General features: G+C 43.8%; 4 protein-coding genes across 4 annotated transcripts; 2 read left to right on the forward strand and 2 right to left on the reverse strand.

Moving 5' to 3' along the window:
• Positions 1-12,180: 12,180 nt before the first annotated feature.
• On the reverse strand, positions 12,181-14,402 carry LOC123058392 (putative pectinesterase 11). The gene is made up of 5 exons (XM_044481123.1): positions 14,021-14,402; positions 13,768-13,930; positions 13,491-13,679; positions 12,881-13,122; positions 12,181-12,478 (listed from the first exon to the last, which is right to left on the reverse strand). The coding sequence occupies exons 1-5, from the start codon at positions 14,299-14,301 to the stop codon at positions 12,319-12,321; spliced, it is 1,035 nt and encodes a 344-aa protein (XP_044337058.1). The 5' UTR covers positions 14,302-14,402; the 3' UTR covers positions 12,181-12,318.
• A 17,435-nt stretch (positions 14,403-31,837) lies between these two features.
• LOC123058393 (thaumatin-like protein) lies at positions 31,838-32,673 on the forward strand. The gene has a single exon (XM_044481124.1). The coding sequence runs from the start codon at positions 31,908-31,910 to the stop codon at positions 32,460-32,462; it is 555 nt and encodes a 184-aa protein (XP_044337059.1). The 5' UTR covers positions 31,838-31,907; the 3' UTR covers positions 32,463-32,673.
• A 6,057-nt stretch (positions 32,674-38,730) lies between these two features.
• LOC123061557 (protein RAE1) lies at positions 38,731-44,416 on the forward strand. Its single transcript, XM_044484718.1, has 11 exons — positions 38,731-38,889; positions 38,986-39,072; positions 39,187-39,255; positions 39,388-39,581; positions 39,849-39,990; positions 40,927-41,007; positions 41,762-41,890; positions 42,116-42,193; positions 43,143-43,214; positions 43,727-43,807; positions 44,032-44,416. Exons 1-11 carry the CDS (start codon positions 38,827-38,829, stop codon positions 44,071-44,073), a joined length of 1,038 nt encoding a protein of 345 aa, XP_044340653.1. The 5' UTR covers positions 38,731-38,826; the 3' UTR covers positions 44,074-44,416.
• A 4,142-nt stretch (positions 44,417-48,558) lies between these two features.
• On the reverse strand, positions 48,559-49,671 carry LOC123058394 (zinc-finger homeodomain protein 5). Its single transcript, XM_044481125.1, has one exon. It carries the CDS (start codon positions 49,525-49,527, stop codon positions 48,820-48,822), a length of 708 nt encoding a protein of 235 aa, XP_044337060.1. The 5' UTR covers positions 49,528-49,671; the 3' UTR covers positions 48,559-48,819.
• Positions 49,672-72,089: the final 22,418 nt, after the last annotated feature.

The raw sequence follows: 72,089 nt of genomic DNA on the forward strand, positions 1-72,089 counted from the left end.
CTGATAAGGATCTTATGTCGTCCTCTACTGCTTTTCATGGAGTGGTACTCGGTAAGTCGGCGTATCCAGTGGGTAAGATAGCTTTGGAAGTGGCCTTTGGAGATGATAATGATTTCAGAGCTGAGACGCTGACTTTTGAAGTGGTCTAGATCAGAAGCCCTTACCATGCCCTGTTTGGACGACCGGCTTATGCTAAATTTATGACATGACCTTGTTATGTTTATCTGTAGCTTAAGATGTCGGGTCATAAGGGTACCATCATTGTGCATGGCAACAGGAAGATAGCTTTGGAGTGTGAAGAGGGTGATGCTGCTTATGCTGAGATTGCATGTGCAACAGAGGAGTTGAAGTTTTACAAAGATAATGTTGACCCGACAGATATGACGCCTTTGAAGAAGCCAACCACAGAGCATGACCCTCTGTTGAAATTTAAGTCGACAGATGACTCTAAGCTGGTTGACTTTGTTCCTGGCGAATCATCATAGCAGTTCAGTATTAGTGCTAATATGGATCCAAAATAGGAAAGCGCGCTCATCGAGTTCATCCATGAGAACCCGGACATCTTTGCATTTAAACCTTCTGACATGACAGGTGTACCGAGGGAACTCGTTGAGCACACTCTTAATGTTGATCCAAAGTTTAAACCGGTCAAGCAATTCCTTCGTCATTTTAATGAAGAGAGGCACAAGGCCATTGGTGAAGAAGTGGCCTGGCTCTTGGCGGCAGGGTTTATCATTGAAGTTTTTCATCCTGGGTGGTTGGCTAACTCGGTGCTAGTGCTTAAGAAGAACGACACTTGGCGGATGTGTGTGGATTACACAGACCTTAACAAAGCCTGTACGGCTGATCCTTTCACTCTCCCTCGTATTGATCAGATCATTGATGCTACGGCGAGTTGTGAGCGTTTGAGTTTTTGGATGCTTACTCCGCTTATCATCAGATCAAGATGGCAGTTAAGGACCAGGAGAAGACGGCTTTTGTCACCCCCTTTGGAGCCTTATGTTATGTGTCTATGCCTTTTGGGCTCAAAAGTGCCCAGGCGACTTATCGGCGGTGTGTCCAGAATTGCCTCCATGACCAGATTGGACGTAATGTTCATGCTTATGTAGATGATATTGTTGTGAAATCCAGGAAGAAGGAAACCTTGATAGATGATTTGAAAGAGACCTTTGACAATCTTCGGTTCTACAAAACGATGCTTAACCCAACCAAGTGTGTCTTTGGGGTGCCAGCAGGCAAGCTCTTGGGTTTTTTAGTTTCTGAAAGGGGCCTTGAAGCTAACCCAGAGAAAATAAAGGCTATCACTTCATTGGCAAAGCCGGCGTGTATTAATGATGTTCAGCGTCTGGCGGGTCATATTACGACCTTAAGCTGATTCATAAGCCGACTGGGCGAGAAGGCTATCCCTCTGTATCAGATGATGAAGAAATCATATCACTTTGTCTGGAGTGATGCTGCTATTCAGGCGTTTGAGGCCTTGAAAAAATAGTTAGCTGAGCCGCCAATCCTTGCTGCTCCTATTGATAAGGAGCCCTTGTTGTTATATGTGGCTACTAATAGTCGAGCAATCAGTGTGGCAATTGTTGTGGAAAGAAAGGAATCGGGAAAGGAGTATCCGGTTCAGCGGCCGGTTTATTATGTCAGTGAGGTACTCATTGAATCCAAGCAGAGATACCCGCATTGGCAAAAGCTGGTTTATGGGGTGTTCATGGCTAGTCGTAAATTGAAGCAGTATTTCTTTGGTCATCCCATCACTATGGTTAATTCTGCTCCCTTGGGGATATTATTAAAAATAGAGAAGCCACAGGTTGGGTAGCCAAATGGGCCATTGAGCTTGGACCCCATGGTTTGAAGTATATGCCTCGGACAGCTATCAACTCTCAAGCACTTGTGAATTTTATTAATGACTGGACTGAGTTGCAGATGCCTGAGGAGAAGCCGGATAGCACATATTGGACTATTCACTTTGATGGATTCAGGCAGTTGGAAGGCTCAGAGGTTGGAGTTATCTTGACTTCCCCACAAGGTGATAAATTTTGTTATGTTTTGAGGTTGATGTTCCCTTATACTAATAATGCAGCTAAGTATGAGGCCTTGCTCCATGGTCTTCGGATGGCTAAAGATATGAATCTAAGTCGGGTGAGGTGTTTTGGCGACACAGATTTGGTGGCTCAGCAAGTTTCAGGCACTTGGGATTCTAAAGATCCACTTATGGCGGCTTATCGCCGCGAGGTTGATACTATTGCTGGTCATTTCAAAGGTTATCAAGTGGAACATGTTGATCGCAGGACAAATGAGGCGGCCGATGCTTTAAGCCGGCTAGGGTCTCAGTGTAAGCCGGTACCACCTAATGTTTTCCTTGATATTCTGCATAACCCTTTAGTAAAAATTCCTACGGAGGAAGATCTTGCTGTTCCTGACCCAGAGGCGCAGTTGGTGGCGTCTCTTCATGCTATTCCTGATTGGACAGTTCCATATTTGGCTTATATGACCTGGGGCGAGTAGCCTTGAGATGACACTTTGGCTAGGCAGATAACCCAGCGGTCTAAGTCAATGACTATTGTCAATGGACAGTTGCACTGATGCAGTTTCACAGGGGTGTTTCAACGTTGTGTTTTTCCTGAGGAAGGTCGTGAGATTCTCCGAGAGATTCATGAAGGAGATTGTGGTCATCATGCCGGCTCTAAGTCTCTCGTGGCCAAGGCTTTTCTTCATGGGTTTTACTGGCTGACGGTTAATGTTGATGCAGAGGATTTGGTCAATAAATGTGATGGTCGTCAGAAATTTTCAAGACGAGCTCATGTGCCGGCTCAAGAATTGAGGATGATTCCAATTACTTGGCAGTTTGCAGTCTGGGGGCTGGATATGGTTGGACCTTTTAAAAGATCCAAGGATAAAAAGACCCACCTCTTGGTGGCGGTTGACAAATTTACAAAGTGGGTTGACGAAGAGCCGGTCAGTAAGTGTGATGCGGCGATGGCGGTTCAATCATGAAAAAGGTGATTTTCCGTTTTGGCTACCCTCACAGCATTATAACTGGTAATGGCACTAATCTTTCTAAAGGTGCTATCAAAGAATTCTGTCAACGAGAGTATATTCGTCTTGATGTGTCATCAGTCGCTCACCCCCAGTCCAATGGTCAAGCTGAAAGAGCCAATCAAGAAATTTTGAGAGGCATAGATCCCTAGCTTATGGTCCCTTTGGAGAGGACACCGGATTGTTGGGTGGAGGAGTTGCCTTCAGTGCTATGGAGTATCAATACTACCCCCAACAGATCTACGGGTTACACGCCTTTCTTCATGGTTTACGGAGCAGAGGCGGTTCTCCCTAGTGACATCAGTCATGACTCGTCCCGTGTGGCGGCTTATGTTGAAGTTGATAATGAAAAAGCACATCAGGATGCTCTTGACCTATTGGATGAGGAGCGTGACCTTGCAGCGGCTCGTTCGGCGATTTACCAGCAAGATCTGCGTCGTTATCATAGCTGTCAGGTTAAAATTGGGACTTTTCAAGAAGGAGATTTGGTGCTCCGGTTCATCTAGGATCAAGCTGACATGCACAAGCTATCCCCACCTTGGGAAGGGCCCTTTATGGTCAGCAAAAATTTGAACAACGGGTCATACTACCTTATCGATATTCGAGACCACAAGGACTCAGGCACGTCGGAGGAGGAGACCTATTAGCCGTGGAATATTGCTCATCTTCGGCCTTATTACACCTGAGCCACCGGCTCTTGTGATGTACATATTTCTACCAATGTATATATTTATGACTAGTATAATAAAGCTGGCATCCTGATATTTTAGGGCCTCTGTCGTTTCATTTCTGAGAATCTCAGTCTTTATTGTCTCTTCATAAGATCACTTGGGGGCTTCCTGCTCATTGAGCATAGCTATGACTACCCTCTTGATCTAGATTTATGCCTTGGTTGCAAAATGCTTGGGGGCTTCCTGCTCATTGAGCATAGCTATGACTACCCTACTGATCCGGCTTATACGCCTGGAATGAAATATTACTTGGGGGCTCCTTGTTAATGAACAGAGCTTTGTTGTCCCTTGTAATAAATATTGTCATTATTGCCTTTCACTTGCACGACCGAACAATATGAAAATAATAATAGTGCAAGAGTGTCGTGGACTGAGCTGGAATCTGCAACATTTTATTCAACGGGAGAAGACAAGGTAATATGAGCTCTTTGTTAGATCAACAATTATGCATATGAGAGCCACTCAACATTTTCATCGTGGTCTTCTCCTCGGTATGACTCAATAAAAAGAAAAGAAATTCAGAGAAACACACTGAAATATTTTTGAAGTTTTTGGTTTTTTTGAACAAGCAAATGAAAGGGAAAAGCAAAAAACAAGAAAAATTGTTTACACGGGAAAGCTCCCAACAAGCAAAAGAAGAACAAGGAAATATTTTTGGGTTTTATTTTTAGTGCTACAACTAACTATTCTACAAAGAAAAATAAAAAAGAAGCAGCAAATATTTTTGTATTTTCTCAAGGTTTTTCAAACACACAAGAAGAAAGCGAGAAAACAAATTTAACATGGATAATACAATGAAAAAGTGTGGACACCGACAACTAGAATGAAATGTGTAAACATGAATGTAATGTTGGTGGGAATATGTACTCCCCCAAGCTTAGGCTTTTGGCCTAACTTGGTAATCAGTCAGTAGTCAAAGAAACCATGGGGTCCCATGTCGAACTGCTAAGGAGCGGGCAAGTGCGGATCCCACTGCTGAGGCTCCTCCTATACTGCAGCCTGGTTGTTCTGGTAGGCGATGATATCCGCAGGCATAATCCTGTATCCACACCTGGCAATAGGATCAGACAACGCAGGTGTAGGCAATGGAATAATATCATGAGTTCTCACACTGAAAACCAGGTTATACGGAATAGGGATGTTAGGGTAATCGGCAGAAATAAACTAGTGGTGTTCCATGGCCGTGTGATCTGGGTAAAACTTGGGCAAAGGATAACCATGCAAGCGTATCTGAACGTTAAAGCGAGCCGCCAAACGAGTGGCGTAAATACCACCATGTATTTTACCCTTGGATTTATTAATGTGAAGGCGACGTGCCACAGTAACCCCCAAGCTATCAGTGTTGTCGCCTTGAAGTGCACGGCATAAAACATCAAGGTCTGGGGCACTGAGTGCACCCACCTTCTCTCTAGAAAGCAAGCATTTTTCAATGAAAAGAGTAAAATAATGAACAACAGGAAAATCCAAGCCAACGACGGTGATACTCGACACCCCTATCTCATCACCCATTGTCAGATTACGATAAAAGCCTTCAAACTCCGTAGGCCTAGGTTCTACCAAACCACCATCAGAAGGAAGCAAGCATATTTCACAGAACTCAGTAAGCGGTATCTGATGGGGTTCAACGTATAAATTAAACTGCACCTCAGGAGGATTATTCCTAGGAAGGAAATTAAAACTTTGCACAAAAGTGTTTGTGAGGAGATGATACTGTTCACATTCAGCTGCGATGAAGTCGGTGAGGCCGGCATTAGCAGCATATTGTGCAAACTCTTGAAGGATTCCGTCCCCTTCCATGAACGGAGTATGCGGCCATTCGTATGGCCGTACTTCTGCCAATCTCCGGGTATGGAGATCACTGTCAGACGACTCTCCAATAACTCCCTTGGAGTTTTTCTTGGAAGGAAACTTCCTAAAGATACTCATCTTTTTCCTATGAACAAAATTCTGAAATTTTTAGTCCACAAAATTTTCTCAACAAAAATGGTAGCAACTACTCATAGGGATACATAGAGGCCATATCAAGCATTGAAACTACTTAGAACTCTAAGAATTAAACATGCAAGCTCATCTACAACAGCACCAAGAGTAGCTAATTATTCAAAATATAAACCACTAAAGCCAAAACTAATTGGACAAACGGAGGAGTCACATACCAAGCAACAATCCCCCGAAACAGTTTCGGAAACGGAGCTTCGAGCAAAGAGATCGAAATCCGCGGGTTTGAGAGCAAGAACGCGAGAGTGAGAGAGAGAGAGGGAGAGAGAGAGAGAGCAATGGTGATTTTTTCTGGAGGTAGGTGGTGAAGTGGTATGAAGAGATAAGTGAGGAGGCCCACATGGGGACCACAACCCACCAGGGCGTGCCTAGGGGTCCTGGCGGGCCCAGGTGGGTTATGCCCACCTGGTGCACCTCCCTCTGATATTATTTGCACCAAAAATTCTTAAATATTAAGAAAAAATGTATTAAAGTTTTATAGCATTCTGAGAACTTTTATTTTTGGGTCATTTTTTTACTGCGTGGGAAATTCAGAAAATAGACAAAACATGGCATTTTATTTTATTTAACTAATAAAAATAGAAAACAAAAGGTAGGGACAGAAGGTAGTGCTTACTAAATTCATCAACTTCATACCTCTCAAAAATGATCCATTAATAAGGTTGATCAAGTCTTATTAGCAACCACTTTCGATTAGCATGAAACCGAAGAACTTTTGTAAATCACTAAGTTACCTCAACGGGGATATGAATGTCCCCAACAATAAGCATTTCATATTTCTTTTTAACAGTAGGTAGAGGTAGTTGAAAACTTCCAATAGTGATTGTCGGAGATTTTGCAATAACATTAATACCATTCGCTTGGAATTGTTTCTTTGGAAAATGCACCGTATGCTCATTGCCATTGATATGAAAAGTGGCATTGCTTATTACAATCAATAACAGCCCCTGCAGTATTTAAGAATGGTCTACCAAGGATAATCGATAGGTTGTCATCCTCGAGCATCTCAAGTATAACAAACTCAGTCAAAATAGTAACATTAGCAACAACAACGGGCACATCCTCACAGATACTAATGGGTATGACAGTTGATTTATCAGTCATTTGCAAAGATATTTCAGTAGGTGTGAGTTTATTCAAATCAAGTCTTTTATATAAAGATAAAGGCATAACACTAACACCAGCTCCCAAACCACATAAAGCAGTTTTCACATAATTTCTTTTGATGGAGCAAGGTATAGTTGGTATTCCTGGATCTCCAAGTTTCTTAGATACTCCATCTTTAAAAGTATAATTAGCAAGCATGGTGGAGATTTCAGCTTCCGGTATTTTTCTCTTATTGGTGATGATGTCTTTCATGTACTTTGCATAAGCAGTTATTTAAAGGATATCAGTCAAGCGAGTACGCAAAAAGACTGGCCTCAGCATTTCAGCAAAGCGTTCAAATTCTTCATCATCTTTCTTTTTAGTTGACTTAGGTGGAAAGGGCATAGGTTTTTGAACCCACTGTTCTTTTTCTTTACCGTGTTTTCTAGCAATAAAGTCTCTTTTATCATATCGTGTATTCTTGGGTTGTCGGTTATCAAGATCAACTACTGGTTCTATCTCAACATCATTTTCTGGTTCTTTACTATTTGTTTGGGTATTTTCATGAACCTCATCGTTATATCAGAAGGTGAGTGTTCATTACCAGACTGAGTTTCAGCATCAGAGATAGAAATTTCATTATCATTATCAGGAGGTTTTTCTACTTCAGGTTCACTAGGAGCATGCAAAGTCATATCATTTTTCTTCTTCTTTTTGATTTTAGAAGGACTACGTGCATCAGTGTTAACTCTTTGAGAGTCGTGTTCAATTCTTTTTGGGTGTCCCTCAGGATAAAGTGGTTCCTGAGTCATTTTACCTCCTCTAGTTACTACTCTAACAGCAAAGTCACATATATTATTATTCATTTCATCTAACAACTCTCTTTGAGATTTAGCAACTTGTTCTAACTGAGTTTGAACCATAGAAGCATGCTTCCCCACACCTCTAACATCATTTGAGATTCTAAATAACAAGTCACTTAAGCGAGCAATCATATCAGAATTGTATTTCAATTGTTTCATAACATTTGCATTGAAGTGATCTTGCTTTCTGATGTAATTTTCAAACTCATAAAGGCATTGGCTAGGGTGCATATTGTGAGAATTGTCATTATTATTGAACTTCATTAGAGAATTTACCTCTACCACCTTAGGTGGTGGCGGTGTATCAAGCCCATGTATTTCTTCGATAGGAGGTAAATTTTTGACATCCTCAGCTTTAATACCTTTTTCCTTCATAGATTTCTTTGCCTCTTGCATATCTTCTTCAGAGTGGGTTTAGGCGGTGGTTCAAGAAGAGTCCAATCATTATAATTTTTCAATATATTATTCAATAATTCTTCAGCTTGCCTAATAGTTCGTTCCCTGAAAACACAACCAGCACAACTATCTAGGAAATCCCTAGAAGCATCGATTAGTCCATTATAGAAGATATCAAGTATTTCATTTTTCTTAAGAGGATGATCAGGCAAAGCATTAAGCAATTGGCAAAGCCTCCCCCAAGCTTGTGGGAGACTCTCTTCTTCAATTTGCACAAAGTTAAATATTTCCTGTAAGGCAGCTTGTTTCTTATGAGGAGGAAAATATTTTTCAAAGAAGTAATAAATCATATCCTGGAGACTACGCACACAACCCGGAGCAAGAGTATCGTACCAAGCTTTAGCATCACCCTTTAATGAGAATAGAAATAATTTGAGAATATAGTAATAGCGAGTTTTCTTATCATGAGTAAAAGGGGTGGCTATGTCATTCAACTTAGTAAGATGTGCGACAACGGTTTCAGTTTCATAACCATGGAAATTATCAGATTCAACCAAAGTAATTAACTCTGGGTCGACAGAGAATTCATAATGCTTATCATCAATAAAGATAGGTGAAGTAGCAAACTTAGGATCATATTGCATTTTAGCATTCAAGGATTTTTATTTATACTTGCATAATAATTTCTCTGGATCATCTCTACCTTTACAAGCAAGAATATCTCTAGTTGTCTCCTCATTCATAACATAACCTTCCGGTACCTTTGGCAATTCACATCTAGGAGGGCTAGTTCTAGTAGGTGTTTCAAGATTTTCAGTTTCAAGCTCATCGTCAGTTTCAACAATATCGTGTTGTCTTACTATAGCAATTTGTTCATCAAGAAAGTCACCTAGTGGCACATCATCATCATTAAGCAAGGTACTAACATCATCATAAGTATCATTCATAGCAGAAGTAGCATCGTCAATGACTTGCGACATATCAAGATTAATAGCATGTGGTGGTGTTGCAAGTTTACTTATAATAGAAGGTGAATCTAAAGTAGAGCTAGATGGTAGTTCCTTACCTCCCATCGCCTTAGGGGGATAAATCTTAGTCTTAGCATCCTTCAGATTCTTCATATTGATAAATTGATAATAATCCCAAGTGACTCAACAAATATAGCTATGCTCCCCGGCAACGGGGCCAGAAAAAGGTCTTGATAACCCACAAGTATAGGGATCACACAGTTTTCGAGGGTAGATTATTCAACCCAAATTTATAGATTCGACACAAGGGGAGCCAAAGAATATTTGCAAGTATTAGCAGCTGAGTTGTCAATTCAACCACACATGGAGATTAATTATCTGCAACAAAGTGATCGGTATCAAAGTAATATGATAGTTTTGATAGTAGTAGCGACACCAATGGTAACGGTAACAGTGATAGCAGTAGTTTTGTAACAAGTGCAACACTAACGATAGCAGTGGTAACTTGGCAGAAAAAATATAAGAGAAATTTGTAGGCATTGGATCGGTAATTTATTGCATGATATTCATCATGTGACAGTCATAACCTAGGGCGATACAACACTAGCTCCAGTTCATAAATATAATGTAGGCATGTATTTCCTAAATGGTCATACGTGCTTATGGAAAGAACTTGCATGACATCTTTTGTCCTACACTCTCGTGGCAGTGGGGTCCAATTGGAATTTAAGGGATATTAGGGCCTCCTTTTAATAGAGAACCGGAACAAAACATTAACACATGGTGAATACATGAACTCCTCAAACTACGGTCATCACCAGGAGTGGTCCCGACTATTGTCACTCTAGGGTTGCCGGATCATAACACGTAGTAGGTGACTATAACTTGAAAGATCGGATCTAGAACATGGATATAATGGTGATAACATAAACGGTTCAGATCTAAAATCATGGCACCCGGGCCCAAAGTGACAAGCATTAAACATGGCAAAGTCATAGCAACATCAATCTCGGAACATAGTGGATACTAGGGATCAGGCCCTAACAAAACTAACTAGATTACATGATGAATATCATCCAACTCCTTACCGACCAGCGAGCCTATGAAGGAATTACTCACTCCCGATGGGGAGCATCATGGAATTAGCGATGGAGAATGGTTGGTGATGACGAAGATCGAAGATCCCCCTCTTCGGAGCCCCAAACGGACTCTAGATCTGGCCTCCAGATGAAGAATAGGAGGTGGCGGCGGCTCCGTCTCGTGGAACGCGATAATCCTTTCTCCTTAATTTTGTATGTAAAAATAAGATTTTATAGCGTCGGTTTTAGGGTCTGCGGGGCCACCAGGTGGGGACAACCCACCTGGGCATGCCTGGGGGGGGGGCAGGCGTGCCCTGGTGGGTTGTGCCCACCCAGGTGCCCCCTTTGATGGTTCTTGACTCTAGAAATTCTCTTTTATTATGTAAAAAATCGTCACAAAGTTTCGTTCCATTCCGAGAACTTTTATTTCTGCACAAAAACAACACCATGGTAGTTCTGCTGAAAACAACGTCAGTCCGGGGTTAGTTTCATTCAAATCATGCAAATTAGAGTCCAAAACAAGAGGAAAAATATTAGGAAAAATAGATACGTTGAAGACGTATCAGGGTGTTGCCAATCTTCAATCCTCCACACCCAACAACCTTGCAACTTCGCTAGTTGAACGGAATGCAATGACAACCATGATTAGAGACCATCTGTTGAGAGCTCCACAATGGATGAAGACCCTAGAAGACAAACATCGATCTGAACATGTGTTTCAAGCAGGCGACTGGGTCTTTCTAAAGCTCTAACCGTACATGCAACAATTGGTGGCCCGACGTACCAATCACAAATTGGGGTTCAAGTATTTTGGGCATTTTCAGGTCTTGGAACAGGTGAGAGAGGTTGCCTATCATCTACAACTTCTTGAATCTATATTATCTCAGCATCTCAGGAAGAGTTAAAATATGCTCAAAAGCTGGTACACTCGACTAAACACGCTCAAGTGCTGGAACCATGACTGGTCAAATTTGGAGGGCGCACTCGCAAGTAGTACAAGATCGTGTGGAGGGGTCTTCCCATATCCATGACAACATGGGAATGGTTTAGCATGCTCTCTGAAAACCCTACAACTTGAGGCCAAGCTGCATTTCATGGAGAGGGGAGTGCTATGCTCCTATCTTCTATTGGGTCATCTGCTGGTCTAGTTGTACTCAAGCCGAGCGTCGTAGCTTATGTAGTTATTAGCTGTGTTTGTGCAGCGCATTCAAGATCATTTGTATCCACTAAACTCTTATACTCCTCACATAGAGCTTCTTCCTCAAGCTAACTCTCCCCCTTCCTCTGTGTCACTCATGTACATTGTTGATTCCATGAGTTCAAAGATCCACACCCTGGCAATTGTGGGGAATGCTATCAGGTGTGTAGCATTTGGTATATCTAGAGTGGCCGAGACAGTGCGAGGCAAGGGAAAAAGATGGGGAAAGCGAGTCAATGACATGTATACACCTAGGTAAGGACATGTGAGGGGATCTAAATCGAAATGACAAAACGAATCAGTAGCCTCAATCGCTTCCTAGGAGTTTTACCCCTAGGGAGCTTAGTGATTTAGAAGATTTTGTTCGTCTCTTTACATCAGTTCAGACTTTTGATGAACTTACAAATTTTCCTCCCCGTGAAAAAAACTTTCGGCCTTTAAAAGAGAACTGTTAACTTCTGAGAAGGCACGCCCTGAACTCGGATACATATGAATCCGGTTTAAAAATGCATTTTAAGCATGTTTTAAAATGTAAAAAAAAAGTCAAAATAAAATTTCACGTGAGCATGTTCACAAAATATGTGTGCAGCACAACGTTCTTCGGAAAAATATCTTTTTATTTTGCCTCTATAAAAAAGATAAATTTTAGTGCTTCTAAATAAAGTTCAACGACACACTCTTTTTGTATGTTTTTTGCACAGGCCAAACGAGAAGTTGTTTTTTCGCGAAACTTTCTGACCGTACATAGAACATGAAAATGTACGTGCGCAACTTTTTTTTAGAATTTTTTGTGTTTAGAAATGTGTTTTTTTAAGTGGGTTCATATGTTTCTGGATTCATCCATGTATTTTCCTTTAACTTGTATCCTTCAAATAACACAGATATGTGTCAGGTATATATGACAACCCACACCACCGACAGTTTTCTACCGAAGCCACTGCTGTCCACCGATCCAAGGCTTGGTCATGAAGCGGGCTGCTTCGGAAGCCACTGCTGTCCATCGATCCAGGCCTTGGTCATGAAGGGGGCTGCTTCGGTTGGCGAGAGGTTGCGAGCCCACTTAACCCTGCCATCAGTTTTCGCCCCTTGGCCGTAGCATTGGTACTGCCCGTAGAACGCCGTCCTGCATGCAATGCAAAGTTGCAAACCCAGGCCAAAGCGCGTTATATATTGGTCTTCCTTTGGCGGGAAAATGGCAGCGGAGCAAGACTAAGGGTTCCTTTGATTCAAAAGAATTGCATAGGATTTTTGAAGGATTTAAACTCTTAGGAATTTTTCCTGTGATACTCGTTTGATTCATAGGATTGGCATCCTTAGAAATTTTTCCATATGATCCATTTGTACTACATTTTGAAGGAAAATTTCCATCCACTCAAACCTCTTTATAGAATTCCTTTGTTTTTCTAATGCTATCAAACATTCTTTCAAATCCTGTAGGATACTATGGGACATGTCACCCTATTCCTGCACTTTTCCTATTCTTTCATTTTGAAAATCCTGTGAATCAAAGAGGCCCTAAGTTTACCTCTGGTTGGCGGTGTGGTTCCAGTCATTCCAGCCTCGAGGGCTCACCGTTGCGGACATGTAGGTGAGAGCGAACACGACGCGGGAGTAGGGCTCCCATGGACGCCCCAGGATGGAGGTGCTGACCCCGACGCCGGTTAGCTTGCACCGGACGAAGCTGTATCCCGTGTAGTTCGACTCGGACGCCCGCTTCTGCGCTGTGAAGGCGCCGCCCGTGAGCGAGGTGGAGTGCAGGTGGCATTTCTGCACACGAACTATATATTGTTAGTTGATCTTGGCAGCAAAGCAACCTCTTGTGCGTTTTTCTTTTCGTTTTTTTTTTTTTTTGAAAAGGGGGTTTACCCTGCATCAGAAAGATGCATATGGCTCATATTTTTAAAATTATAATCCAGTAACAAAGTCGTCAAGTATCGAGGTGCGAAAATAAACAATAAGCTCGAAAGAGCTAAAACTCAAAGCCACAACCGGCTGGCAAACACAATAGGAACACTACATGTCTATCCTATTACATGACCGCCATTCAAACCTCTCTCGTGCGTACGGAGTAAGTACGTATGATCTATCTATGCGCACGGGTTTGCTGGTGAGAACGGTGAACATGTAGTACTTACTTCAAAGAGAGCCCGGCCGTTCCCGCATATGAAGTCGGTGCCACCTTCGATGTAGCACCCGCAGTAGTAATGGCGCCCGTTGTCGTCGAGGAGCGTGTCTTGGAACGACGAGAAGCTGCACCCGTAGAACGCCGCCCTGTCTCCGGCGACTCTCACCGCGATGGCCTGCTTGCTGGTCCCGAACGTGTTCTAAAACCCCGAGAAAATCAGCAAGAAACTGTCAACACGCGCACCTCGCTCTCTGTGTGCAAGCACGAACCATGGATGGCAGACTTACCCGGAACGTTAAGCGGCTGGCGACGAAGTCGGAGGCCCGAACGGTCACGGTAGGGGAAGTGTCGGTCGAGAGCCAGGGCTCGTTCCAGGTGATGACGGTCGTGTTGGCGCTGGTGCCGAAAAGTGTTATGTTGGGCTTGTCCACGGGGACGACGATCTTCTCCCTGCAACGAAAGATTACAGGCGATCAGGCATGCACCACACCACGTACTGTCTACTAGTACTCCCGTATCAGAATTCAGAAGGAAACTTACTTGTAGACTCCGGGCTTGATGAGGATGACAGTGCGGGCGGAGCTGTTCACCGGGGCGGCGGCGATCGCCTCGTGGATCTTCCTGTAATCGCCTTTGCCGGATTGGTCGACCGTGAGGAGATTACCCGGACCCGGCATCGCCATGCCACTCGCACCGGCACAGGCCGCGTCGTCGGGGAAAGAGTAGGAAGAGGTGGCAGAGCAAAAGCAGAGCAGAGCCAGCAGTATGGCGACCCTGGCCGCCGAGTTGACGCGATCTAACATCTCCCGATGATTCAACATCCCGATTGATTTCGCGCCATTCGGTGCAGGCGGGATGGGATTTATATAGTGGAGTGGAGGGTGCGTCAACGGATCGGTGCAAGCTCACTCTCATGTGATCCTTTTTGTGGTCTTTCAGTAACTTTGGAACAAAGAAAACCCATCCATCACGAGAAATTGGCTCGTGAATGTCTCACAAGTAGACATGCACATAAACAGTTGTCCTAAATGTAAAGGGTGTGTATAATGTGGTTGGTGGCTTTAACCTTATCTTCAGAAAAGAAATCACGTAAGATAATTGCTAATTGCTGACCTGGAAGAGAAGAAAAGGGTGTTTGCTTTCTCCTATACATTGCTCAGATGGCACATTGTTTTCCATAACCATCGACACATGTGAAGGACAGCTCCAAGAGCTCAAGAAATCCATACAAGGAAAGCTAACAAACTATCTGACCAGTTTCAAACTGCCCCTAGGGTGTGTATCGTTCATGCACTCCATCTGATCATGGTGTATGGGAAATAAATTTGACGATGGATTGAACTTTGGATATCTCATGCTTGATGATCTTAGTAATCTTGTTATATGCTGCACTGCACTGTTAGATTGAACGGGACGGGAGATGGTCGGTGAGATTCGCCTTTTATTTGCCACTTTGCCAGGTTTCGAATTTAGTTTTCTTCTTCATTTTTTTGAGGGTCCAACCAATAGAGATCCAACGTCTCACACAGAGAACAAACACTCTCGGTTACTACGCTAGGCTGCTTACAAGTTGATGCCTGACTGCTCGTCGACGATCGGCTGTCACCGTGCTTCCCCTGACAAAATGACTGCTGAGAGGCCACATAATTTACTCTTAATTATTGTTCATCACCATAAGCGAAGACCCAAAAACATATTAAGAAATCCATCGAGGGAGGGAAAGATGACAAAGCTTTCTGACGAAGGCTTTCCGGTTTGAGACTGCACTACCGTGCCACCTTCATGCACTGCGCGCACTTGTACAATCTTTGTTGTTTATCACAAGCAGGGAAAGGCTGGCAGCTGGCAGTGGACGTCTGGGCAGCAAAGCTGCAAACTTATAGTATATCAAGCAAACCATATTTTATTTTTCGTCAAAATTGAGATAATCCCACTGCCTCAGCAAGGATTGGTGCACGCATCAATATTTGTCTTCAAACTATATTGGCTACCAACAGCCGAAAATGAATGCGGGTGGTGGTCTAGCAATAAGGCAACTTAATTTGAGAGGAACCGTTTCGCCTGAGATTAAGATATTTGTAAGGGTTCGGGTTCATGTGACATGAGTACTTAAATTTGTTTCTGGTTTCCATAGTTGATTTGTCTATGAGGTTTCACTTTTTTTACTTTATTGTATTATTTATATTTATATTTTATTTGTGACAGTGGAAGTAATTATGTTGTGATTGCTTTGTTCTCTAGCCAAAAGAAAAAAGATAGCACAAATTGCTTTGTTTATAGGAATATATAGCAAATATCACCCTCGGTATCAGATATGGCCCCCTTTTTACAAGCCACGAAACGTTTCCTCGTTGCTCCTCCCATGAGCAACACCCACGCTAGAGTCCCCCCCCCCTTCTGGCGCTGCCCCCGATTTGCCTCGTATCATGTGTCCTTAGGGCCATGAAGACGTGGTGGATCCCGGCTCTTGCCGGTGTGAGAGCTCCGGCTTTGTTATTAGGTGTTTATTTAGTTAATTTAGAGTTTGTGTCCTGCTTAGCAAGACGAGGCGGCGGTTGCTCCCTGAAGATGGAATAAGATTCTTCATGCCTATCCTCCGTCCCGGCAATGCGTCAAGCGTCGCCGGAGGGCGTGAGGAGGTGTGTCTCTGACGAATCTCGCGGGATTCACTCGATGTTTCTCTTCGGTAGAACTGCTTGGATCGGGTTTTTGTTCGTTTGTGTTCGCGTGTTACAAGTTGGGTCCTTTCGTTCTACACTTTTCTTCATCGGCGACGGTTGTTGTTTTGGTTTGCTGGTTCCTTGGGGCCCGAGCATGACAATTTTCCGACTGTCTACTACAATAAGGTTTGCCCTGTTCTGGTGAGAAAGGAGTGATGGCGGCAGCATGACTTTGGCTCGCCCAGTGTGTGTAATCATCGCTAGATGGTCTACAAACAAGGATGTGATCTTTATTGCTTTTCAGGGCAACTCCAACACTAACCTGCAAACCAGATAGCATCCATCCACGGACCGAGGTGGTGTCCCTGGACATTGATGCGGAAGTCAGCCATGTAATCGTTGCCGAAAATGTCCGCCGCTATTAATATCTTCCGCGAAATATGTATGACTCGCTATGGTACCAATCCATGGATTAGTAGGCTCCACCAAGCACGAAGAAAGGCTTTCGCCAAAACATGTGTAATTATTGAGTAGCTTCCGCCAAAGGTCAAATACTTGCATGCATGGATTAAAGTTTGCTTACGCGAAACAATTGGATGATTAAGTTTGCTTACACGAGGGGGCAGGGAGCCCCCTTCAGAGGTGGAGGAGGGCGACATCGACTGCCAAAGCCTATGGAGCTGACAACGGAGCTCCTCCAACTAATGTTTGTTTCTTCCCCAAGCTTTGCTGGTGTCCTGCATCGTGTTCTGCTCGCTGTGGAGGGCTTCTTCGACTTCTAGCTGGACTTGTATTTTAGTTTCCATATTTTTGCTAGTAGTTTGTAGTAGCCTAATAGCTTTTATACAGCACCATGTATCGGCTTGCTGTTTTGTTCTTTGTTTCCTTTGTTTGTTCGATGTAATCCTGGCCGGTTGATGGCTTTATTAATTTAAAGCCGGATTTTTCTCGAGCCTTCGTTCTAATAAAAAAATACTTTCAGCACCAAATTAGTGAACCTTCCGTCAAATGCATGCTTTGATAGGCAAACCTTTTGTTAAATGCAATGCTAATTAGTAGCTTACCAAACGCCAATGCTAATTGCCAGCCTTCCATCATCCGAACGGAGAGAGAAAGGTGTGTGGTGGCATTTGATTGGATACGAGGATATCCGGACTCTTGCAAAGTTTTCTTGGTTTGGTTTCAGTTTGCCGAAAAACAGACGTTTAAACCGCTATGTGGATCCATGGGTACTATGTTGGATGGCAAACTGTGCCCGAACAGCATGTTGCGGACGGATGCGGGTGATTTGAGGGTCCGCTTTGGAGATGCCCTTATCTTCTTTGTACTGCAATGATGTTATGAATAGATTGATTTTTTTTCAAAAGAAGCTTTTTTACAAGATGCATTTCATTGCATCTATCTATTCTACTCCCTCCATTCCACAATGTAATGCTTCCTCTATCCACGTGCTTCAACTTTGACCGTAAATTTAACTATCAAGACCGATTGCGGCGGGAGCAAAAATTATATCAGTGAATTCGTATTCGAATAAAGTTTTCAATTATATAATTTTTTCTCTCGCCGCAGTTGGTCTCGTTGGTTAAATTCATGGTCAAAGATGGACCTCGGGACGCGCGGACGCATTATATTTTGGAATGAAGAGAGTACTTATTAGGCCAACTTCAACAGGCGACCCCGTTTCGTCCGTCTCAATCCGTTTGGGTCAAAACGATAAATGGGACGGCCCAACGAGCGAGAGCAAGACCAAATCTTGTCCGCATTGTGTCCATCTCAACCCAAATCTAGAGAAAATCTAGGGTCGATTTGTGCCAAACCGGATAATGAATGGACATGCACGCGGCTTCTCGTTGTCCGCCCCGGTCCCGCATGCTGCCACCCAACCACTTCCCACCACCCACATTTAAGCTGCACGCACGGGGTGGGACCGCCTATCGGACACCAAGGCTCCCACAAACGTCCTTTTTAATGCCGAAGCCGTAGAACGGCCGTCCACATCCTCTTCCCCACGAGCTGAGCCCCCCCCCCCCCCCGCCCCAACTTTATGTAGGTTTTCTTCTACCACGGCATTGAAAATCTTTTGAGAACTAATAAATTCTTTAATGTTGTTCTCAGGTTCAGTAGGTACCCCATCATCATCATAGGAATTACCATAATTATTAGAGGAATTTCTGGGATACAGTCTAGCATTGAAATTCCCTCTATAAGCATTGTTGTTGAAATTATTTCTAGCGACAAAATTCACACCAATAGCATCATTATTTTGCTCAATAAAAGTAGATAGTGGCACATCATTAGGATCAACTTGAGCATTTTTGCTAATAAGCATATTCATAAGAGCATCCATTTTATCACTGAAAGTAGTAGTTTCTTTGATAGAGTTTACCTTCTTACCAGTTGGAGCTTGTTTGGTATGTCATTGAGAATAATTTTTCATCATATTATCAAGAAGCTTTGTAGCCTCTCCCAATGTAATTCTCATAAAAGTACCTCCTGCAGCAAAGTCTAGAAGATTTCTCGGAACAAAGTTTAGCCCCGCATAGAAATTTTGCATAATGATCCATAAGCTTAAACCATGAGTGGGGCAATTTTTAATCATTAGTTTCATTATCTCTCAAGATTGTGCAACATGTTCTTGCTCAAGTTGCTTAAAATTCATGATTTGATTTCTAATAGAAATAATCTTAGTGGGAGGAAAATACTTGGCAATAAAAGCATCCTTATATTTATCCCATGAATCATTATAAATTTGAGGCAAGGATAAAAACCAAGTTTTAGAACGGTCTCTTAGTGAGAAAAGAAATAATTTCAACTTAATAATATCATTATTCACATCTTTTTTTCTTTTACATATCGCATAATTCAGTGAAGATATTAAGATGGGATGCAACATCTTCATTGTGATTTTCAAAAAATTATTCTTTTATAACAAGATTTAGCAAAGCAACATTAATATCATATGACTTCGTACTAGTGGCGCGGGGTGCAATTGGAGTACTAATAAAATCATTATTATTAGTATCTGAAAATCACACAACTTAGTGTTCTCTTGAGACATAGTGACCAAGCAAGCAAACGAGCAAACAAAATTTTTTTTGTGTTTTTCGATTTTTAGAGAAGTGGAGAGAGATGAAAATGAGAGACAAAGGCAAATAAAAAGTAGAGCAAGTAGATGATAGTTTGAGTGAAGGTACGTAGTGATTTGATGATGTCTCCCCGGCAACGACGCCAGAAATTATTTCTGCTACTTGTGAGCTGCGATGAGATTTTCCTCGAAGAAGAAGGGTGAAGCAATATATATAGTAGCTGATAAGTATTTTCCTCAATGAGAACCGAGATTTATCAAACTAATAAGAGAATCACACAAACCCTAATGAACAACACTTGCACACACAAAAGCAAACACTTGCACTCATCGTTGGCAAGAGGGTTGTCAATCCCCTTAAACTCGTTACTTGCAAGGATTAAATCATGTAGTACTAGATAGATAAATTGCAAAACAAAAAAAGTAAATAAATTACAGCAAGGTATTTTTGGTTTTTTATAATATGATTAAGTAGACTCGGGGCCATAGTTGTCACTAGAGGCTTCTCTGTCGAAACAATATCATATGATGGGTAGACAAATTACTGTTGGGCAACTGATAAAAATGCGCATAGTTATGATGTTATTTATGACAATAATCATGTATATAAGCATCACGTCCGTGACAAGTAGACCGACTCCTGCTACTACTATTACTCCACCAATCGACCGATATCCAGCATGCATTTATGGTATTAAGTTCATGACAAATATAGTAACGTTGTAAGCAAGATGCCATGATATAGATAAAGTAAACACAAGCAATATGAATAAACTCCATCGTTTTACCCTTAATTGCAACAACACAAATACGTGTCTCGCTACCCTTTCTATCACCGAGTGAGGACACCGTAAGATTGAAGCCATCACAAAGCACCTATCCTGTTGAAGATAAATCAGTCTAGTTGGCCAAACCAAACGAATAGGTCGGAGAGAAATACAAAGTTATAACAATCATGCATAATAAATTTCATAAAATACTCAATTACTTTCAATGAATAATCTGATCATAAACCCACAATTCATCGGATCCCAACAAACACACCACAAAAGAAGATTACATCGGATAGAACTCCAAGAGGATCGATGAGAACATGGTATTGTAGATCAAAGAGAGAGAAGAAGTCATCTACTCCCCCCGTTCCTAAATATTTGTCTTTTTAGAGATTTCAAATGGACTACCACATACAGATGTATATAGACATATTTTAGAGTGTAGATTCGCTTATTTTGCTCTGTATGTAGCCACTTGTTGAAATCTCTAGAAAGACAAATATTTAGGAACAGAGGGAGTGGCTACTAGCTATGGACCCATAGGTTGGTCATGAACTACTCACGCATCATCGGTAGGGCAACAAGTTGATGCAGTGGCCCTCCGTGATCAATTCCCCCTCCGACAGAGTACCGGAAAAGGCCTCCAGATGGGATCACGGAAGAATAGAAGCTTGCGGCGGCGACAAAAGTGTTTCAGGTGTCTCTCTGCTGATTTGGGAATATTTGGGAATTTATAGAGGTGAAATTAGGTTAAACGGAGTTGTGTGAGAGTCACGAGCTCAAAGGGCACGCCTGGTGAGCTCATGGCTCTCAGTAAGTATTCTGGCCTCCTCTGAAACCTTCTAGGGTCCCTTCTGGTCCAAAATCACCATAAAGTTTCATCATGTTTGGACTTCGTTTGGTATTGATTTTTTAAAAAGTTAAAAATAAGCAAATAACAGGAACTAGCACTAAGCACTGAGTTAATAGGTTAGTCCCAAAATAATAATATAAAATAGCATATAAAGCATCCAAGATTGATAATATAATAGCATGAAACAATTAAAATTATAGATGCGCTGGAGACGTATCACGCCACCGGCTTCACCATTGCCCTGCGCAACGCAACGACGTGGATTCGCCTGTGCGTGAAGGGGGGGTGTGCCAGCACTACTAGGACACCTCCACCCGATGCAGTGGTCGGACGCCCACCTACAGACTGGCTGGCATATGAGCCCAGATCGGGTGCCAATGCCTACCATTCCAGCGAGCGGTTGCGCATGGCTTCTCGAGATCAACCGTCGTCGGGCCTCGTTGCAGCCGGACCTCATCAATGATCCCAAGTACGCCGTCACGTCATCGCTTTGGGACACTTGGTTCCGGGATGAGCACGACGTGCGCCGGCAGACATTTTTTGCTGGTCGTGCTAGCCCGACATCGACGTGATCTAGGGCACCGCGTCCTCCAAGACCTCCCCGCCCGCGCTCTAGAGACAAGTGAGCAGACGTACACCCTCGCCGCCCCTGCCACTGTAGGATCGGAAGTATGTCTAGAGGGAGGGTGATTAGACTACTTGACCAAATAAAAACTTAACCTTTTCCCAATTTTAGTTCTTGGCAGATTTTAGCTATTGTAGGACAAGTCAAGCAATCATCACACAATTCAAGCAAGCATGCAAAGAGTATATTGGCAGCGGAAAGTAAAGCATGCAACTTGCAAGAATGTAAATGGAAGGGTTTGGAGAATTCAAACGCAATTAGAGACACGGATGTTTTTCCCGTGGTTCGGATAGGTGGTGCTATCCTACATCCACGTTGATGGAGACTTCAACCCACGAAGGGTAACGGTTGCGCGAGTCCACGGAGGGCTCCACCCACGAAGGGTAATGGTTGCGCGAGTCCACGGAGGGCTCCACCCACGAAGGGTCCACGAAGAAGCAACCACCCACAAAGGGTCCACGAAGAAGCAACCTTGTCTATCCCACCATGGCCATCGCCCACGAAGGACTTGCCTCACTAGTGGTAGATCTTCACGAAGTAGGCGATCTCCTTGCCCTTACAAACTCCTTGGTTCAACTCCACAATCTTGTCGGAGGCTCCCAAGTAACACCTAGCCAATCTAGGAGACACCACTCTCCAAGAAGTAACAAATGGTGTGTTGATGATGAACTCCTTGCTCTTGTGCTTCAAATGATAGTCTCCCCAACACTCAACTCTCTCTCATAGGATTTGGATTTTGTGGAAAGAAGATTTGAGTGGAAAGCAACTTGGGGAAGGCTAGAGATCAAGATTCATATGGTAGGAATGGAATATCTTGGTCTCAACACATGAGTAGGTGGTTCTCTCTCAGAACATATGAGTTGGAATTGTGTATGTGTTCTGATGGCTCTCTCCACGAATGAAGAGGAGGTGGAGGGGTATATATAGCCTCCACACAAAATCCAACCGTTACACACAATTTTCCAATCTCGGTGGGACCGAATCAACAAACTCGGTCGGACCGAAAAGGTAAACCTAGTGACCGTTAGAGATTTTCGGTGGGACTGACATGCAACTCGGTAGGACCGATATGGTTAGGGTTTGGGCATAACGTAATCTCGGTGAGACCGATTACACAAACTCGGTGAGACCGAGTTTGGTAATAAGCTAACCAGAGAGTTGGTCAGGTAAACTCGGTGGGACCGATTTGCTCTTTCGGTGAGACCAAAAAGTTACAAAAAGGAAACAAAGAGTTTACACTGCAATCTCAGTGGGACCGATTCGCTCTTTCGGTGAGACCGAAAAGTTACGAAAGGGAAACAGAGAGTTTGCAATCCCATCTCGGTGAGACCGAGATCCCTATCGGTAGAACCGAATTGCTAGGGTTTGGCAGTGGCTTATGACAAGTGAAACTCGATGGCACCGGATAGAAAGAATCGGTGGGACCGACTTTGGCTTAGGGTTTAGGTCATATGTGGACATGGGAAAGTAGTTGAGGGTTTTGGAGCATATCACTAAGCACATGAAGCAAGAGGCTCATTAAGCAACACCTCATCCCTCCTTGATAGTATTGGCTTTTCCTAAAGACTCGATGTGATCTTGGATCACTAAAATATAAAATGAAGAGTCTTGAGCTTTTGAGCTTGAGCCAATCCTTTGTCCTTAGCATTTTGAGGGTTCCACTTTCACATCCATGTCATGCCAATCATTTAGCTTTCCTGAAATAGTCATCTTGGAATAGCATTAGCTCAATGAGCTATATGTTGTTATGAATTACCAAAACCACCTAGGGATAGTTTCACTTTCAATCTCCCCCTTTTTGGTAATTGATGACAACATATAGATCAAAGCTTCGACAAATGATAATAAGCATGAAATATATCGTCGCTTTGAGAAGTATGTGACAAGTAAGAGCTCCCCCTAAATTTGTGCATATTTAAAATTTGCTTTGGACTGCAAATGCACAAAGAGTTAGAGTCATGGGTTACTCTTCCATGTCACATACATCTTGGTGGAGCGCTTAAAATGATAAGAATGAAATACATGCACTCATCACCAAGAATAGTGAATGATCACATAAGATAGATAAGATGATAATATTAAGCAAACATTTAGTGTAGCTTATGATCAAACACATGATCATCAATGTCTCACGAGCAAAGACATAGTATCTCACACAAAAGCAACCAAAGTTCGAAAAACCACAAAATAAAACAAGAGAGAATAAAAGCAACACTCTCTCTCGAAGCCTATGATCTATACATTTTCTCCCCCTTTGGCAACAAGTTACCAAAAAGTTCCTAGAAAATGCATAGTGCTAAGTCGACACTCAGGCTTGATCTTCAGGTGGTGGTGGAGTCCGGAGCACTCCAAGGACGAAGCCTTCTGTAGACGTGGTCGGAGTCGAGGCTGAAGTGGATGCTGGAGCTGGTGGAACTGAGGCTGTAGCTGGTGCAGACGTGGTGGCTCTGGGGTCAGCAACTGGCACTGCAGACGACCTCGGACCTCGTGGCACTCTGGCAAAGGCATCAGTTGTAGTCTTGCCTCTCCTCTCCTGCATGTCATCCTGGAGCTGCTCCACTGCAGTCTGAATCTCTGTCACTTCCGGAGCCCTGAATCTCTCCTGAGTTTCATATCCTCAGCCACATGATGAGCATCGTTGTGGTCTGGGATCTTGGGCTTGAGCTTTCTAAGAACATTCTCTTCTTCTTCTTCTGCAGCTTCAGGCACTGGGGCCTTGTTCTTCTCAGTAGCTGGGATGCTTCTTGTGTTCCTCTTTGGCTTTGGCTTTGGAGCTGGCTTGGCCTTGGAAGCAGTTGCCCCTGTTCTTATGGCATCACCCATCAGCTTGGGTGCCTTAGGTGTTGGTGCAGCTACCTCTTCTTCTTCCTCCTCATCTTCCATGATGGAAGCCTTGCCAAGCACTCTGGCTACAGTTTTCTTCACCCTTTCTTTCCTCTTCTTGCCTTCAGCGACAACTGGCTCAATGGGAGTGGGATTCTCAGTTGAAGCTCTGGCCTTTGACATAGGCTGCCTGCCTGCTGGCCTTTTGATCTTCATCCCTGGTTTTATGCCCTGTGCTGGCTCAACTCTCATGGAAGTTGCTTCCTCTTCTGCCACATAATCCTCATCTTCTGAGTCTGAGGTTCTCTTCTTTCTCTGTCTTGTGGCAGCTTTAGGCATATTGCTAGGGGTGCTCCTGCTGCCATCATCTGAGGAACTTGAGGGACTAGTGCCCTCACTCATCTGCACTTGCTGCTCTGACAAGTTCTGGCTATCACTTTGGTCTGACATGATGCAAACTCTGACTGCTGACCCTGTGAATAGGTTATAGATGAGATAGAGTGGATAAGCATCACAAAATGCAGAGATTTTTGCAAAAGAATAATTCAAAAACTTAGTTTTAGTTTCCCACTGAAAGCATCTCGGATCTACCGATTTCTAAACTCGGTGATACCGAAGCAGTTTTGGCACCTAAACTAGTGAACTCGGTCAGACCGAGTCACGGTTCGGTGGCACCGAGACTGCTAGGGTTTCACAGAGTTCCAAAATCGGTCACACCGATAAGTAATTCTCGGTCAGACCGGGTCTCACTTGTGCAATGGCATAAGCCAAATCGGTGGGACCGAGTTTTTCAACTCGGTGGGTCCGAGATGGTTTCGGCGGAAACCTAACCCTAAAATTTTCGAATTAAACCTAATCTACGAGTTCATTGACTGGATAGAAGTTTAACAAACGTGGCAAGAATCATGATGATCACAATGTGCTAAGAATCGGATTGGGGAATAGCACAAAGATCGAGTCCATACCCTAGTTCGGCGGAGACTCGCTACGGCGGCAACGACGGGGTTGAATTTCCGTTGACGGCGACGGAGACCAGCGACTGGAGGTGGCTGGCGGCGAGGAGACGATCCGGAGACCAAGTTGGCAGAGCAGGCTATCGCGCGGGCGAAGGGGTTCGGAGAAATTTCCAAATTTTTGCCCGTGACTATATATAGCCCGACCCTGTCGGTGTGACCGAGTGGAACAACTCGGTGTGACCGAATGGTTCAAATCGGTTGCACCGAGATCGAAAACCTAGATCAACTTAATGATCTCGGTAGGACCGAAAGTGGGGTATCGGTCAGACCGAGAATCATAAAGAGGTTTTGGAAGTTTAAGTCTATGACAAATCGGGGACTCCGAGCGCTCCTCACACAGAGTGGTTCGAATCTGACTTGATCAAATTTTGTGATGTAGCATGAATAGAGTTTGAGACGAGAAAAGCATAGATAGCTAGAGGAGGTTCTTAGGCATTCTTGTCCATCCACTTGGCAAAAGGAAATAAAACCAAACAATCAAAACAACAAGTGGATGTCCTCGAATGAGTAAAATATGCAACCAGCATGCTCACACAATAAGATGGCAAATGAAATATGTGACAAGGCATGCACAACCAATTCTAGCATCTATCAAGCAATTTGCGATAACAAGGTCATCTATATATGAGTATATTGACTTAGGAGTCAAGTGAGAACACTTGATCATAGGTCATACTCATCGTTTAAGCTCAAGTGGGGTTACCACTTTTACATAAAGCATTGTTGTGTTCACATCTTTAGAGTTGCTTTAGCTCAAGTCTTAGAGTAAAGCTCCCCCTAGATGTGATATCCCCCTTAGAGGGATGAACTAACCTCGGGTTTTGTCGATGATGACTTCATGTAGATGTTGAAGATGTGGATGCTCAATGTTGATGTAGATCACTTGGAGCTATCCATTTGAGTGAATTGCACTTTCAATACCTACATGGGTTAGTCCCACAAGGAACAAACAAGGATATCCATAGACATAGAGTGATGCACACACAAGATGATGTCCATGAAAACTTTTAGGTTACCTTGTCCCTTGTCTTACCAACAAGAGGGTTTGTGACTCCTTGAACTAGTGCAAGATGTGGAAGTTGATTGCACTTGTTATTGCCAAAATGATAAGAGTGAAGTATGTTGGCGGAGTCACCCTCAAGAACTCTCTAGTTCTTCTTCTTTTGGATCCACACCATCTTGATGGGAATCCTTGGAGTTGTAGTCGTACTTGATGAAGTGGAACTTAAAGTAGTCTTGGGAATCCACTTGACTAAGGTCTTAGGAGCTTCTTCAAATGCATCAATTTCCTCTTGAAGCTTGTCCTTGCCTTTTTGCTTGTAGTCTTGTGGTGGAAGATCATCTTGAGCTTGTGTCCCCTTGAAAGAAGTATCATACTTCTCTTGTTGAGGAACAAACTTTGTCTTGGGGTATTGATCTTCTTCCCACTCAACTCCATTGGCATTGAATTTTCGTTCAAAATCAACACCTTGATTCTTCCGGTGCGTTCCTTGCTTGCGCACAATTTCCTCGAATTGCTTACTCCCGGCAAGGCTTTTGTACACTCCTTTCTCTATAATTCCCTTCAATAAGCTATTTTCTTGCTCAAGTGTAACTTGGCTAAGAGAATCATTAGTGGAATCAAGAGAACTACTAGAAGCAACAATATTGGATTTAGCATGATCATTGTTACTGCTAGAGGAAGAATCTTTCTTGTTCTTGTTACTAGACTTGACTTGAGGCATGTAAGTGGATAAGAGTAAACGCTTGGCAGGGTAAGAAGAACTTTTCTTGCGGAGATCATCATTGATTGCTTTTAAGAACTCATGCTCTTGCTCAAGATTGAGCTTTTCAAAGCGTAATTTCTCATGAGCTCTTAAAAGTTCTCGATGATCTTCGAAGATAGTTTCATGAGATAACTTAAGAGTGTTTAGTTCTTTAGTTAGAGCCTCAATCTTCTCCTTATCATTGTCATTCGTTTTATCTTGATTATCATGATTAATTGACGTTTCATCATAGTATTCATCACTAGAGTTGTCAACAAGCAAATCATCACCTAACAAGTCATCTTCATCACTATTGAAATCAACATACTCGAGTGTGTTACCTTAGGACCTTTGGCCATGAAGCATCTTCCAATTCCTTCATTTGGTGAGTCAAATATGTCGTAGGAGTTGGTTGACACAAGTGCTAGACCGGCAACACCTTCATCTTGAGTATCTTCGGAGTCGGAGTGATAACTTCTCTCGGAGTGGCTGTCGGAGTCGGAGACGGATACCCATTCACCAACATGAGCTTGATGTCTTCGTTTTGTGTAGCTCCTTGATGATTTTTCCTTCCTTTCCGAATCCTTCCTTCTCCGTGAGTATCTTCGTTCATAATGATCATCTCTACTCCTTCTCTCTCTTGGTGGTGCTTCTTTGCTTCTTCTTTTTGGAGAATCTTCTCTTCTCTTGTAGGGAGCCGTACACTCATTGGAATAGTGTCCGGGTCTTCCACAACTGTAGCAGTTTCGCTCTCGACTAGAAGATCTTTTGTCATTGTAGGACCTTGACTTGAAGCTTCTATCTTTGCTTCTACTCTTGTAGAACTTGTTGAAGTTCTTCACCATTAAGCTCAATTCTTCATTGAAGTCTTGTTTCTCACTTGATGATGTAGGGGCTTCACATGAGGCTTTATAGGCACCACTTGATTTGTTGTGAAGTTCCTCTTTATCCTTAAGTGACATCTCATGAGCAACTATTCTTCCAATCACCTCCGTTGGCTTGAGATCTTTGTAATTGGGCACCATTTGGATCAATGTGCACACGGTATCATATTTTCCATCCAAGACTCTTAGAATCTTCTTGATGATGAATCTATCGGTCATCTCTTCACTTCCTAAGCCGGCAATCTCATTTGTGATGAGAGCAAGCCTAGAGTACATTTCAGCGACACCTTCACCATCCTTCATTTTGGACTTGTCAAGTTGACTTTGAAGCACATCTAACTTGGATTCCTTGACGGAGTCGGTACCTTCGTGCATATCAATCAAAGTGTCCCAAATTTCCTTTGCATTCTCAAGACGGCTGATTTTGTTGAATTCTTCGGGGCACAATCCGTTGAAGAGAATATCACAAGCCTGAGCATTATATTGCAACATCTTCAACTCATCCGCGGTAGCTTCACGGTTTGGTTCTTTCCCATCAAAGAAGTCACCTTGCAAACCAACACACACAATAGCCCAAACGGCGGGGTTATGTCCAAGAATATGCATTTTCATTTTATGCTTCCAACTAGCAAAATTAGTACCATCAAAGTAAGGACCTCTACGGTGATAATTTCCCTCGCTAGACGCCATACTCTCCTAGGTTGTGAAACCAAGGCTATGACCACCAAAAGCTATGGAGATCAAAGCAAATGGAGACCAAAGCTCTGATACCACTTGTAGGATCGAAAGTATGTCTAGAGGGGGGGTGATTAGACTACTTGACCAAATAAAAACTTAACCTTTTCCCAATTTTAGTTCTTGGCAGATTTTAGCTATTGTAGGACAAGTCAAGCAATCATCACACAATTCAAGCAAGCATGCAAAGAGTATATTGGCAGCGGAAAGTAAAGCATGCAACTTGCAAGAATGTAAAGGGAAGGGTTTGGAGAATTCAAACGCAATTGGAGACACAGATGTTTTTCCCGTGGTTCGGATAGGTGGTGCTATCCTACATCCCCGTTGATGGAGACTTCAACCCACGAAGGGTAACGGTTGCGCGAGTCCACGAAGGGTAATGGTTGCGCGAGTCCACGGAGGGCTCCACCCACGAAGGGTCCACAAAGAAGCAACCACCCACGAAGGGTCCACGAAGAAGCAACCTTGTCTATCCCACCATGGTCATCGCCCACGAAGGACTTGCCTCACTAGCGGTAGATCTTCACGAAGTAGGCGATCTCCTTGCCCTTACAAACTCCTTGGTTCAACTCCACAATCTTGTCGGAGGCTCCCAAGTAACACCTAGCCAATCTAGGAGACACCACTCTCCAAGAAGTAACAAATGGTGTGTTGATGATGAACTCCTTGCTCTTGTGCTTCAAATGATAGTCTCCCCAACACTCAACTCTCTCTCATAGGATTTGGATTTTGTGGAAAGAAGATTTGAGTGGAAAGCAACTTGGGGAAGGCTAGAGATCAAGATTCATATGGTAGGAATGGAATATCTTGGTCTCAACACATGAGTAGGTGGTTCTCTCTCAGAACATATGAGTTGGAATTGTGTATGTGTTCTGATGGCTCTCTCCACGAATGAAGAGGAGGTGGAGGGGTATATATAGCCTCCACACAAAATCCAACCGTTACACACAGTTTTCCAATCTCGGTGGGACCGAATCAACAAACTCGGTCGGACCGAAAAGGTAAACCTAGTGACCGTTAGAGATTTTCGGTGGGACTGACATGCAACTCGGTAGGACCGATATGGTTAGGGTTTGGGCATAACGTAATCTCGATGAGACCGATTACACAAACTCGGTGAGGCCGAGTTTGGTAATAAGCTAACCAGAGAGTTGGTCAGGTAAACTCGGTGGGACCGATTTGCTCTTTCGGTGAGACCGAAAAGTTACAAAAAGGAAACAAAGAGTTTACACTACAATCTCGGTGGGACCGATTCGCTCTTTCGGTGAGATCGAAAAGTTACGAAAGGGAAACAGAGAGTTTGCAATCCCATCTCGGTGAGACCGAGATCCCTATCGGTAGAACCGAATTGCTAGGGTTTGGCAGTGGCTTATGACAAGTGAAACTCGGTTGCGCCGGATAGAAAGAATCGGTGGGACCGTGTTTGACTTAGGGTTTAGGTCATATGTGGATATGGGAAAGTAGTTGAGGGTTTTGGAGCATATCACTAAGCACATGAAGCAAGAGGCTCATTAAGCAACACCTCATCCCTCCTTGATAGTATTGGCTTTTCCTAAAGACTCAATGTGATCTTGGATCACTAAAATATAAAATGAAGAGTCTTGAGCTTTTGAGCTTGAGCCAATCCTTTGTCCTTAGCATTTTGAGGGTTCCACTTTCACATCCATGTCATGCCAATCATTGAGTTTTCCTGAAATAGTCATCTTGGAATAGCATTAGGTCAATGAGCTATATGTTGTTATGAATTACCAAAACCACCTAGGGATAGTTGCACTTTCAGCCACCACCAGATCCACATCAGCCCATGATGGCCGAAGAGGAGGAGGAGCTGGTAAGGAAGGTGATGGCGGACTCGACGATGGAGTTCGTATGCCCAGTTGGACGGCCTGGAGGTGCAGATGGCACTTTCGGCCGCCAGGGACGTGGCCATCCTCGAGCTCGAGGGAGTGGAGGATCTAGATGATGCGGAGCCCCGATGGAACATGGCGGCTGTGGGCCAGTCCTGGTGGTGGACTTCGACCCTGTCGTGTATGTCGGAGTTGGTGTCTACGATGGCCTTGTGGGTTGGCGCCGATACATGGTCACCACCCCCACCCCCACCCCCATGTAGCGTAGGCGCCACCAACCTACCTGTGGCAGCCGCCTCCCTTCGTCAACCTCGGCGCAGACGAGGAAGACGGCAATGATGGCATGTAGTGAAGACGCCGGCCATGACGGGGCGACGGCTTGTTTCCTTTTGATAAAAAGTTTTAAGTTTAAGTTTAATGCATGTTGAACAGTTGGTCGTGACTTTTAGATGTTTAATGTAGCATGTAGTTTTTATTTGAATTTTAGTTAAATTTGTATACTCTTGCCGATTGCGTCAGGGCCGTTGGGTGCGACAACGCACAGACGACCACAAACGGACGACCACAAACGGGCACTCTTGTCCGTTTTATCAACCCAAACAGACAGAGTCTAAACAAAACGAACGTCCATTTACGATCATGCAATGGAGTTGGCCTTAACCATGATCACCGCAAGAGCTTTTTTTTTTGTGAATTACTACAAGAGAAACTTGATTTACCAAAGACCATTTTGTTTGGTGTCGATCCACTTGTTCAGTTAAAAAAGAAGCATGTGTACTTTGAATAAAAACTAATGTAGTGTTGAAAACGTTCTTGTATTATGAAACAGAGTGAACAGTTATTGAGCCCAATAAACACTCGGACAAAATTAAATTAGGAATTATTTTGGAAAACGAAAAGATGCCACGAATTCACTTTACTGTGCTCCGATTATAAGCTTCTGATCTGACACCAGGATCTCATTTTCGCTAGTAGCGCTTGTTACACGATTATGAGTCCGCCAAACAAGTGCTTTTCTTTTGTTTCTCCTAAAGATTAACACCTCACTGTGAGATTATATTCAGCAAAAACTTACTCCACAGTGTAGACATGGGCTTTGCTACATGTACGTAGAGTTTGTATGTAAACCTACTTAAAAGCTGACTTGTCAAGATTTACGTAGGTGTAGGATTATTCGTGTAGACACTAGCGATGAAATTCCCCATAATTTGATTATTACTTTCTCTCTCCCCGTCTCTCTTTTATTCTTCTCTCCTCGACGACTTCGCACGGGCGTCCATCCTCTACAAATACGCCCGGCCATTGCGCTGCGCGGACACTCGCGCCCACCTCGCTCGCTCGCTCCACCGGGACAAACTACAAAGTCAAGTAGTCAACCACAATGGCAACTCCGGCAGCCACCTCTTTGGCCCTCACCGTCGTCCTCCTCCTGGTGGCCTTCACGGCAGGCGCCGGCGCAGCCACCTTCAGCATCACCAACCGGTGCCCCTTCCCAGTGTGCGCGGCCGCGATGCCGGTGAGCGGCGGCGGCGGCGCGCAGCTGGCGCCCGGCGAGACGTGGACCCTGACGTTCGCGGCCGGCGGGACGGGTGGCAGGATCTGGCCGCGCACGGGCTGCGCCTTCGACCCCGCCACGGGCCGCGGGGGCTGCCAGACCGGCGACTGCGGCGGCGCCCTGCGCTGCGTGCTCTCGGGCAAGCCCCCCGCGACGCTGGCCGAGTTCAACCTCGCGAACGGCGGCGCCCCGGGCAGGTACGGCATATCGGTCGTCGACCGCTTCACCCTGCCCATGGACTTCTCCTGCAGCGGAGCTGGGGACGGCGGCGTGATCCGGTGCAGGGACCCCGGCTGCCCCGACGGAAACCACCGCCCCGGCGAGGGCAAGTACCGCGCCTGCCCGGCCTACAGCGACTACCAGGTCGTCTTCTGCCCATGATCGAGCTCCCACTCCCACGGATCTCTGCGTCCGTGCATGGGCATGGGATGCACCACGAGCTCTTACCTCGTAGCCAACTGATCGTCGTTGTCACGTACTTAGTACGTATGGTTGTAACCATGGGAGAATAAACTGATGAACAGAAAGGTTGTGTTGGAGTATCAGCATGAGTGTTCTTGTGTTTGTTTGGCGTCTTGGAGCTCATGTTCCTTCTCATCGATGAGTTTCAGTTAATTTTTTCCTTCTTTTTGATTGATGGCTTAGAAGAGAACCAACGGCTCACGTACTATAGTAGACTCATAGATCTCGATTACTTACTCCGTCCGTGCTTAAAAAGATTTGTTTTTGCCACTCTAGCTTTTGCCCATTTTACTTATGCCACTCTAAAATTTAACATTTCATTTTTGGCACTCTTAGCTTTTGACAATATATCAATTTTGCCATTCAGTGGCAAAAGCAAAATTTTCAGAGTGGCAATTGTGATACATTGCAAAACCTAAGAGTGGCAAAAGTAAAATGAAAAATTATCGTTTTTGCCACTAAATGGCATTTGTGATGTATTGTCAAAAGCTAAGAGTGGCATAAGCAAAGTGGGCAAAAACTAGAGTGGCAAAAACAAAGTTTTCCCTAAAAAGAAGGTGCAAACTTCAACCAAGTTACTTGAACGGTTTGAATTTTTATTACAAAAAAAACGGTTTGAATTCAGACAAAATTTATACACCTTATTTTCAAGCAGGGATGGAGAGTACTTACACTGTTCAATTTTGGTACACTGTCCACTGTTCAACCGTTTGAATCAAGTGTGACATCGATCAGCCAAATGTGAATGGCAGGTCTAAAGAACAGATGAAGAATTCTATGGAAGGGAAGTTAACAAACTTTCTGAAGAAGGCTTTTCCAGCTTCAGACAGTAGGCCGGCCCTTTACCCTACTGCGTCTTCTGCCCATTCCTGCACTCCAGTTGTACAACCTTGGTGTTGTCTATCAAAAGCAGGAAAGAACGGCAATGGAGGAAAACCAAACGGTTCGCTCAAAACTAGCAAAACTTACAAAATTATACTGGCCTCAAATGAACGACGCTGGTGATTAGGCTATGTTGGCGATGCGTCAAGGACGTGACAAAAGCGCCCTCCAGTGACATCTCCGATCAATTGTTCGTCCGTTGAATCCGTCCATCATCAGCAATGGACAATCTAAGTCCTATCTATCTTTGTTTGGCGAATGCGGCCCCCGCGTCACCTAGGGTAGGCGACTCGGGCGGCAGCCCCCAACCGCGCCGCCGCCGGGCCCCCCTTCTCCAGCTAATCCCCTCGCCGCCGCCGGAGGCCACAACCGGGCGAAGCCCGCGTCGTGGCGGCGGCGGTAGGGTCTTCCCCCCGCCGCGCGGCTCTCCTCTCCCGCGGGGCCCCGCGGCTGGCGGCCCGCCTGCGGCTCGGATCCATGGCGGCGGCCATGGCTGGTGGCACGCAGCGCTGCTTGGCGGCGGGCGGTGCCGGCGTGGTCAGGTGGGCCACTTTCCTGGCTATATGGATGACGGGGAGGTGGTGGGCTTCGGCTGCGGCGGCGGTTCCTCGCTGGATGTTGGTGGCCATGGTGATGTTCGTCCTCGACCCCGATCTACTCCGATCTGCAGCAGATCCGGCCCTTGGTGGCTTCGGTCACCGTTCTTGGGTGTTGGCCTTGCAGATCCGGTGGCTGGAAGGGTTCCGGGGGAATCTTTTGGTCGGCATGGCGGCCACTCCGATGGCAATGCCTTTGGGTGTTGCTTCCCTCGTTGGAGGCTTCGGAGAGGATCTCCTTCCTTCCACCCCTCCCAAGAGCTCAGGTGAAAACCTCAGACCCCCCCCTTCCAAGCGACGACGACACCACGATGGCGTGCTCCTTCCTGAAGGCGTTGCTCGGGGGCTGCTCAAGCGGCGGTGGAAGTGGCGGCGGTTCGGTGTCGACACATGCATTCTGGTCAGCTTCATCTTGGAGGCTGCGGCGACGTAGGCGACGCTCGTCTGGTGGAGCTACTGCCGATGGTCGAGGCATCGTTGGCAGTCTGCGCCATCAGGTTCGGGGTGCTCAGGGGGAAACCCCAGATCTGGGTCTTCCGGATCGGATGATGATGGCGTTCTATCGCTTTCCCTTCTGGGGGCATCGTCTTGGAGCAAGTGCTGGCTGGAGGGATGGTGGAGCGGTGTTTCATCCCAAACTTTGATGACGGCGGAGATTGATGGCATGGCGCTGTGGAGACTCGGCGTCCGACGTGCGGAGATGGGCTCGCGCAGGAGGAGGTTGTTGTCTGGCGTCATGGTGACGTCGATGGCAGAGTGGCCAGACAAGGTAGAAGGCTCAATATGATCTGAAGACCCGTGGAAGATGGCGGCGACGACACACGAGTGCGTCTGACCGGATTGTGTCCTAGACCCGGTATGTGGCTCGACTGGGGCTTCCGAATGAGTTTCGGCTTTCCGGCTTTTGATGTTAGGCTTAGGTGAGTGGTTTGGATAGTGGCCCAGCTAGCACCCCTTCATCATTTTGGATAGGAGTAGCGACATATATTGCCAAGATGATGGATTCAGGCACATTGTTGTAATACTTTGTAAGGTCCTCGAAAATAATCAATAAAGTGGCCGTATGCATCTTCCAGATGCAGAGGCCAGGAGTCATCCTCCTTTTCTAAAAAAAAGCAATGGACAATCTGCATGACAGTAGTATTTTATACTGTAGTAGTCTTCGTTTACCTTCGGGTAAGACAGCCAAGGTCAGTAGAAGAATGGAATGTAGTGTGAGGAAGTAGAAACATTGAAATACCTTGATATTTATCATTGCAAGGCAGTAGATGCGGTACAACTCAAGTGCTCTTGTTGGTGGTTTTTGTTGAAGGCACGTAGTCCTATGGGATCAAAGTTGTTCATGAAGTTTCATGCAGTAGCCAACGCAACCAAATCCAAGGCCTATGTGTGGACATAAAGAGGACAAAAACATTTTTTTTGAAAAATAAATGCAAAAATTAAGACTTGAAACACGTCAGGAGTGGTGGATCTCGTAGTGAAGGAACTAGATGGAGAGAGCAGAAGAACATCATTAAAAAATAATACTATATGGTAAAAAATGAAAAGTTTAATACAGGTATTTTATATAAAAGCCAAAAAATGTAGAACAAATAAATGACACAAAGTACTCTCTTCGTCCCAAAATATAAGAACGTTTCTAACATTAGTATAGTGTCAAAAACGTTCTTATATTCTGGGACAGAGGAAATACATTCAAATCCATCCATGACAATTAATCAGAAAAAAAAATCCATCCAAGACAAGATAAACCCAACTATGCATGGACATGGCCGGTTGCGCACCTAAGCGGGAGGGGTGCCTAGGACGCATTGTTTTTTTTTTGAGAAGAGGACGCATTTGCCAGACGGAATTGGAGCTCGCCTACGCGAGCCCATTCGTGCAGCCCAATCAAGTGGCCGCAGGGGTGGAGTTGCCCGGTTTATTTTCCCGTTTTCCATACGATACGAGATCACTCCTACTGTACCAGTATGTCAGGAGGTCCCCTAAAAAAGCTAGCATGCCAGGAATTTTTTTGGCTTTTCTGTTTTGCTTTTTCTGTTTCACTTTTTTTCTGTTCTTCATCGTGTTTAAAAAACCGTAGTGTACTTAAATATTCAGAATGTGTTCTAAAAATGATCATCGGGTATTTTGGAGAAAAACGTCTGGTGCATGCTTAAAAGTATTCATCATGCATTAAAAACTTTGATTGAATTTGAAAAATTATACTTTTTTTATTTACAATGTTCATGTATCTTATAAATGCATATTTTTGAAAATTTTATAAATGCATATATGGATTTTCAAAATCTATATATATATATATATATATAAACTAATTATTCATATATATATATAATATGTTCAGAGTTGTACTAATTACCGTGGAATTAAGCTGATGAGCCATACAATAAAGCTATGTGAGAGAGTCATTGAGCACCGCTTAAGAAGAATGACAAGCGTGACCAAAAATCAGTTTGGTTTCATGCTTGGGAGGTCGACCATGGAAGCCATTTTCTTGGTATGACAACTTATGGAGAGATATAGGGAGCATAAGAAGGACTTGCATATGGTGTTCATTGACTTGGAGAAAAGATACCGCGGAATGTCATGTGGTGGGCCTTGGAGAAACACAAAGTCCCAGCAAAGTACATTACCCTCATCAAGGACATGTACAATAATGTTGTGACAAGTGTTCGAACAAGTGATGTCGACACCGATGACTTCCCGATTAAGATAGGACTGTATCAGGGGTCAGCTTTGAGCCCTTATCTTTTTGCATTGGTGATGGATGAGGTCACAAGGGGTATACAAGGAGATATCCCATGGTGTATGCTCTTTGCGGATGATGTGGTGCTAGTTGACGATAGTCGGACGGGGGTAAATAGGAAGTTAGAGTTATGGAGACAAACCTTGGAATCGAAAGGGTTTAGGCTTAGTAGAACTAAAATCGAGTACATGATGTGCGGTTTCAGTACTACTAGCTGTGAGGAGGAGGAGGTTAGCCTTGATGGCCAGGTGGTACCTCGGAAGGACACCTTTCGGTATTTGGGGTCAATGTTGCAGGAGGATGGGGGTATTGATGAAGATGTGAACCATCGAATCAAAGCCGGATGGATGAAGTGGCGCCAAGCTTCTGGCATTCTCTGTGACAAGAGAGTGCCACAAAAGTTAAAAGGCAAGTTCTACAGGACGGCGGTTCGACCCGCAATGTTGTATGGCGCGGAGTGTTGGCCGACTAAAAGGCGACATGTTCAACAGTTAGGTGTGGCGGAGATGCGTATGTTGAGATGGATGTGTGGCCACACGAGGAAGGATTGAGTCCGGAATGATGATATACGAGATAGAGTTGGGGTAGCACCAATTGAGGAGAAGCTTGTCCAACATCGTTTGAGATGGTTTGGGCATATTCAGCGCAGGCCTTCAGAAGCTTCAGTGCATAGCGGACGGCTAAAGCGTGCGGAGAATGTCAAGAGAGGGCGGGGTCGACCAATTTTGACATGGGAGGAGTCCGTTAAGAGAGACCTGAAGGATTGGAGTATCGACAAAGAGCTAGCTATGGACAGGGGTGCGTGGAAGCTTGCTATCCATGTGCCAGAGCCATGAGTTGATTGCGAGATCTTATGGGTTTCACCTCTAACCTACCCCAACTTGTTTGGGACTAAAGGCTTTGTTGTTGTTGTTGTATATATATAATATGTTTCATATTTTCGTAAATGTTCACAGGTATGAAAGAGGTGTTCATGTATTACGTGTAAATTCAAAAACAAACAACAACAAAAACCAAAAAACTGGTGTAGATTTTTTTAGAGACACCCAGAATGGCATCTTATATTTGTTATTTATCAAGAAAAAAAAACAGCACAATGGAAAGACAAATTGGACGTAGATCGACTAGTACAAAATGAAATTACATTGCAAAATATACTAGGCTTCTTCTTCCTTTGATTGTACACTTCATCCAATTGGAGCGCAACAAATTTTATGGTGCTCATGAGAATGTCACTGGCCGCCCCGTGAGTGGCGTTGGCATCAAAGACATGGTATATGCTTCCTTCCCTTGTTCATATGAGCATATATCGTGCTCCTATGCACGTAAATCTATCTTGTTGGTTTTCATCTCTATATGTAGGCGTTTCAAGCTTTGAATTCCTTCAAGGTCCAAAATGCGGGCAAGCCATTCACCTTCAGTCATTGTTGAAGGAAAAATCACAATTGCCAAAAGTATAAGGAGCAACGTGCGGCACAAAAAAGAGGTGGGGGCCTAGTCGTCAACCCAAGTGAAAGTGAGAAGGGGCCAAGGAGAAAGTGGAGATCATGGCGGCCGACATGAGCAAAAGTTCATCCAAGACCGAGATGTGTGGTCATCTTTTAGTTGCTTCTTTTTTCATGAACTATGACTGTAACATATGAACTATAGTTATGGCGATCCTTTTGGTGCACTGTAGTACATGCTACGTGATGATGAAAATATATTTGTTGAAAATAAACGACCGAGACGGAACGAATGGGTCAGGCTGATGCACTGCCAGATTGGCGTGGACAAGGGGGTGGATGCCGGCCAAACTGACGACCTAATCGAAAAAAAAACATATTGCGTGTCCATTTGACTCGGTCGGTTCGAGTTGGTCTCAGCCCAATCCCAAGCCCAAACTCTTCTCCCCAAAGCGTCAACCCAACGCGACCACCTGCTGGTCTGGGACTTTTGGCGTCCATCCGACGCGATTTTGCCCTTAGATAAAAGCAAAGCCCTCCCCACAAACCGCAAACCCCGCCCCGCCCCTTCCCTCCCTCCCCCAAATTCGCCCAACACCTTCGGAAACCCAATGGCGAGCTTTAACGCCGCCGGCGCCGGCGCCGCCAACCCCAACCCTAACAAATCCCTCGAGGTGCGTGCGCTTGGCGAATACTGTTGCCCTTGGTCTAAATGGCTAAAACCTAATGTATGTGTCGATTCGACCGGGGACTGCCTTCGTTTCGTGCAGGTGAATCCGCCGCCCGGGGACTCGGTTTCCAGCCTCAGCTTCAGCCCCAAGGCGAACCACCTGATTGCCACCTCCTGGGACAACCAGGTGAGCTCACCGCGGCCGTCCGAGGCCTAATGTGTGCGGATAATCGTTTTCTGTTTTGGTGAATCGGTGAGTGAAATTCTGAGATGCGATTGGGCTGTTTGGTTTTGGACGCAGGTTCGGTGCTGGGAGGTTCAGCCTGGCGGCCAATGCCAGGCGAAGGCGTCTATTTCGCACGATCAGCCAGTACTGTGCCCTTCTTATCATTTCCTTATATTAGCTCAGCATGGATCTTCAATTTTAGCCTTTGTGGACTGCTAGGTCGCTCTGTCCATGTCTAAATTATCTGTGACCACTAAGCTAGGTTGTTTAGTGTAGGTCCTGTGCTCTGCCTGGAAGGATGACGGGACTACTGTTTTTTCGGGAGGTTGTGACAAAGTGGTGAAGATGTGGCCGCTGCTGTCTGGCGGCCAGGCCACGGCCTTCTCAGGGCACGAGGCGCCGGTCAAAGAACTCGCCTGGATACCACAGATGAGCCTTCTTGTCAGTGGGTCTTGGGATAAGACTCTGAGGTGATCAAATGTGCACAAACCTCAAGTTACATTGATTCCTTTAGAATTAGCTGCGACTCAAATATTTGGTGTTTTCTGTCCAATTTCACATGATATGTTGCATCATAACAGTGGATGCAGTGTCCAGTTAGATAATTTGTAAAGGACCATGCTACATTATCTTCAAGCACCATGCTGATATACGTACAAACACAATGGACCTACAAAATTGACTTTGTTAACATGATTGCTGATCATTTTGTTCGGTCCAACCTTACGTCTATCAAGGTACTGGGACATTCGACAACCTAATCCAGCGCACGTTCAGCAACTTCCGGAGCGCTGCTATGCACTCTCACTTAGTTATCCTCTAATGGCGGTCGGCACTGCTGATCGCAACGTAGTTATCTTCAATCTGCAGAACCCACAGGTAAATTATTTCTCTTTACGTTGTATATCTGGTTGTTTACATGGATGCAGTGGAGTTGTACACACTTTATTTTTAATCCATCGTTCTTGTACAGCATTTACACATGTTCTGTTTCTCAACTCAATTGCTAGCTACCATTGTTTAGTGTCCAAGTACGTAGTTTATGGCTTTCTGTAACGCCTACTTCCACTGTTTTCCCCCCCCCCCCCCCCAATGATATTTTCACTGTTTTTCAGTGCTATTACAACAAAGTCTTACTCTAGCGGGCAGATATCCATTATAGCGATTGCCCTAGAGGGAAGATATCATTGTGAAATTGACATTTTTCATTGTGTGAAGTGTTTTCAGTGGTATGCTAAATGGTGTTAGCAAATAGCTTGCCTCTCTTAGTTGTTAAAATTTTCAAGGTTTGGAAAAAAAATAGCTTGCCTCTCTTAGTTGTTTAAAGGTTAAAATTCAAACTGCGATAATTCCCCTAATGTGGTTGAGATTTTAAAATTTCTCAACCATCGCGGTGTTGGCTTATTCCTGGCCTGATGAACATTTAGTTGGAGTTAAGTCTTTGAAGGTGAAAAATCGTCAAGGTGACAATTTCTTTCCTCAACCTGTAGCAAGAGTAAATAAGCAATGCTTTGCTGTGGGTTGAGAGAGGCAAGCTATTTGCTAACAGCATTCAAAATTTCTCAACCATCGTGGTGTTGGCTTATTCCTGGCCTGATGAACATTTAGTTGGAGTAAAGTGTTTGAAGGTGAAAAATCATCAAGGTGACAATTTCTTTCCTCAACCTGTAGCAAGAGTAAATAAGCAATGATTTGCTGTGGGTTGTCCTGTCCAACTGAATTTCCACATGTTTGCTACTGGAATAATAGTGTACATATGTTTTTTAGATGCTCTAAGTCTTACTTGCATATTTGACAATCTCATACTTTTAACAGGCTGAATTCAAGAGGATCGTGTCACCTTTGAAATTCCAGACAAGGTGTATCGCCGCCTTCCCTGATCAACAAGGATTCTTGGTAGTGCCACTTCTTGTGTTTCATCCAAATGTGTGGCCCAGTTTGCTGGGTTCTTCCAGTGAATTTAGCTCTTATTCATCATCTCTTTAATGACTTATGTGGCTAACTAGTTAACACACCTTCTATCCTGAGAAAAATAAACAAACCCTAACTAGGTCTTCTGCACAAGTTTGGCCATTTGTGTCCTCCAACCTAATACATGATAAAACCCACTAAGCTGTAGAGTCCAAATTTAAAACTATATTTGGTGAGCATTCAGAAAAACAAGTAAACACTATAAGTATTTCGTTAGCATTTATTAGAATATAGAAATATCATGAATTGTTGAATGCTATGTTAATTGTGTCACCATTCAATTGTCCTGGATGCATCATCACTCAATTTCTCTGTTTCAAAATTTTATATCTGCAGAAATTCCGCACTTTAGGATTGTTGAAGAAAACGACCTTGTTATGAGAAATTAATGCTTATTTCTCCTTTTTTGTGACTGAATGCTTATTTCTCATTGTATGTTCCACCTTTCCTGGCAAAATCACTCCACCCAATGTTTTAAGTCCATGGATTTTGTTATTCTAAGTCCACTGTAAAAATTGTTCCCAGTTCTTGTAAAATTTCACCGTTTTGTCAACTGCTTATGTTTTGTGTTATAGTTAGGCAATACTGTTTTGAAGCCATTGTACTGGAGGTAGCAGATAAACGGTTTACTGTTTTTATTTTTCATGAGCATTTGATTAACCTATGGCTTGTTCTGAAGGTTGGATCAATAGAGGGACGCGTTGGTGTTCATCATGTGGATGATTCTAATCAAAGCAAGAATTTCACATTCAAATGTCACCGTGAGGGCAGTGATATATTCTCTGTTAACTCGCTGAACTTTCATCCTGTAAGATAATTTCTTCATACCATTTGAATTATTTTGTTGTCTATTTCCTGAGATTGTAGGACGATATTTTTTAAAAAATTTGGAGAAGAAAATTGCTCTCACTCACTATGAACATTCATTCGAATTCAAATATCTGAATACCTGCTGATTGTCCTATGATCAGCAATTATCAGGAACTGTCTTGAACTAAGCAATTCAAATTGCTGTGCTTTGCATTCCTTTCAGGTGCACCATACATTTGCTACTGCAGGCTCTGATGGAGGTTTCAACTTTTGGGACAAGGACAGTAAACAAAGACTGAAGGTCACCCCCCCCCCCCTCTAATTATTTAAGTGATTCTCCCATTGTCTATTGGTGCAGAGTAATTAATGCTGTGATTTCTAATGTGTATTTTCAACTAGATTAGTTATGGTAAACAGAATTAGGACAAATTGTAATGCAACAGCTGGAAAATGTTGTTAGGGCATGTACAATGGTGCTATCTTAGGAGTGCCACCTAGGATAAATGATGAGGTGGAGGAGAGAGAATTCATAAGAAAAGGCTTGTCTTCTCTTATTTAAGAGAAGACAAGAGATGATCTCTTAGCACAATATGTCTCACCATGTTTTTAGGAGATGCTAGTTATTGAAGATAAGGCTAAGAGATTACCCATTGTAGACAATTTTGTTTGTCATCTCTAAATTACAGGCAAGACTTAAGATAAGACCGTCTTATCAACCATTGTACATGCCCTTATATTTCTTTGTGAAATATTAGTTTCTCAAAGAGAAATCATCATTTCCTCGTTTTCCAAAGAATTTGTTTATTGATCACATTTGCTTACGTAGTAAGAGTCCAAACTTCTTGAGTTGAGGATGCATGATCCGCATGAAACCTTCAGTGTCCTTATGTAACCCCGGCACTGGTAGTGACAAGTTTACCATGAGTTATATGTCTTCTATCAATGTTTTTAAGGCGGTAAGGCGACCTAAGGCGAGCACCCACCACCCTGACGCCTAAGCGCCTGCGCCTAAAATGGGCATAATTGCAAGGCGCTGCCAGCATGCCTTGCCGCCTAAGCGTCCAAGACGGGATGCCTTAAAAACAATGCTTATCATTAAAAAGATTCATACAGTGGTGTTTCCTTGCAAACAGAGAGACTTGGATGATTTACAGGAATTCAATTTACCAAATTGTTTAGGACTTCAGTATAAGATTTTTCATTTGTGCTGTTTAAAGATTTATCTTTGATGTATTATTCTTCCTTTACAGGCTTTTAGTAAGTGCCCATCACCCATCACATGCAGCACATTCAATCAGGATGGCTCAATCTTTGCTTATGCGGTAGGCCATCTCTTGTTGCTATCTGCACCAGAATAAGTTGTTAAATATGCATTTCCTGCTTTTGACAATTTTGCTAGATTTATTTGCTCTCTATTGTAATAGAGCTCAACAGATAACATTCAAACACTAGTAGCCAACAGTGAGAGTGGGAGGAATACCTAATGTATCACTGAATGTACATGATGCTAATGGATAAGATAGGGTGCTTAAGTTGCAGGGTCAGAGTTTATTACATGTGATGATACTGGTTTGTATGTTTTCTATCCTAATTGTAACAAATTTGTAGATGGTAAAACTGAGAAGGCTTTGATTAACTGGTAGTATGGCACTTTCAATGTCAAAAAGCAGTAGTCATTGACTAGTTGGTGTGGCGGGGACAAAATTGCCTACTCTGTTCAAGTTATTAAGTCCGTATTCTGACTGTCATGTACTGATGTACTGTATTCTGTTCTCCTTTGCTGAGGCATATACACTCTGGTGTTCAAATTGCTAATGTTGCCTAAATTGGTTAGGTATGCTATGATTGGAGCAAGGGCGCCGAGAAGCATAATCCTTCTACTGCAAAGACAAATATCTTTCTGCATAGCGTGCAGGTTTGTGCTTCTTATGATGTATATAGCATATTTAAGTCTTCGATTGATTTCAAAATTCCTTGCAAAGACACAATAAACTTTTACATAGGCACCCCCCTATATATATGCATTTCCTATATATAGGCACCCCCCTTTGAAAGATCACATAACATCGTCACAGTATCCTTTTATGATGCCTGATATCTTTTGCTTAGTTCTTCTCTGACAATCGTTCTGTCATATAGGAATCTGATGTCAAAGGAAAGCCCCGTACTGGAAAAAAGTAGAGACTTGGTAATGACAAGCTGCAGATCTGTGCTCCGAACCTGATGAGTTCACCATCGCCTGATGATAATTACCTGCACGAGTGTTTTAGATGTTGACTCTGTAGGGCATTCCTTCATCTCTGAGACCGCAAGCATATCTTCTATAAAAAGCAGTTGCATTTCTTCCCATGTAAATGGCAGGTCGTAATTTGTTGCTGTAGTTCAGCTGTTTTTCTGCAAGTTGGACGTCGGAGTTTCTTAGGAACAAAGAGTTGAAGGACTACTTGGCTTTAAATCCGTCGAGATTTGCTGACATGGGAGTTACGGAGCGAATGGGAGAACAGGATTTTTTGGAACCTGGTTTCACGCGCCTGTTAGAACATTATAATTAAGAAACAATACTAGGAAAAAAATCTGAAATTTTTGGGTACCAAATTGATCGTCCATTCTAGTGATTTCTGCTCATTTGATGTTTCATCAAGAAAAAAAGGTCAAAATCAAAGCTATTAAAACACACTGTTCCGTGGGCGTCATTTCTAAATGAAACTTCACAGGTGAGTAGAATGGTCACCAAGTTTGACACCCCAAAATTTCAGTTTTCCTATTTTTCCTAGTATTTTATTTTATTTTTTACTTTTCATGTGGCTGCACCCAGAACCATGTTCATCCGTGTATTTTCACGGTCTAGTGTATTTGTGTATTTTTAGTGGCGGGAAGGCAAATGAGGGTATCAGGGGAAATACAAACAAAAGCCCTCCATTTCTATGTGTACGTGTTCGCGGACAATTGGTTGGTGTCTGGTTATCTAACACTGGAACAAACACGAATGAAGTATCCATGTGCTCGCATTATTTCTGAATTTATTTCAGAATTTCTGTCGATGTGCTTTCAGTGAGAGAAGATGTTCCCGTTGACGACGATGCACCTGCGGTAAATTCGTAAATATTAAGATGATATGCTGATTCATTCTCTCGAAGATGCTCATAGAGGTAGGCTGTGTATGTGTGCGTTCATACGAGTGAGTGTATGCGTGTATGTATGAGCGCTTGCGTTTGTAATGTGTTCGAATAAAAACACTAGCACCAACAGTCCCCTACCTATTAACTCCGACAACTAATTGGTGTGCACATGTTTTGTCAGCAGAAGTGTCAGCTCTAAAATTTGGCTTATTACTTACACATAAAGCGGGATGTAATCGTTTTATTAACTCCAACAATATGGAAGTGATTGACATAATGAAAAATAAAGGATATTCCGTGGCAGCGGTGGTGATAGTGTCTCAAGATTGCTATTTATGGCGTGCAATTTTTCTCTTACTAGATTTAAACATTATAATAGAGAAGCAAATAAGGTTGCTCTAGGTTAGCGAAATTTTCCATGACAAGGAATTGGTTTGAGCCCTATGGATGATATGTATCTTTCCTTATTGACGACGCAACTATAATTTCCAATAAATAAAATTGATATTTTATTTATTAAAAAGACAGTCCCCTACCTATTTGTCCCTCCTTTTTGCGAAGTCAAATTTCATAAATTTGCAACAATCAAAAGCAATTCAACCATACATGTATCACTTCCAAAAAATTTAAAGATAAATTGCTCATGACAAGCAATTCAAGCTTTCCATAACCCAGATTCAACAATTTCAAACAAAAGCAACTGAACAAATAATTGCCCATCATCATTATCAAAGTGTGCAATCACACCACTACACATATGGTGAACCCACATCGCATCACGACGCAACGAGCAGGAGGAGCTATCTCGCTCGCGCGCGCCACCTCATCGACCTATCATGCCTTTGCTGGTGCGCGAGTCTTAGTGTTTGATGCTCATTGGATTCGGCCCGATGGCGGCACCTCAAAGATGTTCGATAGGGTAAGGTCCATGGGCCGGAAGAGATCCATTGTGGCGGCGGCATCCAATGGAGGTGGTGTTGCAGCGATGGCAACAACGTCTAAGGTGGATTTGGCGACGACCTTGGGGTCCCAGAGCGAGAAGGAGAGTTGAACGTGGGATGGGGATGGGACCAGGTAGGGTTTTTGTGTGGACGAGGATGGACGCACAGCTAGACTCCCCTCGATTTGGGGCCGGGCCGGGGGATTTCAGACCATCGGAGCCCAAAATGGAGGAGCCGATGGATGCTAAATATGGTTCGGATAGTCCAATCTGAATAAATTGGGCGGAATGGGTTTCTGCCTTTGAGATAACCGTATGTGGGCAAACTCTCGTATATCTCTTCATTTGCACCTAGTAATTCAACAGAAGATAGGGAACTGATACCATGACAACTCTAATGTTGGTTTATAAAACTCGCATGTATATCAAAAACTTTGATTATTAATTTGGTCAATAAAATATTAGTTATAATCACACAAAATGTATTCGTAGATTCACGTTTCAGAAAAAAATACAGTACAATATTTATGGCACATCACTCAAATCTTGTCAATCATATCACTAATACACAATGGGACTTGTGCAAGATGGGGACAGACTGTGTGCAATGACAACACCACAAACAGTAGGAAAATAAACTTGTGTGCCCAGAAACTGAACGTGGGTGATCGGTTGTCTATCGTGCACAGGCGATAAGTGTATGAGTATCTCACACATTGTATAAGGGAACTTGTGTGCACATGATAGCAAAGGGTGATGGCATGACGAACCCCTTCCAGAGGCTGGGGTTCTTCAATCTGATGGATTCTCTGGCCTCTCTGGGTATCATACCCGCATCCGAAGATATGGGTAATATAGTCTATCAGGGAGAGGCGGCTATAACGGATTCCCCTATGGTAAGATCCTACTAGTATGAGCGCCGACGTTCATACTAGACGCCATCTTCTCTGGATCCCTTTGTGCAACTGGTTTTCTTTCTGTTTGCTCGTGGCTTCATATGGTAGGTTCTTATCACATAAATTGACGTGATTTTTACCCCATATTCTTGTACTTTCCTCCTAATGCCTCGAAACTTCATATGGTTGGAATCCGTGCAAAAACAGACAAAAAGACGTGTGCAAACGTGATAAAATTCAGACAAAACTGGCGTCTACAACACAAAAAACTAATAAAAAGTGGTAATAAATAGGACACATCACCGCCCCAAACCAAACTCGAAGACTCCCTGATGCAAACCTGAAAAAATATCACTCATGCTGCTACACGACAGGTCCGGATATGATGTCGAGCTCGCCACCATTCAGGACTATGCACCGACTCCCTGTTCTCCAGTGACCTAGGCCGTCTGGGCGTCATAGAAGATCACTATGTTAGATCACCAACAGTGCGGAGCTACCCAAAAATTGTTGGGCGGGCTAGATAGTGCAAATAGTACTACTAAATTAAAAATAAATGCATCATTGTTGGATAAACTCCATGTAAAACTCCTTTTTGCTCCAGCCAAGGGCGGGCCAAGGCCCTTTGAGCCTTGCCATAGCTCCGCCGGTGATCACCAACGCCGCCGTCGAGCATAGCCTGACAAAGACCGCCACTCGAGTACACATCTCCTTCACCATCCCGCAACAACCCTCCAACTCCTCCATGGACAGGCCGTCCCTGATTAGGACCTCTCCGCCGCTGCTGCAACACGGGCTTTGCCACATGACGTGCTTTGGCGACCACGAGAAGGGGGGTAGATGGGGCGGCGGCTAGGGTTTCGGTCGCAACCTTGGAGTCCGGAACACCTTCTCCTTATAATTAATGAATTGGGCAAGTCTTTTGTCTCTGATTTTTTTTAATCAATGATCGAAGGCAATCTCCAAAATGTATTATGCTAGATATATTTATATGGAGGGAGTACCTTGTTCTTATGGTCGACTGCGAATTTCTGATAGCACTTTCTATTCGGATTCAATTTCGTGCTCATATTAACGGCCGCCACTCTGTTAGGGCCGTTACATTTTAAACCAGTTATGATTTAATGTCCAAATCTTCACTTATATGCTCGTATAGCTCAATCCACATTTATAAGACTAGTGGCTATTTGTCCTTTTCACCTCATGAAGATTCGAGTGGAACTCTTCTCAAGAATTTATAAGCTGCGAATGGTGCAAGATCTCAAGATGTTGAAGTTTCTTTCCTTTTTGCTTGCCTGTTATCTTGAGGGGTATCCAACCCATGGCATCCTTGTCAACCTTTCCTCCCTCGCACCATGGTCCTCACAATTCCTTCAAACAAAATCCTTGTAATCCAACTCAAAGATAACAGATGCGGACACAACAGGCAATGCGATTACCTGTCCCGCGTGGAAATCTAACCGTCCACTTGTATTAAGCCTGGTATAATCCAGCTGCTGTCTGGCCATGGCCATGCCTCGGCAACCCATTTTGATTCGGTAAACGCAAAATCAACCATCCAATAGACACTCTTTTGACATCGATTGCGATTATCAGAATGAATGTGCTCATGGTTTCTTTAATTTTAAGGGCACTAGTATATGAATTAAGGCTTATAATACAGCGTAGTTCACCAACTCGAAAATAAAATATAAAATGAAATACAACGTACTACATTGTGTAGACAGTATTTTTCTTTATAGTAAAAAAAATGTATACAGAAAAATAACCAAAAGAAATATCCCAATCCAATCCAATCCAACCAATGCTCCTACCAGGAATGATCGTGCACTGATATGACAGAGAAGCAACAGTGATCAGCCCAATTAGAAGATAGTGAAAAAGAACAGAAGAACTTTCCGACAGTTAAAAACTTTACAAGGGCGCGAGGAGTGTTGCCTCCTACTACTATGGAACCCGTCTCCTGCCATGGCTACTGCTGCTGCTGCTCTTGTCTATGCTCCTGAAGCTGCTGCTTCTCCTGCTGCTGCCTCCTACCGCTGCTACTCTGCTTGTTGTTGTGCATCCAGACCTTGAGCGCCTGCCTCCGGACCCCGGCCTGCGCGCAGAAATGCCCCACCATCGCCTCGTCCTGCCGCTGCAGCCTCCACCCGACGCGCTCCGCGAACGCCAGCATCTGCTCCTTCTGCTCCCGCGTGAACGTCGTCCTGGAACGCTTCCGCGGCGCCGGCGACGCCCCACGCCGCTCCTCGCTGGAGGACTCGGTCGTCGTGCCGGTGCCGCCGCTGGCCGCGAGGCCGTAGGGGAACGGCAAGCGCTGGTGCGGGTGCTTGCTCGCCGCCGGCGGGAGCAGCAATGGTGCGCGCGCGCTGGCAGCCAGCAGCGGCAAGTGGGCGCGCCTCGGCGAGGGGTCGCGGCGGTGGAAGCTGCGGTGGCAGCCGCAGGCCGCGCATGCGAGTGGGTCTTCGGGAGAGGCCGGCATGAACTCGCAGCATCCGTCCAGGACGTGCCCGCCCGCGGCCGCCGCGTGGTTACGGAGGCACTCGTGGTACTGCCGCCTCGCCTCCGCTTGCATGTTGTCTGCCGGCCCGTTTGCGGTGGCGCTGCGGTGAGGTGCCGCGGGCGGGGCGCCGTCGCCCACGTCGCTGCCGTCCCCGTCCTCCTCTCCCCGGAATTCCATTGCGCGTATAGAAATAGAGCGCGCGCGTGCGCGTGTGCTTGTCAAACTGCAGCACGCCAAGGCTGACGATTACGTCTTTGGTGGGGAATAGTGCGTCAACGTTGTGCTCGCGGTTGCGGTCATGTCTGGGATATTTCTGGGAACCGTCACGCTAGGTTGGGTCGGGCGCGTCTATATGTCGCCCTCAGCGAGCCGGAGATAGAGTCTGCCTCTGCATTACACTGCTGATTTTCCTACCATTTTTATTTGGTACGGTCTCGTCGACTCGTCTGCCTTCTTTTTCTTACCATTTTTATTTGACCTTTCGACTTCATCAGTTTATATATATATTTAAAATTTAAAAAATATTTAGGAAACTATTTTTTATTTTACTTATCTATAGAAACCGATCACAATGTATTTAAGAAAAAACGATTGTCATGTGTTTAAAACAATGTTCATCGTATATTTAAAAAATGTTCACCATATCTTTACAAAAATTTGACCTATGCCTTAAAAAAGTTCAACATATTATTGTCCACCATGTATTAATAGAAATAGTCACCATATGTTAAGAAAAGATCATTGTGTATTTAAAAAAAATGTTTCACTGTGTATTTAAGAAATGTTTATGTGTATTTTACGACTATGCACAGGCATACCGCCCATTTTTGGCTGAGGAATCAGCCATAACTTTCATGATTATTCACCGATTTTATCCATATTTGTTCCTATGAGTCCTTAGAAACCAAGGGAGATATTGGGTGGGGATTGAGCTCCTCTAAAATCCTTGGATCAAAGGGGAGAAGTCACATCCATAGAGAAGACCTGTGGAGGCCTCCTATCTATACGCCTCCAACGCTAGTCGCCGGCATCCATCTCCAATCTATCTTCCACGAGTCGTTACACCTCCATTGTTGCAGCAAGACCATATCCACCATGGAGGAAGGACCAAGATAGGGAAGAAGGAAGGGGGAGGCTTCGCCAACACCCCGCAACGGCTGAAGGGCCGCTGCCATATCCACCGACGCTCCATGCCTTTCTCCTTCCCCAACTCAATGTTGGATTGTAACTTGTCTCTCCCCTCTATGTTAATCCCCCACATGTTTGACTAATTGTATCAGTTTTAATTAGCATGCTGACATTTTTTAGGATGGTACAAACAATTGAACTCAACGAGTCGCTCCCTTTTCCCCAACCCCGGCAAGCATCTAACGTCTCATCCACACCACAACCTCGCCCCCCCTTCTATCGCGGTTTACGACCTTGTCGTTAGCTAGAGTATTGGGAACCTGCTAGTTTCATTTAGTTCTAGTAGATCCTTATTTGACTTAGGTTTTTGTTCCCTAAAGGAATCAACGAGGCGTTGGCGTTGATGGCGCGTCAGAATAAGGTCTCTCCTGCCTCTCCCTACCTCGACGGCGTAGATCCGACACCAATGAAGGGCCTATAAGGGTAGGCGCTGCTAGTTTTGTTGTCCCTCTTTGGATCTTGGTGTTGGCGTGCAATCAAGGGAAGGAGTTAGCTCGATTTTGGCGTGATGACATCAATGTGATAGTCTAGCTTAATAGAGATGATAAACTACTCATATCAATAAAGAATTTCTTCTTTTCCGGGAGTCAATTCAGAAAGAACTCCAAAGTTAAGCGTGCTCAGCTTGGAGCAATTTTAGTCCCAGTTGCGCACGAGTGATCATAAAGTGAACATGAAAGACTAGTACTGATTTATGGGGCCGGTCTAGATCCTGCCAGGAGCAACGGCTAATAACCGGCGGGTGTGTCCAAAGCGTTACAAGTTGGTATCAAAGCTCATATGTGCCAAGAGGGAACGTTCCCGTGGCCCGACGTGGACGTCGGTTCCTTTGAGTGGGGGGTGTATGTGATAGCCTGGCTTAATAGGATGATAGACTACTGATATCAATAAGGAATTCCTTCTTTTCCGGGAGCCTATTCGAAAAGAACTTCAAAGTTAAGCGTGCTCATCTTGAAGCAATTTCAGGATATGTGACCGACTAGGAAGTTGGTCCCAAGTGTGCACGAGTGAGGACAAAGTGCACAGGAAAGACTAGTATTGATCTATGGGATCGGTCTAAATCCGTCAGGTGCAATGGCCAGTAACCGGTGCGTGTGTTCGAGGCGTTACAATCAACCTCTTCTTTCGACTTTTTGTGTGTGGCATGGTCTGTTTTCTCCAACTCTCTTGACAGGTGGTGAAGGATTGCAAGTTTGGATTACGCGAGGTGATGCCTCAATCGATGTTTCTTATGTTTCTTCGTGGGTTACTAGATCTCATTTTTAGCGGCAAGTACCTTTTTTTACCTTCAAAGCCTTGTTTGACGAGGTCGTTTGTGTTGGAAATATGCTATAGAGGCAATAATAAAGTGATTATTATTATATTTCCTTATTCATGATAAAGGTTTATTATTCATGCTAGAATTGTATTAACCGAAAACTTAAATACATGTGTGGATACATAAACAAATACCATGTCCCTAGTAAGCCTCTACTAGACTAGCTCGTTGATCAAGATATGGTTAAGGTTTCCTAACCATAGACATGTGTTGTCACTTGATAACGGGATCACATCATTAGGAGAATGATGTGATGGACAAGACCCATCCATTATCTTAGCATATGATCGTTCAATTTATTGCTACTACTTTCTTAATGTCAAATACATATTCCTTCGACCTGAGATCATGCAACTCCCGGATACCGGAGGAATACCTTGTGTGCTATCAAACGTCACAATGTAACTGGGTGATCATAAAGATGCTCTACAAGTATCTCCGAAGGTGTCTGTTGAGTTGGCATGGATCGAGATTGGGATTTGTCACTTAGTGTATCGGAGAGGTATCTCTGCGCCCTCTCGTTAATACAACATCACAAGAAGCTTGCAAGCAAAGTGACTAAGGAGTTAGTTACGTGATGATGTATTGCGGAACGAGTAAAGAGACTTACCGATAACGAGATTGAACAAGGTATGAAGATACCGACGATCAAATCTCGGACAAGTAACATACCGATGGACAAAAGAAATTACGTATGTTGTCATAAAGGTTCGACCGATAAAGATCTTCGTAGAATATGTAGAAATCAATATGGGCATCCAGGTCCCGCTATTGGTTATTGACTGGAGAAGCGTCTCAGTCATGTCTACATCATTCTCGAACCCGTAGGGTCCGCACGCTTAACGTTCGTTGACGATATAGTATTATATGAGTTATGTATGTTGGTGACCGAATATTGTTCGGAGTCCTAGATGAGATCATGAACATGAAGAGGAGCTCCAGAATAGTCCGGAGGTAAATATTAATATATGAGATAATAGTGTTTGGTCTCCGGAAATGTTCCGAAATTCACCGGAAGGGGTTTCGGATGTTTCCGAAATGTTCGGGTACGAGAACACTTTATTTGGGACAAGGGGTAAAGCCCACGAGGCTTTAGGAAGGTGCAAAAGGAAGTTTTGCGAAGGCCAGGGGCCAGACACCAGGGACCCCAGCGTCTGGTCTTGGAGTCCGAGAAGGACTCTTGCCTTGCGGGCTAAACCGACTTTGAGGAGGCTCTTTCTCGAAGAAACGACCCCAAGGCTCAAAATATAAATAGAGGGGTAGGGCTAGCACCCAAGACACATCAAGATTCACCAAGCCGTGTGCAGGCAACCCCGCCCCTCTAGATTATCCTCCGACATAGTTTTCGTTGTGCTTGGCGAAGCCCTGCGGAGATTGTTCTTCACCACCACCGTGACCATGCCGTCGTGATGCCGGAACTCATCTACTACTTCACCCCTCTTGCCAGATCAAGAAGGCGAGGACATCATCAAGCTGAACGTGTGCTGAACACGGAGGTGCCGTACTTTCGGTACTTGATCGGGATGGATCGTGAAGGTGTGCGACTACATCAACCGCATTGATAAATGCTTCTGCTTAACGATCTTCAAGGGTATGAAGATGCTCTCCCCCTCTCGTAAATATGCACCTCCATGGATAGATCTTGCGTGTGCATAGAATTTTTTATTTTTCCATGCAACGTTCTGATGAGCCACAAGTATAGGGGATCTATCATAGTCCTTTCGATAAGTAAGAGTGTCGAACCCAACGAGGAGCAGAAGGAAATGATGAGCGGTTTTCAGCAAGGTATTCTCTGCAAGTACTGAAATAAGTGGTAACAGATAGTTTTGTGAGAAAATAATTTGTAACGAGAAACAAGTAACAAAAGTAAATAAAGTGCAGCAAGGTTGCCCAATTCTTTTTGTAGCAAAGGACAAGCCTGGACAAACTCTTATATAAGGAAAAGCGCTCCCGAGGACACATGGGAATATCGTCAAGCTATTTTCCATCACGTTCATATGATTCGCGTTCGGCACTTTGATAATTTGACATGTGGGTGGACCGGTGCTTGGGTGCTGTTCTTACTTGAACAAGCATCCCACTTATGATTAACCTCTATTGCAAGCATCCGCCACTACAACAAAGGTATTAAGGTAAACCTAACCATAGCATGAAACATATGGATCCAAATCAGCCCCTTACGAAGCAACGCATAAACTAGGGTTTAAGCTTCTGTCACTCTAGCAACCCATCATCTACTTATTACTTCCCAATGCCTTCCTCTAGGCCCAAATAATGGTGAAGTGTTATGTACTCGACGTTCACATAACACCACTAGAGGCTAGACAATATACATCTTATCAAAATATCGAACGGATACCAAATTCACATGACTACTAATAGCAAGACTTCTCCCTTGTCCCGAGGAACAAACGTAACTACTCACAAAGTATATTCATGTTCATAATCAGAGGGGTAATAATATGCATAAAGGATCTGAACATATGATCTTCCATCAATTAAACCAACTAGCATCAACTACAAGGAGTAATTAACACTACTAGTAACCTACTAGCACCAATCCCGGACTTGGAGATAAGAATTGGATACAAGAGATGAACTAGGGTTTTGAGATGAGATGGTGCTGATGAAGATGTTGATGGAGATTGCCCTCTCCCGATGAGAGGAGCGTTGGTGATGACGATGGCGATGATTTCCCCCTCCGGGAGGGAAGTTTCCCAGGCAGAACAGCTATGCCGGAGCTCTAGATTGGATCCGCCAAGGTTCCGCCTCATGGCGGTGGAGTTTCGTCCCGAAAGGTTGCTTCTTATTTTTTTCTTGACGAAAGACTTCATATAGGATAAGATGGTCATCAGAGAGCCACCAGGGGGCCCACGAGGTTGGGGGGCGTGCCCTAGGGGGCCCCGACCCTCGTGGGAAGGGTGTGGGCCCCCTGGTCTTCATCTTTGGCGAGGATTTTTCATTATTTATTATAAGGTATTCCGTGGAGTTTCGGGACTTTTGGAGTTGTGCAGAATAGGTCTCTAATATTTGCTCCTTTTCCAGCCCAGAATTCCAGCTGCCGGCATTCTCCCTCCTTATGTAAACCTTGTAAAATAAGAGAGAATAGCCATAAGTATTGTGACATAATGTGAAATAACAACCCATAATGCAATAAATATCGATATAAAAGCATGATGCAAAATGGACGTATCAACTCCCCCAAGCTTAGACCTCGCTTGTACTCAAGCGAAAGCCAATAACAATAAATATGTCCCCATGTTTAGAGGTAGAGGCGTCGATAAAAATAAAATACGGACATGAGGGCATCATGATTATTCTCATAACAACAACATACATAGATATTGTCATATGATTACTTATGTTCAAGTGATGATCTATTCACAATGCAAAAGTATGAATCATAAACCTTATTGAGAACCAACAAGCTATAACCTCAGTCATTGAAGAAATTGCAATTTATCATAACATTAGAAAGAGTCTATGTCAGAGCTAAAAAGCAAGTCCACATACTCAACTATCATCTAGTCCTTCATAATTGCTGACACTCGCGCAATACTTGTGGTTACAGAGTTTTAATCGGACGCAGAGAAATATAGGGGCTTATAGTTTCGCCCCACAACCTTTTACCTCAAGGGTAATGTCAACAATAATAACTCATGCCCCCTACATCCAATTAGATATATCTATCAGGATCTTTCCAACACACTATGCTTGCCAAAGGATAAAATGTAAAAAGGAAAGGTGAAGATCACCATGACTCTTGCATAGGGTAGAAGATAATAATAAAAGATAGGCCCTTCGCAGAGGGAAGCAGAGGTTGCCATGCGCTTTTATGGTTGGATGTACAAAATCTTAATGCGAAAGAACGTCACTTTATATTGCCCCTTGTGATATGAACCTTTATTATGCAGTCCGTCACTTTTATTACTTCCACATCACAAGATCGTATAAAGCTTATTTCTCCCACACTAATCATACATATTTAGAGCAATTTTTATTGCTTGCACCGATGACAACTTACTTGAAGGATCTTACTCAATCCATAGGTAGATATGGTGGACTCTCATGGCAAAACTGGTTTAAGGGTATTTGGAAGCACAAGTAGTATCTCTACTTGGTGCTGAGAATTTGGCTAGCATGAGGGGGAAAGGCAAGCTCAACATGTTGGATGATCCATGACAACATACTTTATCTCAGATATAAGAAAACATAACCCATTACGTTGTCTTCCTTGTCCAACATCAACTCTTTAGCATGTCATATTTTGATGAGTGCTCCAAATCATAAAAGATGTCAATAATAGTATATTTATATGTGAAACCTCTCTTTCCTTATTACTTCCTATTAATTGCAACGATGACCAAAGCTATGTCTGCCAACTCCCAACAACTTTTAATCATCACACTCTTTCTATGTGAAGTCATTACTATCAATAAGATCAATATGAACTTTTGTTTCTTCTTATTCTTTTCCTCTTTTCTTTTATTCACCCAAGATCATAGAAAGAAAATCAAGCCCTTGACTCAACACTAATCTTTATTATATAGCTCACGGACTCGATTACATAGAGAGATCATAAAGCAAAACTTAAAACTAGATCATGCCATAAACTTTATTCTACTAGATCAAAATACTACTAATAGGATCGAACTAAGGAAAACGATAAAGATAGGAGTTGTGATTGTGATACGATACCGGGGCACCTCCCCCAAGCTTGGCAGTTGCCAAGGGGAGTGCCCATACCCATGTGATTATATCTCCTTGGTTGGTGAAGAAGGTGGAGGTGTTGTTGATGATGCGGGCTTGTCATCCATCTTCCAAGGCATATGTTCACCATCATAGAAGGATGATCGAGTCTCCGGGATCCTCGAATCTGCAGCCAAACTCATTCTTTTGAATCTATATTCATACTCACAGTTTTGGTTTTGCAGGTCATAGATTTGGGCTTGGAGGTGCTCGATCTTCTCATGTAGCTTGAAGATGGCCTCCTCGGTGTTCTTGGCATCCGGCTTGTAGTTGTTAGTGAACTCCGCGAGCATCGTGTGGCTAGCATTGATTCCACGCTCCACCATCCCCTGGCACTTGAAAACTTGTTGCTCCATTGCTTCGAGCCTCGTCTCCATGCTTCCGGTTCCCTTTGGTCCCTCAGCATCGCGGATGTGCAGCAACCCATCATGCATCTCAATGGTTTGAGGGTGTCGCAGCACCTTCGCAAGGTAAGGGTTGATGACCTTCTCGAAGAACTTGTCCTTGGAAGCACTTGGGGACGTCATGATAATCTAGATATGTTAGAAAAACAGCTCGAAACAAAAACAGGAGATTTTTGCGTGACACGGGAGTCAAAACCCCCGGGAGATTATATAATGAATTTTTACCGACCAAAATACGTACCGTGCAAGAAAATGGAGTCCGGAAGGCACACGAGGAGCTCACGAGGTAGGGGGCGCGCCCAGGGGGGTAGGGCACGCCCTCCACCCTCGTGGGGCCCTCGTGTCCTTCTCGGACCGCTACTTAATTTTCTATTTTTCTAAATATTCCAAAACGGAGAAATATTGCCTTAAAATTGTTTTGGAGTCGGTTTACTTACCGTACCACATACCTATTCCTTTTTAGAGTTTGAAACGTTCTGGAAAGTGTCCCTTATGTATTCCTCCGGGGTTACGGTTTCAATAATATTGGTTTCAACATTTATGGGATTACCTGAGATATAATGTTTGATTCTTTGACCGTTTACCACCTTCGGATTTGTGCCTTCGAAGTTGTTGATTTTTATGGCACCGGAATGATAGACCTCCTCGATAACATAGGGGCCTTCCCATTTAGAGAGAAGTTTACCTGCAAAAGATCTTAAACGAGAGTTGTATAGCAATACATAATCACCTACATTAAACTCACGCTTTTGTATCCTTTTGTCATGCCATCTTTTAACCTTTTCTTTAAACAACTTGGCATTTTCATAAGCTTGGGTTCTCCATTCATCAAGTGAGCTAATATCAAATAACCTCTTTTCACCGGCAAGTTTAAAATCATAGTTGAGCTCTTTAATAGCCCAATATGCCTTATGTTCTAGTTCGAGAGGTAAGTGACATGCTTTTCCATATACCATTTTATACGGAGACATACCCATAGGATTTTTATATGCAGTTCTATAGGCCCATAATGCATCATCAAGTTTCTTGGACCAATTCTTTCGAGACCTATTGACAGTCTTTTGCAAAATTAATTTGAGTTCTCTATTACTCAAGTCTACTTGACCACTAGACTGTGGGTGATACGGAGATGCAACTCTATGATTGACGTCATATTTAGCAAGCATTTTACGGAAAGCACCATGAATAAAATGTGAACCACCATCAGTCATTAAATATCTAGGGACTCCAAACCTCGGAAAAATAACTTCTTTAAGCATTTTAATAGAAGTGTTATGATCAGCACTACTAGTTGGAATAGCTTCTACCCACTTAGTAACGTAATCAACAACAACTAAAATATGTGTATATCCATTAGAGGCAGGAAAAGGTCCCATATAATCAAAGCCCCAAACATCAAACGGTTCAATAACAAGTGAATAATTCATAGGCATTTCTTGACGTCTACTAATATTACCAATTCATTGACATTCATCACAAGATAGGACAAACTTACGGGCATCCTTGAAGAGAGTAGGCCAATAAAAACCTGATTGCAATACCTTATGTGCAGTTCTATCTCCCGCGTGGTGTCCTCCATAAGTTTCGGAGTGGCACTTGCGTAGGATCTGTTCCTGTTCATGCTCAGGTACACAACGTCTAATAACACCATCTACTCCTTCTTTATAAAGATGTGGGTCATCCCAAAAGTAATGTCTCAAATCAGAGAAGAAATTTTTCTTTTGTTGGTATGTGAAGCTAGGTGTTATAAATTTAGCAACTATGTAATTAGCATAATCAGCATACCAAGGGGTACTACGAGAAGTACTTATGACATTTAATTGTTCATCAGGAAAGCTATCATCAATAGGTAGTGGGTCATCAAGAACATTCTCTAACCTAGATAAGTTGTCTGCAACGGGGTTCTCAGCTCCTTTTCTATCAACAATATGCAAATCAAATTCTTGTAGCAAGAGAACCCATCTAATAAGTCTAGGTTTAGCATCTTTCTTCTCCATAAGATATTTAATAGCAGCATGATCAGTGTGGATAGTTACTTTAGAATCAACAATATAAGGTCTGAACTTATCACAAGCAAATACAACTGCTAAAAGTTCTTTTTCAGTAGTAGCATAATTTCTTTGAGCATTGTCTAGAGTCTTACTAGCATAATGGATAACATTTAATTTCTTATCAACTCTTTGCCCTAGAACAACACCTACAACATAATCGCTAGCATCACACATAATTTCAAAGGGTAAATTCCAATCAGGTGGCTGAACAATAGGTGCAGAGACTAATGCTTTCTTAAGTATTTCAAATGCTTCTACACAATCATCATCAAAGACAAATGGTATATCTTTTTGTAATAAATTAGTCAGAGGCCGAGAAATTTTTGAGAAGTCCTTAATGAACCTCCTATAAAATCTGGCGTGACCAAGGAAACTTCTTATACCTTTGATGTCCTTGGGACATGGCATCTTTTCAATAGCATCAACCTTGGCTTTATCAACTTCAATACCTCTTTCAGAAACTTTATGCCCCAAGACAATACCTTCATTAACCATAAAGTGGCACTTTTCCCAATTCAAGACAAGATTAGTTTCTTCACATCTCTGCAAAACTCGATCAAGATTGCTCAAGCAATCATCAAAAGAAGATCCATAGACGGAAAAGTCGTCCATGAAAACCTCACAAATCTTTTCACAAAAGTCAGAGAATATAGCCATCATGCATCTTTGAAAGGTAGCAGGTGCATTACATAAACCAAAAGGCATACGTCTATAAGCAAAAGTACCAAAAGGGCATGTAAAAGTAGTCTTTGATTGATCTTTAGCCGACACAGGTATTTGAGAGAAACCAGAATAACCATCTAGAAAGCAGTAATGTGTATGTTTGCATAATCTTTCTAGCATTTGATCGATAAAAGGTAAGGGGTAATGATCTTTCTTAGTAGCCTTATTTAATTTGCGGAAATCAATTACCATCCTATAACCTGTAATAATTCTTTGTGGAATCAATTCATCTTTATCATTAGGAACAACAGTAATACCTCCCTTCTTAGGGACACAATGAACAGGACTTACCCACTGACTATCAACAACGGGATAAATTATACCTGCCTCCAGAAGATTTAGTATTTCTTTTCTTACAACTTCTTTCATTTTAGGATTCAGACGTCGTTGAGGATCACGAACTGGTTTGGCATCTGCTTCCAAATTTATTTTATGTTGACATAGAGTGGGACTAATGCCCTTAAGGTCATCAGAAGTATATCCAATAGCAGCACGGTGCTTCTTCAGAGTTTTCAATAATCTTTCTTCTTCATGCTCTGAAAGGTTAGCACTAATAATAAAAGGATATATCTTATTTTCATCAAGATAAGCATATTTAAGATTATCAAGCAACGGTTTAAGCTCAAAAACGGGATCACCCTTAGGTGGAGAGGGGTCCCCTAGGATTTCAACAGGCAAATTGTGTTTCAGAATAGGTTCCTGTTTAAAGAATATTTCATCTATTTCCCTTCTTTCATTCATAAACATATCATTCTCATGGTCTAGCAAATATTGTTCTAAAGGATCACTAGGAGGTACATCAATAGAAGCAAGACCAATAATTTCATCCTTACTAGGAAATTCTTCTTCACAGTGTTGTTTACTAAATTTAGAGAAATTAAATTCATGAGTCATATCATCTAAGCCGACAGTAACAACATCCCTAGTGCAATCTATGGTAGCATTAACAGTATTTAAGAAGGGTCTACCAAATATAATGGGACAAAAGCTATCTTGTGGGGAACCAAGAACAAGAAAATCAGTAGGATATTTAGTTTTCCCATACAAGACTTCAACATCTCTAACAATTCCCATTGGTGAAATAGTATCTCTATTAGCAAGTTTAATAGTAACATCAATTTCTTCTAACTCAACAGGTGCAATGTCATGCATAATTTCTTTGTATAAGTCAATAGGTATTGCACTAGCACTATCACCCATATCACATAAGCCATGATAACAATGATCTCCTATTTTAACAGAAATAACAGGCATGCCTACCACAGGTCTAGGTTTATCTGTATCACGGGGTTTAGCAATTCTAGCAGTTTCATTACAGAAGTAAATAACATGCCATCTCTATTATCAGACAAGAGATCTTTAACAATAGCAATATTAGGTTCAACTTTAACTTGCTCAGGAGGTGTATATGTTTTAATATTGCTTTTATGAACCACAGTTGAAGCATTATCATGATCCTTTATCCTAACAGGGAAAGGTGCTTTCTCAACATAACAAGTAGGAACAATAGGATCATTATAAGTGACCGTCTTTTCTTCAACTTTAATAGGTGTAGCTACTTTTACTTCTATGGGAGGATGATATTTAAACCACTTCTCCTTAGAGAGATCAACATAAGTAGCAAAAGATTCACAGAAAGAAGCTACTATCTCAGAATCAAGTCCATATTTAGTGCTAAACTTATGGAAAATATCGGTATCCATAAAAGATTTAACACAATCAAACTTAGGTGTCATACCTGACTCCTTACCATTGTCGAGGTCCCAATCTTGAGAGTTGCGTTTAATTCTATCCAATAAATCCCGTATAAATCCAATAGTCTTCATCATAAAAGAGCCAACACAAGAAGTATCGAGCATAGTGCGATTATTTTCAGAAAGCCGAGCATAATTTTTTTGAAGAATTGTTTCTCTTGGAAGATCATGATTGGGGCGTGAATATAACATTGATCTAAGCCTCCCCCATGCTTGAGCGATGCTTTCTCCTTCGCGAGTCCAAAAATTATATATATAATTGCGATCACGATGAACAAGATGCATAGGGTAATACTTTTGATGAAATTCCAATTTCAATCTTCTATAGTTCCATGATCTCGTATCATCACATAGCCTATACCATACCAATGCGTCTCCCTTCAAAGATAAAGGGAAGACCTTCTTCTTAGCAATATCATCGGGTATACCTGCTAGCTTAAATAATCCACAAACTTCATCCACATATATTAGGTGTTCATCAGGATGCTTTGTTCCATCTCCTGTAAAAGGATTAGCTAGTAGTTTTTCTATCATACCCGAAGGATACTCATAAGGAATTTCATTTTCATATTCATTTTCTATAGGTTCAGTAGGTTGAGGAGCAACTCTTTGCTCTACTGGTCGGGGTGAAGAGGATTACTTTCCATAGTAACAAGTGACAGTAAATTTCAGCATACTATATAAATTTTTGCTTACCAAATTCCACCTACCAAAGGCACTTCACTCCCCGGCAACGATGCCAGAAAAGAGTCTTGATGACCCACAAGTATAGGGGATCTATCGTAGTCCTTTCCATAAGTAAGAGTGTCGAACTCAACGAGGAGCAGAAGGAAATGATGAGCGATTTTCAGCAAGGTATTCTCTGCAAGTACTGAAATAAGTGGTAACAGATAGTTTTGTGATAAGATAATTTGTAACGAGCAACAAGTAACAAAAGTAAATAAAGTGCAGAAAGGTGTCCCAATCCTTTTTGTAGCAAAGGACAAGTCTGGACAAACTCTTATATAAGGAAAAGCGCTCCGGAGGACACATGGGAATATCGTCAAGCTAGTTTTCATCACGTTCATATGATTCACGTTCGGTACTTTGATAATTGGACATGTGGGTGGACCGGTGCTTGGGTCCTGTTCTTACTTGAACAAGCATCCCACTTATGATTAACCTCTATTTCAAGCATCCGCCACTACAACAAAAGTATTAAGGTAAACCTAACCATAGCATGAAACATATGGATCCAAATCAGCCCCTTACGAAGCAACGCATAAACTAGGGTTTAAGCTTCTGTCACTCTAGCAACCCATCATCTACTTATTACTTCCCAATGCCTTCCTCTAGGCCCAAATAATGGTGAAGTGTTATGTAGTCGACATTCACATAACACCACTAGAGGCTAGACAACATACATCTTATCAAAATATCGAACGAATACCAAATTCACATGACTACTAATAGCAAGACTTCTCCCTTGTCCTCAGGAACAAACGTAACTACTCACAAAGCATATTCATGTTCATGATCAGAGGGGTAATAATATGCATAAAGGATCTGAATATATGATCTTCCACCAATTAAACCAACTAGCATCAACTACAAGGAGTAATTAACACTACTAGAAACCTACTAGCACCAATCCCGGACTTGGAGACAAGAATTGGATACAAGAGATGAACTAGGGTTTTGAGATGAGATTGTGCTGATGAAGATGTTGATGGAGATTGCCCTCTCCCGATGAGAGGAGCGTTGGTGATGACGATGGCGATGATTTCCCCCTCCGGGAGGGAAGTTTCCCAGGCAGAACAGCTATGCCGGAGCTCTAGATTGGATCCACCAAGGTTCCGCCTCGTGGCGGCGGAGTTTCGTCCCGAAAGGTTGCTTCTTATTTTTTTCTCGATGAAAGACTTCATATAGAAGAAGATGGTCATCGGAGAGCCACCAGGGGCCCACGAGGTAGGGGCGCGCCCTAGGGGGGGGGCACCCTCGTGGGAAGGGTGTGGGCCCCCTGGTCTTCATCTTTGGCGAGGATTTTTCATTATTTATTATAAGGTATTCCGTGGACTTTCAGGACTTTTGGAGTTGTGCAGAATAGGTCTCTAATATTTACTCTTTTTCCAGCCCAGAATTCCAGCTGCCGGCATTCTCCCTCCTTATGTAAACCTTGTAAAATAAGAGAGAATAGCCATAAGTATTGTGACGTAATGTGAAATAACAGCCCATAATGCAATAAATATCGATATAAAAGCATGATGCAAAATGGACGTATCACGTTCCCCAATAGTGGCATCAGAGCCAGGTCTATGCGTAGATGATATGCACGAGTAGAACACAAAGGAGTTGTGGGAGGTGATGTTCATACTGCTTACCACCAATGTCTTATGATGAAGCGGCCCGGACCAACCTTACATGTCCACATACATGAGACCGGTTCCATCGACTAACATGCAACTTGTTTTGCATAAAGGTGGCTAGCGGGTGTCTGTTTCTCCTACTTTAGCTGAATCGAATTTGACTATGGCCGGTCCTTGCAGAAAGTTAAAACAACAAACTTGATAATCACCGATGTGGTTTTGCGTAGGTAAGAACGGTTCTTGCTAGTTGCCCATAGCAGCCACATAAAACTTGCAACAACAAAGTAGATGACGTCTAACTTGTTTTTACAGGGCATGTTGTGATGCAATATGGTCAAGACGCGATTTGATATATGTTGTTGTATGATATGATCATGCTTTGTAATATCGACAACCGACAGGAGCCTTAGGGTTGTCTTTTAATTATTGTATGACCTACGTGTCAATCATTAAGTGCCATGTAATTGCTTTACTTTATCGCTATGCGTTAGCAATAGTTGTAGAAGCAATAGTTGGCGAGACGACCCCGATGCAACAATGGAGATCAAGGTGTCGTGCCGGTGACGATGGAGATCATGATGTTGCTTTGGAGATGGAGATCAAAAGCACAAGATCATATTATGTCACATATTTTGATTGCATGTGATGTTTGTCCTTTATGCATCTTATTTTGCTTAGAATGATGGTAGCATTATAAGATGATCACTTCACTTAATTTCAAGATAAAAGTGTTCTCCCCGAGTATGCACCGGTGCTAAAGTTCATCGTTTCGAAGCACATCATGATGATCGGGTGTGATAGACTCTACGTTCACATACAATGGGTGTAAGCCAGTTTGGCAAAAGCAGAATACTTGGTTAAACTTGACGAGCCTAGCATGTACAAACATGGTCTCAGAACACTAGAGACCGAAAGGTCGAACGTAAGTCATATAGGCCATGTTTGGTTCAGCTTTTATTGATGGATTCCGCTGCCGCGCAACAGAATCTGAACCAAAGGGCGAACCCAGCGGAATCCGATTCTAGAAACCCGCTGCCAAAATCTGAACCAAAAGCGGAAGCAGCCCAGGACGTGCTTTCCAAAATCTGATTCCGCTACGGGCCAAAATATAAAAAAGTTGTATCAGCTGTTTTGCCAAATGACCTACATCTTTTTCACATCAGATTTTCCACAATAGATTTTTCATAGCTGCATTTAGAAATCCACAACCGAACCAAACAGGGCCATAGTAGATATGATCAACATAGAGATGTTCACCATTGATGACTACCCCATCTCACGTGATGATCGGACATTGGTTAGTTGATTTGGATCATGTATCACTTAGATAACTTGAGGGATGTTAATTTAAGTGGGAGGGCATTAGTAATTTGATTAATTGAACTTAGTCCTGATAGTATTTGCATATCTATGTTGTAGATCAATGGTCCATGCTACCGTTCCCTTGAATTTTAATGCGTTCCTAGAGAAAGCTAAGTTGAAAGATGATGGTAGCAACTACATGATCTGGGTACGTAACTTGAGGATTATCCTCATTGCTGCACAAAAGAATCAAGTCCTTGATGCACCGCTAGGTGACCCACCCGCTCCCGCTAATCTAGACATTGTGAATGTCGGTGTCAAAACCGGCGGATCTCGGGTAGGGGGTCCTGAACTGTGCATCTAAGGTCAATGGTAACAGCAGACAGGGGACACAATGTTTTACCCAAGTTCGGGCCCTCTTGATGGAGGTAATACCCTACATCCTGCTTGATTGATCTTGATGAATATGAGTATTACAAGAGTTGATCTACCACGAGATCGTAATGGCCAAACCCTAGAGGTCTAGCTTGTATGGCTATGGTAATGTCTGTCCTACGGACTAAGTCCTCCGGTTTATATAGACACCGGGAGGATCTAGCGTTACACAAGGTCGGTTACAAAGAAAGGAATCTACATATCTAGTCGCCAAGCTTGCCTTCCACGCCAAGGAGAGTCCTATCCAGACACGGGTGCAGTCTTTGGTCTTCGTATCTTCACAGCCCACCAGTCTGGCCCATGGCTAACATGTCGGACGCCCGAGGACCCCTTAGTCCTGGACTCCCTCAGTAGCCACCGAACTAGGCTTCAATGACGAGGTGTTCGGTGCACAGATTGTCTTCAGCATTGTAAGGCGGGTTCCTCCTCCGATGACTTCCGAGTAATGTATTCGGTTTTTAATTCAAGGCCGCGCCCCTCGGCTTCTGTGCATCGATGACTTCAACTTCCACGTGTCGGGCGAATGCAGACGGTCAGGGTATTTTTTGCAAATAACACCCTGGCCATGCAAGAAAGAGCGTCTATTTAAAGAGATTGGGTCTTAGATCCATTTGGCACCACGCGGAGAAAATCCTCAGAGATTGCCAGGAAAGACCATTCCAACATGGCCAGCATTCCCAGCTCCTCCTCCCGTTCCGACCCAGAGAAAGGCGAGTGGGAGAGGTGCTCTGTGTCCCATAGTCAATTAGTGAAGTTGCAAACGTAGGGATTCCCCCCCCCCCCCACGGATCTGATCCCTGTTCGAGCAGGGTTGTCTTCCTTCAATGGCAAAACCCAGGCAAAGGATTTCCCCAATCCTTCTGCGGGGGAACGAGTGTGCTTCGTCCCCTATCTGCTAAGGGGCGTGGGATTTCCAATTCACCCATTCCTCCGAGGGCTTCTGGAGTATTATGGCCTCCAGCTACACAATTTTACCCTAGCCTCCATCCTGCACATTGCGGGTTGTGTCACTTTATGCGAACTATTCCTGGGTTGTGAGGCCCATTTTGATCTGCGGAGAAGGTTGTTTTGTCTTGTCCTGCGCAACCACGAGGGATCGATATTTGAAGTGGGCGGGGCCGAAATATGGCGCATTGCTGAGACCGGATACCTATCCGGCACACCAAAGAAAGCTTCCGAAGAGTGGACCTCTGAATGGTTTTATATCGACAACGTCCCTCTTCCCGACCTAGTCCGGATGGGCCTCCCTGAATTTTCAAGTGCTCCGTTGAAGAAACGCCATAGCTGGCGTCCTTGGAGCGTCGAGGAAGAGGATAGCGCAGAGATCAGTCTGCTGCTAGGTAAGATTAAGATGCTCGCCCAGTCCGGATTGTCAATAGTCGAGGTAATGGTGGTCTCCATAACGCAGGGGGTCCAACCACTCCAATATAGATGGCTACCCATGTGGCATTACAATGGGGAAGATGACGCCTCCCACTGCGGTCGGAAGGGCCCGAAGACTCCCGCCGCTCTGGCCAAAATATTGGCCGAACTGTATAAAGGGGAGCAGGACAAGTTCACCCCTCTCCAAAATCGAGACAGGTTTTCCATGTACAATTATCCTAGATGGGTAAGCTCTAACTCCACTATTCAACTCCTCTCCCTGAATTATTTTTGAAGGACGGTATCTTATTCATACATGACAGGAATGGCGAAAGGCTGTCGAGGGATCCATGACCCTGCCCCTCAGCCGAAGAATCACAATCGGGATCTTGACCCCGGATATGAGGAAGATCCAGACATATTCGTGGAGCTCAAAGGTGGAGTTTTCTATCAGACGAGCTATGACGGCACAGATGTACCCATCATCGCCGATTACCCCAGCCTCCTTCCTGTTTCACACGTAAGTAATCAGGAGACACTTTGTCCGAGAGGGTTTTCTCATTGTTCCTCACTCACTGCACCATCCTGTGCTTAGAAGGGGAGGCGTTTGGTGCGTCTTGCTGCCCCGAGGGCATCTCCAGAGAGAGCGGCTCCCGCGTTGGGCAGGCCTTCGAAGAGGAAGGCAAACAGAGATACGGTCGGGCCTTCCTTGAAAAGTATGGGCTTGCAACTATGCTCTTTTTAGCAGTCGCGTCCAACTGTGACTTATATGTTCATTTTGTATCAGGGAAAAGGTTCGACGGACCGTGTCTGGGGACCCGACCAGTCGTACTCCTGATCACCAAGATTTGGTCCCAGCCGAAGAGACGGGGCTCGATATGGGAGTGGCCCCGGACTGTCCTTCTGCCGAGGGTTCGGAAAATATGTCCACCAATTCGGAAGTGGAGAGCGCCATGAATCACCGGCGCCGGAGGGCCGTTTTACGAAATCCCCGCTTCTCAAAAGAGGTGTCCAGTGCCTTCAACTCGGCTGATGCATACATCCGAGCTGCTCGAGATGGGCTTAACAGAGCCACTGAGCAACATTTGAAAGATGTGCAAGTAAGTTTACCTTGTCCAAATTTGATAACCATGTGCCCGTAGCCCCCGAGACTTGAAGCAGTTGGAACAAATGTTTTAAGGATCGTTGTATAACCAGGTTCTTACGGAGAAGAACGACCTGCTAGCCCAAGAGCTGGAGCAGTGCCGGACACAGCTAACTGCTGCTACCACCGAACTGGAAAAGTTCAAGAAGGCGTCCTCTGGTAATATTTCCCTCCATCGAGAAACAAAAAATTATACGCCGGCTATATTGCAACTGCTGGGAGAGGAACTGAAGGCCGCTCAAACGAGCGAAAAAGAGGTGAAGATACAACATGCCGCGGGCGAGCGCGTTCTGACCCGAGTCAGAGAGGAGAAAAACAAACTCTAGGATTCAAACACCAAAGTGGGCGAAGAACTGAAAGATGTGCGAGCCCAGCTTGCCGACTCCGTGAAGGAGAACAAAAAGCTGGGAGGCGGCATATTCAATATGTGGCCGAATTTATCTTATAGCAGTTTGGGGCTACAATTAGCTGATATAGCTGTGATTGAAGGTATGTTGATGGGCCGTCCCGAAGAGGAGGTGTCCAGATCATCAAGTGATCTTCTGCAAGGGCTGTCGCAGTTGCACGAGCAAGCTCGGCAGTCAATGCGGAGTGTAGCCAAGGTCTTATGGCCATCCGCCTCCCCTCCAGGGAGTATGGATAAGCTTGTAGAGTTGTTCAAAGGAGTGCGGCGGCGTATCCGACTATGGAAGATATCGGCCTGCCGAGAGGGTGCGCGAGAGGCCTCGGCCATGGTAAAAATGCGGTATACCAAGCTGGATCCAAATCACATGGCCCGGGTCAGACCGCTAGGGTCAAATGGGGAAGAAATTCCCGTTAGTTTAGTATATGACCAAGTAGAGGTGGCCGCGAGATATTTCCAACAGGATTGTAAGTTAGACCGCCTATTGGACGGTATAGAGGAGGAAGTCTTTAAGTCCTAAGTAACTATGTACTTTCCTTCTAGCTGGATTGTAAAAACAATTGTCATGGCCGACCTTTTCGCTTCGACCTCTGGACCCGAAGGTGCATAGTGTTTCCGAATACCCTAGCGGTAAAATATACCGGGGTATGCATGGGAACCAGGCGTAGGGGTCATAGTTGCTTGAACAAACAATGTGTATCCGGCTAGTTATGTTATATTACATTATGTAAGAAACATCTTCCAGAGAGAATAGTTCCATTAAGGGTTCCTTTCCCTGGGTGTGCATGTGTTTAATGTGCATGTCCGAACTGTGATTGAAAAAATCGTAGAGTAAGTAACTTCTGGGGTTTCACATTGGAGTGAATGCGGAAACGTCTTTAATTCACCGACCGAATATTCCCTTAAGAACGCTAGCTTTCGGCTTCACCTAGTCTGACGTACACATCCGGATGACCCGGTAGTAACAATCACAGAGGTGATCCCTTTATGCCCTAGCCAAACTAACGGGAACATAGGGCATAAGCACAGGAGCCAGGCAACCCAGCTTGTCCAAAACTTAAGTCATATCGATGCATATAATGGCGAAGAAAAGGTACATATGGGAAGAACGCATATGTGGTGAGCATGATGCTCGAAGAATAATAGCAAGCTTCTGTACAAGAAACCCCCAACTATAATGGACGTACATATTTGGAGATGTATGCATCAGGGGAGCACGGTCTAGCCGTACTAAAGCCGTAGGGCTAAAGAGCAAAATGAAAAGAGATAAAAAAACGAAAAGAGAGAAAAAATAACGTTAATAATAGGAGGAAGGAGACGAACACAGAGTTCAGCGCTAGGCATAGAATCGTCGGAGTCTGGCCGCACTCCAGGGGTTCGGCTCCAAGTGATTGTCTGACGCATCACGCAGGCGGTACGCTCCTCCGGTGAGAACTTCATCAATGATGAAGGGACCCTCCCACTTGGGCTTGAGTTTGTCCTTTTTCTTCTCCGGCAGGCATAGAACGAGTTCACCAACGTTATAAGTCTTGGCCCGCACTTCTCTACTTTGATACCTGCGAGCTTGCTATTGATAAAATGCGGAACGGGCTTTTGTAACGTCGCGCTCCTCCTCCAGGGCATCTAAGTTGTCCTGCTGATCAAGCTCGGCCTCTCTCTCTTCGTACATGCGCACTCGAGGTGAGTCATGAATAATGTCGCGGGGTAACACTGCTTCCGCACCGTACACCATGAAGAAAGGTGTATATCCAGTAGTGTGGTTGGGCGTGGTCCGCAGCCCCCAGAGTATGGAGTCAAGTTCCTCCACCCAGTGCTTGTCTGATTCTTTCAAAGACCGCACTAGTCTAGGTTTGATGCTGCTCATAATAGACCATTAGCCCATTCGACTTAACCGTTTGTCTGCGGGTGATAGACAGAGGCATAATCGAGCTTAATGCCCAGATTAGCACACCAAGTTTTCACTTCATCAGCTGTGAAATTGGAGCCGTTATCGATGATGATGTTGTGTGGAACACCATAACGGTGTACCATGCTGGATCTGAAATCTATTACCGGCCCCGCCTTGGCCGTTTTGACTGGTTTGGCCTCTATCCACTTAGTGAATTTATCCACCATGACCAGCAGATACTTACTCTTATGGCTTCCTCCGTTAAGGGGTCCGACCATATCGAGTCCCCAGACCGCAAAAGGCCAAGTGATGGGGATTGTTTGTAAGGCAGTGGGGGGCATATGGCTTTGGTTGGCGAAGAGTTGGCATCCGACGCAACGTTGTACAAGGTCCTGTGCATCTGCTCGGGCCGTCGGCCAATAAAACCCTGTACGGAAGGCCTTGCTAACAAGGGCTCGAGCTGAGATTGCGTCTTCGTCACGGCAATCTTTGATCTTGTTTTTGACAAGGAGGAATCTGGCCCAAAAGTGGTGGACCGTTTCCTAAGATTGTTGTTGCGTGCTCAAGAGAGCGCTTATGTCTGGGTGGGTGGGTGGAATTAAATCCGAACCTTGACCCAATTTTGGGTCTGGAGTCCGAAGATCTTCCGGACTTAGTGGTTCGAGCTCCGGGATATCAACTGATTTTTGAAGCTTATCGTCTGATTCTATGTTCGGACGACAAGACGTGTCTTTCTACCAGTAGGTGTCCGTCTTCTCGAGGTCGGAGATCCGAATGTAGTTCGTCCTCAATATAGAGGAAGAGCTATCTTGCTCCTCGACTACCTCTATCTGGTGGGTGATCGGTGGAGCTTTAATTTCTCTCTGGCCGGGTTTAATCCCAATCCGATCGTAGTCTATAGCGACTGATACATCCATTTTGCATCATGCTTTTATATCAATATTTATTGCATTATGGGCCGTTATTACATATTATGTCACAATACTTATGCCTATTCTCTCTTATTTTACAAGGTTTACATAAAGAGGGAGAATGCCGGCAACTGGTATTCTGGGCTGGAAAAGGAGCAAATATTAGAGACCTATTCTGCACAGCTCCAAAAGTCCCGAAACTTCACGGAAGATGTTTTCAGAATATATAAAAAATACCGAGCGCAAGAAGTTCACCAGGGGGCCACACCCTGCCCACAAGGGTGGGGGGCGCGCCCTAGCCCCATAGGCGCCCCCTACCTCATGGGCCCCCTGGTGGCCTTCGATGGCCATCTTCTGCTATATGGAGTCTTTCAATGAGGAAAAAAATCATAAGCCATCTTCTCGGATGAAACTCCGCCGGCACGAGGTGGAACCTTCGGATCCAATGTAGGGCTCCGACTAAGCTGTTCTACCGGGGAAACTTCCCTCCGGGAGGGGGAAATCATCACCATCACCAATGCTCCTCTCATCGGGAGAGGGCAATCTCCATCAACATCTTCACCAGCACCATCTCCTCTCAAAACCCTAATTCGCCTCTTGTATCCAATTCTTGTCTCCAAGTCCAGGATTGGTACTAGTAGGTTGCTAGTAGTGTTAATTACTCCTTGTACTTGACGCTAGTTGGTTTATTTGGTGGAAGATCATATGTTCAGATCCTATATGCATATTAATACCCCTCTGATTATGAACATGATTATGCTT

This window comes from Triticum aestivum, chromosome 3A (genome assembly GCF_018294505.1).
Source record: "Triticum aestivum cultivar Chinese Spring chromosome 3A, IWGSC CS RefSeq v2.1, whole genome shotgun sequence".
NCBI classification, from domain to species: domain Eukaryota; kingdom Viridiplantae; phylum Streptophyta; class Magnoliopsida; order Poales; family Poaceae; genus Triticum; species Triticum aestivum.

Excerpts from the sequence above, each read along its gene's own strand:
- LOC123058393 (XM_044481124.1), top strand. The coding sequence starts at position 31,908 with ATGGCAACTCCGGCAGCCACCTCTTTGGCCCTCACCGTCGTCCTCCTC.
- LOC123058394 (XM_044481125.1), bottom strand. The coding sequence starts at position 49,527 with ATGGAATTCCGGGGAGAGGAGGACGGGGACGGCAGCGACGTGGGCGAC.
- LOC123058392 (XM_044481123.1), bottom strand. The coding sequence starts at position 14,301 with ATGTTGAATCATCGGGAGATGTTAGATCGCGTCAACTCGGCGGCCAGG. Across the intron at positions 13,931-14,020 it reads ATCAAGCCCGGAGTCTACAA|GGAGAAGATCGTCGTCCCCG; the intron begins GTAAGTTTCCTT and ends CTTTCGTTGCAG. Across the intron at positions 13,680-13,767 it reads CCAGCCGCTTAACGTTCCGG|AACACGTTCGGGACCAGCAA; the intron begins GTAAGTCTGCCA and ends TCGGGGTTTTAG.
- LOC123061557 (XM_044484718.1), top strand. The coding sequence starts at position 38,827 with ATGGCGAGCTTTAACGCCGCCGGCGCCGGCGCCGCCAACCCCAACCCT. Across the intron at positions 41,891-42,115 it reads ACTCGCTGAACTTTCATCCT|GTGCACCATACATTTGCTAC; the intron begins GTAAGATAATTT and ends CATTCCTTTCAG. Across the intron at positions 42,194-43,142 it reads ACAGTAAACAAAGACTGAAG|GCTTTTAGTAAGTGCCCATC; the intron begins GTCACCCCCCCC and ends CTTCCTTTACAG.